The sequence below is a fragment of the Crassostrea angulata genome, chromosome 1 (genome assembly GCF_025612915.1).
Source record: "Crassostrea angulata isolate pt1a10 chromosome 1, ASM2561291v2, whole genome shotgun sequence".
NCBI classification, from domain to species: Eukaryota; Metazoa; Mollusca; class Bivalvia; order Ostreida; family Ostreidae; genus Magallana; species Magallana angulata.
In genome coordinates this window covers 64,207-136,295 of record NC_069111.1, presented here as the reverse complement: position 1 = coordinate 136,295, position 72,089 = coordinate 64,207, and the positions used below count along the sequence as shown (strand labels likewise).

Genomic DNA, 72,089 nt, shown 5'->3' with positions numbered 1-72,089 from the left:
ATGCGCATGAATTTCCATGAACTACTTTGCTGCGCGATGAAGAAATGGGGATTGAATATACATGTATAATGCTTGTTGCAAAATTCAAGGCAGCAACTGTTGAACTTTTTAACTTCTACTAGACAGATATATTTTTTGTTTATAGCTGCTTACAAAATTTGGTTGCTCTCTGATGCTTTGCCGACATTAAAAGCATGAGAGAGAGAGAGAGAGAGAGAGAGAGAGAGAGAGAGAGAGAGAGAGAGAGAGAGAGAGAGAGAGAGAGAGAGAGATTTTCAGTCTTTACTACACAATATGCATATGTTGCTCTCTGATGCTTTGCCGACATTAAAAGCATAAGAGAGAGAGAGAGAGAGAGAGAGAGAGAGAGAGAGAGAGAGAGAGAAAGAGAGAGAGAGATTTTCAGTCTTTACTACACAATATGCATAAAGACACACCAAAAGAGCCCGGCTTTCAGCACTTCAATACTTTGATTATTAAGAACTATTTCAACTGTGGTTATAAATTTATTAAAGATTTGATGACAGAAGAAGGCAATTTTGTAAGCCTTGAAACTCTTGAAAACTCAAATGTTAAGACCAATTTTCTAGAATATAGGAGTTTGAAAGGAGCATTTTTTGAAAGATTAAAAGCCTCAAATAATAATAAGGTAGAATATGAACCGTTTATTCCAAATACTCTCAAAAATTTTTACAAACTAAGCAAAGGATGTAAGGATATGTATTATGTACTCATCGATAACAAAAAGAGAATCAATTCGTTCAGTAAAGAAGTGGACAGAAAGTGGATTTGCTAATACAGAAATATAATGGAATAATATTTTTGAACTCCCATTTAAACCTAGAAAGAATCCAAATTTCAATGGTTGCATTCCAGATTTTACATAGAATTTTGCCAACAAATGAGTACCTTTTCAAACTCAATATAATTGATTCGCCAGCCTGCTCTTTCTGTAATCAAGATAAAGAAACTATAGAACATTTATTTGTGGACTGTTTTCATGTCAAAGTAATATGGCTCTACTTTGAAGAATGGTTAAGAAGCAAGTTTAATTTTTTAATGACATTTGATAAAAAAAACTATACTTTTTGGTAAATTCAAAAACAGAAATATGTATAGACTTCAAAACATATTGATTCTTACAGTAAAATAATTTATTTTTGCCAGTAAATATAAGAATGTCCCAAACCTCTCGACGCTCATGTTAAAACGAACTGTCACTGATAGAATATATATTGAGAATCTACTGTTGCTGAAGAATTATAGATTTGCTGAGTATGAAAAGTATTGGCAAACTATTTGTGATTTGTTATAAAATGTGTTTATAATAGCTGCAAGGAAATTGTAAGCAAATAATGGCAAAAAAAATATGTCTACTTTTATGTATCCTCTTGCATATGTATGGTTTTTTGATAGATAGTGTTCCCCTCTCTTTCTCCACTCTCTTTCACCCCCCCCCCCCCACCTCATAACTAAAAATACTCAAACTTTCATGGGTGATAAAAGAAAGTTTTCGAGATTGTTTGTGCATATATATGTCTTTTGTCGGTGTATACACTTGTCTGTGCATGTGCTTTTTTTATCTTCGGTATGTGACTGTTTCTATATTATAGGTATATTTTAAATCTCAAATGAAGTGAATATGTGATGTGTATGCACTGTAAACTAAATATATAAGAAGATGCGAATAATTTGTACATGAAAGTTTAAATATAAAAAAAAAATTGTGTTATGTCAAAAATAAACGTTATAATGTTGAAAGTAATATTTCTTTAAATTGGGCTTAAACCCAAATAATATTGAAACCTCAAATTAATTATAGTCATGGTATTCAATGTTCCAAATAATGACGGGATATATTGTTTTGTCGAACAGATAGTAATAACTAAAAACAGAGAGTACTCTTAAGAATTGACTAAAAACATCGACATCGCCGAATGTCACGGCGCAACGTGAAGTACAAACAAAATGGTTTTAACTTAGGAAAAAGCCGATACAAGCTGTAAAATTGCTCAATGGTGCAAAAAATAAGTCAACAATTATTTGCAAGATTGTGTTTAACTGTAATAAATTTTGTGGGGGTGGTGGTAATTGTATTTTGAATATCAAACTGTCCGAAAGAGAGTAGAATATCTGTAAGTATTTGGTTAAAAAATAAGTAACGTCAACCGACGTTCAGGGTTATCCTTACTGTAAACTAAGAGATACACGGTTAGAAAATGAAAACTTTGAAGAAATAACTTATGATTCTCGAACAAATGTGTGCAAATAAGATGTTTAGTGGTTCAGTGCCATGTTAAATTGTAAGGAGAAAGGCACAAGAGACTAAGCTTGATATAAAGATGGGGTTTATCTATAAACTGTGCGTGTTTAATCTTCACGTCATGTTTTGAACGTTACCTAACGCCGAGGTGACAAAACATGCTGGTTTTAAAAAGGGATAGTAAAATACCGTTTCATCAAATGGAATAAAACTTAGCATATCAATGACATAAGTGTTGGTTCACAGATTAATCTGTTAAGTATATATGAATTATATATATGAGTACATATGACTCTCATGAAAAATGTATGATAGACAATCACCTTGTCTGCGTATTTTTTGATTAACCCTCGTATTTACTATATATAAAATGAAGTCTAAAACACACAAAACGTGTCATTGTTTTAGCAGAAATACGATGTACACAATTACAACCCCCCCCCCCCCCCGAACGTGAGTATGATAAGATCTAGAAGATAAGGTAAGAAGGCACTAATGTAAGATTAAAGTTCAAAATAGGATATAGGGAAAATGTTGAAAAATTTTCTTCTCAAGTACTACAATGCTACGCTTAGTTCTTTTACTATGCAATTATACGAGGGGCGTTCAATAGATAATGTCACTAATCAGATTCCATAAAATACCGGATTCAATTGACCTTTAAATTTCTTTTTACGCATGATTTGGTTCATATTCTATTTATGACCGTTTATCTGACCACGTTTCATCATCGAAAACTCCTTTGAGAAGCTGATATGAAACACCTTCTTGAGAAACTGTACAAAAGTATGACAAGTAAGTAATCATCAAATAAGACTGAAATTAGAAGCTACATAAAAGCAGATTACGTAAAAACTCGACAGAAATTTTCAAAAAACTGTGATGTGTATGGAAACAAGTGTATCTCATTGAGACAAGTTGATAGATTGGTAGGAAATTCAAAAATGGCAAAACCGATCTTGAGGATAAACAAAAATCACCGATGTCATTACGAACGATGGTCGAATAACCATTAAACAAATAGCAAACTTAGAAGGCATTTCTTCGGGGACTGTATTTACAATTTTAAAGAAACATCTTGGCCTCCGAAAGGTTAGCGCAAGATGGATACCTCATCTATTAACAGAATAACAAAAACGATCGCAGGATGAAATGTGTATAAAACTACTTAAAATATACAAAAATTGCAATGGACGACGTTTATCAGAAATTGTTACAGGTGATGAAACATGGATACATTTTTGTGAACCTCAGAGGAAAATTGACAACAATATGTGGTTTAGTAAAAAGGCAAAACGCCCTGTAATAGCCCTGTAATAACAAAACGATCCTAAAGTACAAATAAAGAATTATACACAGTTTTCTTAAATAGTGAAGGCCCTGTAGTTCAAGTTTCTAAGTCGATCAATCACCGGACATGTATACAAAAATTATGTGCTGAAGAAAGTTAAGATAAATTACAAAATAAAGAGACCGACGTCTGGAATTTGTAGCAGTTGATTTCTTCATTACTACGCCCAGCACATAAATCCCAGATTGTGAGATCACTTTTGGAAGAAAAGAAAAAGTTCATGTTTTGCGCCTTCCTTCCTATGCACCCAAATTTTCTCCTTGTGACTTTTTTCTTAAATGAAAAAGCACTTGTCAGAAAGAAACTCTGCTTTAAGTAATACTTTTGGTTCTGCCATTTATCAGTACCAAAACACTTTTTACGAATGCATTCAAAGCTTGGATAAAACGGTTGAAATTATGTGTTTCTGTTAAAAAGAGTATTTTAAAGATAACCTTTAAAAAGGCAACAAAAATATCTTATTGTGTTATTTTTGTAGCAACGACGCCATTATTTATTGAACGCCCCTCGTTTTTATATCTTCTTATCCTTGTATCAAGGTTACAGAGACTGCCTTTCGCTTTATTGAATTATTCATAGTTTGTTTGCATTTAATTATCTTAAATACGTTTAGGACTAGGATAATGAGATTAGTCAGTTGATGCATCATAGATCTAAGGATATACTAGATTTGACCCGTGCATGCACGGGTTGACATTACATATGATATCGTAGTCAAATTTGGAGAAAATTAATGAAGCGGCATTGAAAACGACAGTCAAATTATTCATAACCAACCATTTTGAGACTATAAATACCTTTCATTTAAAAACGAAGACTTTAACACTTTTTCACAAACATTTTTTACTCGCTTCGAATTTACACTCCATGTTTACAATCGGAACTCTCGGGACTAAATGCACTAAGTTAGAGTTATTTCCCGTATTTCCTTTGATGAACAGAATTTGACAAATTTTCAATGAAACTTAACACGTATTTGTAATATCGTTTCTGAGTTTATCCATGCAAATGTGATATTGTGGAAAAAAAACCAAAGAGCCTCCCGTGATTTAGCGTGAATGTAATGCGCATGCGCAAGATTTTAATATCCAAAGAATCCAGATGATTTCCAGATTTTTAAAGGAAATTTCTTTGATTATTAATTAGCGAAAGTTGATTGAGAAAAAAGAAAAACAAATTGGTAATCTTCAAGTAACCAATGATGTTTAAAATAACTAAACCAAAAGACAGTACTCTTCCGATTTCTCGGTATTTAAGCCCAAAAATTTAAGTCTATTATTTTGATAAAGTAGTGTAGATAATGTCCAAAGATGTAAGCACCTTTTTCCTAATTTATTATTTCAAAAAGCATGTTTCTAAGGTAAATTGGAACTCCTTTTGGCGCCTAAGTATTGGCCTAGATTACAGTTTTAAATATCTAAAATCTCTAAGGTTGCTTGCATAGTTATCTCACAAATCAAGCATTGTAAACATTACAAACGGAAAAAATTGGCCAAACTCCTGGCCATGTCCTGTAACGTGAAAGTGGGGTTACTGACTGTGTTCCCCCGCGGGCCCGTGCCCGAGATAGAATCAGATAGCCTTTAAAAGTGAAGACTTCAATCACCGTGCCTGCACCTATATAGGAATCACACATTCAGTATCGTTGGTTAACAACAAAGATTAGACAGAGCTGGGATGAACACACTCTAAGTATGAAACCGTACATTACCTCTCAAAGTTCCACCCCAACAATCGTTCCGCTAGCATTATCAACACTTCCCCTATGTATTATTCTGCTTAAGACCAGCCTATTATTAATCACATAGTTTCTTAAAGTGGCGGTTCAAGGATTTTTTGAAAGTGTGAGGGAGGGGAGGGGGTGAAGCGGCCGAGGGTCTGGTGACCTCCTCCATGTCCCCGGTAGGTCTAGGTGGTGGCCCGGGGGGCGAAGTGCAAGGAGCTTCCGAGGTTTTAAGGTGTTTTAAGACACATTTATGAAATATTCTAATTAGACTTGGCATATAAGAAACCGATAAACAACAATAAAACTGATTTGTCATTCTTTTTCCATAGATCTTACACATATTTTTAAAATTTTGATCAAAAAGGGTGAGCCCGGGCCCCTGTTTTGTAGAAAAAAACCCTTCAATCACTGCGCCTGCACCTATGTAGGAATTCTTTACGTACGTTACGCAGAGAGGGATGACCGCACATTCAGTATCTTAGGTTAGATCAGACGAAGATTAAATAGAACAGGGATGTCCTCACACTCATTCTAGCCGCACCTATTCAAGTTTAACACCAAACAGTGGTGTTTTCACGCATTGCAGACACTTGACTACTTGCATGCAACTTGTCACACTCATTATTGTACCTCAATACTCGATTTCTACAAACTAAATATCTAATTAAAAAAAAGCGAAACTAAGAGCATTCACTAATGTGATATTCTAATAACTTAAAATTGCTTCCTTCAGCACTTACGCTAGGGAATACTTCGCATAAACCGTCGTTCCATATCTTATCTACAGGTTTTATTACAAAACTAAAATTGCGATATCTGGCATATTCCAAAAATCATTTTGCCACATATCAGCGTTTTAATACGAAAGCCCATTTAGCTCATTTTCGTAGGTAAAAATAAATAAACCCGAAACTTTCGCGATATAACGGGTAACTTCGCGATTTAATGCGAAACCATTATATAAGTATTGTTATTTCGTACAAGAACCCACATGAAGAAAAATGATTGAAAACAAACACATTCTAGTTTTAAATCATGAAATACTTGTTATTCATAATTATTATATTATCTGTCTAACGTTGATTATGAAGACAATTTAAGTTATCTTATTTACATATATATATTAATAAATCTGATAAAACCTCTTAACAATTTTAGATGTTATAAGTTCCAAGTAGATAATAAGTTAGAGCATCATTTTTCATTTGTACGCCGACAATGTTTTCGAGAGATATTTATTGATTTATCTTTTTTCTTAAAAAATAAATAAAATTCAATCGTTGCAAACCTTTAAAATCTTACTGATTTTCATTTACGTCATCTAGATTTGAATTATAGCTTAAAAATTTGAATTTACAGCTTGACCTATCTTGATTATCCGATATTAGACTAGACATTAATTTATGTCGCGGCGATATAACATATATTATAATGTTTAAAACAATAATATCCTTTCAATTCTAAAATGATGCTTAATAAAACTTCTAATTAAAATTAAAATTGTTATAATCAAAATATGTTGATGCCTCATTTTCTATTAATAATACAGCGCCCATGAGAATGTGAAAATCGCGATGCATTATGTGCTTTGAAAATCAGTACTAAGATTTTAATGATTCCCTACGTTTGAATTTATATAAATTTGTATTAGGTTTAATCTGATTCATTTACATCTTTATAAATTAAGATTATTTTGTTTTAGATATCTTTTCCACACAAATAGTACTCGTAATGTTTTCTGAATTGTACTACTGTCTAAAGTTCTTTCCGAGTGACACAATATCTACGCTTACATTAGGTCAGTAATCTACTTGTATAGGCTATGACGCATTCTTTTCTATCTAGGTTCTGTTACAAAACCGCTCCTATCGCTTGGTCACTTGCATTTGTATTTAGAATAAATGGAACTTTGAAATCTAGATTTGCCTATTAAGGGGAGTTTATCAAGTGCCTTTTCAACGTTTCAAATGCTTCTTGACAACTCTTTGTTCACGCAAATGATTTTCCTTTCTCGACCAGGGAGTGAAGATATGACTTTTTGTGAAAGTAGAGAAGTTTTTAACCTGCAATATTAATGGTGGGCAAACCAAGAAAGACCTTATCGCCGCGTCGTTTGATGGCAATGGCCACTATTTCACTGCTGCTATTTTGCTTGGATCTGTGGCGACATCGTGTCAAGAAATTACCTGTCCAATATAGTAACGTTTTCTGCAAACAAGTAACACATTTTGGCCTTTAATTTCAATTTGGCTTTTGTTAACCTTTCGAGAACGTCCAGGGTTTTGCAACATATTTGCAAATGTCTTGCCAATGACAATAATGTCGTTCAAAAAGACTAAACATTTGTCTCACTGTAAATCTGCTCACAAGTTTTTCACGAGGCGTATAAATGTTGCTGGAGCCCAACTCAGGAAAAAAACCCCATTGATCTCATACAGATATTGCTTTGATGCAAATACCGTTTTGGGTTTTCCTACACTTTTTATTTCTTCTTGTCAGTATCCTGAAAAAAGGTCAATATTGAAAACCAAGTTGACCAAGACAACTGATACTTAATTCATCGATCCTCGGGAAAGAATATGCAACTTGAACAGTGCAGATATTGAGGCGGCTATAGTCCACATAAAACTTAAACTAGCCATCTTTCTTTTAAACCCTGATTATGGGTAAGGACCATGGGGTATTGGATGATTTGATAACAACTTTTGCTAGCATGTCATCTATAATTTTGTCTGAGTCCTCTTTGATCAGGTACCCTCATTTGATGTTGTTTGATAGGACGACTGTCACCAGTATTGATATTGTATTTGTCTACATTGTTCTGTCTAAGTCAAATCATTGTCTGCAAACAAAGCGATGTACTTTAAAATGCTTGTGCCTCTTTATGATACGCGGGGTTGATTTGTTTATCGTCATCTGCAATATTTCTGCCAGATCCTCTCGCAGCAAGGTTGCACTCAGGAGATTTTCACCTGACAACCTGGTCTGTAGAGAATTGCCTTACTGTGGTTCCTAAATAAACGACATTTGATTCTTGTTCCTTATCTATAAGTCTTAAGGAAACAGTGTCTCCCGGAGAAACAACTGACCTTGAAGTCAAAGAATTTGCTCTCTAATATCGTCGTCAATTGGTTCTGCTGTACCAGATGGAAAATGATAATCTTCTGGTACACAAATTTTACTGTGTATTAAGACTCCACTTCTTGGCGGAATGTTGTCTAGCAACTGTTATCTTTAAAAAAAAAAACCAAGGAAACCTTCTATCGCCATTTGCTTTCAATTACCCTTTATTCCAAGAGTTCCATTGTTAAAATCAATCCAACACTGGTTTGTCTTCATAAAGTCAAGGCCCAGAGTGCCATCTATTTTAAGCATCTTACAACATACATTACTGTCAGATTCTAATAGCTCAACAAAGCCCTTTTCACTGTTCAAAAGGAAATATCTTGCATAAACTATGGGCAGCGGAAAGGGCAAAAAACACATTTTTACAAAATCAACGATATAAAACTAAATTCAGCAATCTAAAATAATATCATCAATGGCCATATGTGCAAAACCAACAGTCTTCTCTGCAAAATAAATGTACATAAAATCAACCAAAGATATCAAAATACAAATCAAAGCAAAAAGTAAAACCAACAGACATAAATGTAAAACGAACATACATCAACATGAAACAAGCGAACGCACAAATAAACGCCAGGTGGCGTTTTTGGGAAGCAATGTGCGTCATCGATTATTGGAATCCGGGATGGTTCGCGCCTATTCTGTTTCGCCCTGAGATGTTGATATATTTATTATGATTTATTAATAATTCATAATAAAATCAATTATGATTTATTAAATTATAAATAATAATTTTATGACCTGTTTATACTCGTACATCTGTTCGAAATATTAATATTCAGATTAAAACATATGCATAATCAACTATCGTACAGTCTTCTTAAAAAAAAAAACAAAAAAAAAAAACGTCATTTCATTGTTATCCATCAGGCACGTAACATCGTTTATGAAAGTGGGGGGGGGGGGGGGGGGGGGGACTCATAAACATGATGATATACAAAAATCTGAAGGAAACATTTTCAAAATGCCACAAGACATATGTACATTGTAAATTAAAATTTTATAAATTGCATGTATCAGAATACTTCAAGCTTATCGACATGAATACTGCCATGTCTTATATTTTCTTCAAACTACTTGTACAGGCAATGCATAAGAATGTAGAGAAATAAATCAAACTTCGTTATAGAAAACATTGTATGCATTAATTAATTCATATTTTGATGATAACAATTTATACAAAATGTTTACTTGAAGACTTGCCGTTAGGCTAAGGCACATCTGTATAGATAATTATAGCAAACCAATTTTCACGCCTCTATTCACCTAATGTCAGTTATTTGTTGCATTTCGTATCACTTTAATTTAACTGGGTGGAAGTAATGCAAACTATACAACTTGACATTTTTGTCACTTTTGTATTTACTGTCATCCGGTAAATTAAAAATTTACAAACAAAATAAAAAGAAAGATTGGAATAGAAATAAAATTTTTAACGATTAGGTTTGATTTAGTTTGACTTTTGCTATAAGAATTTAAAGTTTTTGATTAAATTTATATTATATTAATTTAATAAGACTGGTAAAAATCGTAGTTAAATGGTGGGTGCTGGGGAGGGGGGAGTAATGTAAAGTTCAAGCAGATAGTTTATGTGATTAAATAATGATCCCTAAAATAGTGCTATGCTAACTATATAATATTATACATTTGTAATAACATTTACATTCCCGAATTTTTCATAACAAATATTAATACAGGTAATTCTCAAGTGAATGACAGGCTATAATTGTTATCACAACACAATTTACACCTCTTGCTCTGAACGATATAAAACGTTATGGCTTCATAAAATTAATAAATAAAACTCCTAATCAAGCAAGCACGCTGTCTTGACCGTGCATGCATAAAAGCAAGCACTGTTTCAATAGGTTTTTTAAAAACATATTTCAATTCTTGTATAGGTAATAATTAATTTCAGAGGAATAATAATACGAGAAAAGTATCTTAATGAAGTAATATGTTTCGCTCCGAGGCAGGTGCGAAACATCGAGGTGCGAAACATCTCAGGGCGAAACAGAATAGGTGCGAACCATCCCGGTAATTGATGACGCATATTGCTTCCCAAAAAAGGCCACCTGGCGTTTACTTGTGCGTCCGCTTGTTTCATGTTAATGTATCAAGCATAAGGGTATTTGAAATTTATTTATATAAACTACATGCAATTGTTGATTGAACTTGTTAAATGCATCACAGAAGAAACAATTTCAATGATTCAATTCCACTAACCAGGTATTTTATTTCTGTTTTTTTTTCAGGGCAGTAAAACAATCTGTTGCAACTACAAGAATTGAAATGTGTGAAAACTATTCAGACAATTGGGAAACTGTGACCATTGGGATGATGTGATGTCTTGATATTTAATGACAAAGGATTATACTGTGGATTTATTTCGTTCATTTTGTGAAGTATAAGTCTGTGATAATACAGTTGCAATATTTTAAATGATGTTGTTTTGTTGTGTATGAAAATGTTTAAGGCTCGTGTCTTTAACATTTGAAACATTTAAAACTATTGTATTAAAATCCTTAAGTTTTAAATGTTAAAAGTTAAAAGTAGAAAGAAAGTTTCATAAAGAAATGAAAATGATTTAAAAAAACGTTCCCTAAATGATAACAAACAATGTTTAGAATATGTTTCTTTCAAACGTTTTGTAAACATTCTTAGGAATGTTTTTAGAAATTGTTACTATAACGTAACAAAAACCACACAGATTTACGTTGTAATAACGTTTTTAAAAATGTTTTGGTAACATTTCTACAACGTTTAAAAAACGTTGTGAAAACGTTGTTGTGTTAACTGGGAAGTAAATCATGTTTTAAACACAAAAGGTACTGATGAAATGAATTATTATTAATTTAACATACGATATTTATACTATATTATGGGATTAGGCTCATAACAAGTTAGACTTTTAGCAAAACAGTGGAAATTTGGACTACATTTTTCTAATTCTGTTTTTCACTGAAATATTTTTGGTGGCAATGTATGTAACAATTACATATATCAGGTTAGCTTTACGGCCCTGTATTTTAAACCCGGCTGGGTATTACCCACAATTCTATAAAACACGTGATCGTGTGTAACGTAGTAGAATCGAGCTATTTTCACAGGTGTGCGGTCGTGTTGCAAGAGGGGCGCACGATTTATCTAGTAGCATGTCTATGCATATAGCTGCTTGACTTACTTCATAACACCGGCACGGAAAACAGACCGTGGTGAGTACTGTACAGTGCATTCAATTTGTAGTCTTGCTATTTTTGCATATAAAGTAAAACTTTGTCGTTTAACTTATTTCTAAATATAGCTTGGCTAGCATTCACAAAACTTACCTGTGTTGTTCACTCAGGTGTGACAGTGGAGAGAAAGTTTAAATACCCCATTCTTATTTCTATCGATAACTTTAAACGCCTTCTGTATTTTTATTTTTCGTCTTCTTTTAAACGTATTTTTCTACTGTGCAGATATTTTTTGGTAAAGTGAATTAAATGTGTTGGGCGGAAGTGATTTCCCGGGAGTGGAAGCCATATTGGTTTAAACTTTGTTTTCATGTTACCCTGTATATGTATTTTAATCATTATAGACAGCTATAAGATATTATATACTATAGTAATATAATAATGTTGCCTATGGTTGTTGCCTACATGGATTTATATACTGTGTGTTTTGATACAGTTGATTTATTAGTGTTGACTTTGTAGCGTTTTGACATTGGTCGATGAGCATGATGATGATGATGTAGCACACGTTTGGATCCCATAGGACTGTTTCACTACCACGCCACTCCACAACCAGTTCTAGGACTACAGCCCCAGAAATTGTGATGAAGGTGGACTTGTGATTGTCTTTATTGAGCAGTCAGCGCAGACGTCCGTATCTGGATGTCGAAGGATGAGATAAGTGGAACCCTATAGCGATAGGACTAGCGGACAAGAAGTCTTCTTGTGAACGTTTGGCAACAAAGATAATATAAGCATTACAGTATAATTGTGTTTGCAAACTGAACATTATTAGTAAGATCAATTAGCTGTCTATTATTTATAAAAGTAATTGTCAAGAAGGGAATTTATTTTTTGGGGTTTAGATTTCAGCGTTTAGTTTTTTGAACGAGAGTGAGTGTGTGGGTGAGGGTGAAAGTGAATGAGAATTTGTAAATATTTTCTAATGATTTATTTTTTTTGTAAATAAACTCATTAATTGAAACTGTCTTGAGTGTTACTTGGAGATCGCCTGGCTCAACCACGTTCCATTTGGTGGCAGCGGTCGTTGACAACCTGTCGTTCTCCAAATCAGTCAAGATTGTTTTCATTGTGAAGGTTTGCCAAACTTAAATATAACAGTGAAACGTTAGATATAATTGCAATTCATAGAATCAGTGAGTTGTTAGTCCCAGGTTATGTGCTGATGATAGTATACCGATAAATTGTTAGGAAGTGAGTATACCAGATAAAAGTAAAAAGTTACTGGTTCACTTAAGTGTTTATTACTATGTCTACCATCACGTAACGTCAATATAACGTGGTTGAGCCAGGCGATCTCCAAATAACACTCACGAAACACTGAAAGAAATTCAATGCAATGCAATTTTTGTGATTATATTAACTGTTTTCAGTATCCGCTATGGTTTCTTTGTGATAAGCTAACTAAACTAATAAAAACAATTGCTGCTTCAAATAGAACCCATGCGTTAAAATTGGTTGAATTTATCGATTAAGTACTTTAAGAATATATGAAATTGCATTGCACCTGAATCACATGTACGTTTTAAGGTTGTGTTGTAGGATCTATGGACAAGTAGTGTTTACACCATCAAAAAGAAACAGAAAAAAGAAGAATGATTATTGAGAAAACTCTTTACAAGCCTTTGCTATGATTTAGTTTAGTAAGTCCCCATTACAGATTTCAACGTCACAGAACATTTGGGTAAGAATGGGCGGGTACCAAATCGGCCATTTAAAACGCTTCTTTTAGATATAAAACTACAACCCACGATTTAGACTCTTAAACTGTTACATCTAATAGTGTTTTCATTCAATGTATTACTATCACGGTTATTGTGTTGCTTAAGCGAGATTTGCAATATTAAATAAAATGACAGGAAGATAAAATGAAAAACGAGCTTTCGAACAAATTTCGTCCCATTGATTTCACAATTTAATGGGTTTATGAATATTTACTTCATTGTATTCCAACTATAAGTTTCGCCAACGCTCTAAAAGAGTCAGTTCATGACAGTTGATGTTATTTAATGTATATACCCCCTGAGGGCCATTTATTGGTGAATAAACATTGGCGATGACATAACTATCCAGCACAGTATAATAAAATGAATATAACTAATTTCGTGTTACCAAAATTCCATTAAATTTTAATATTCGTCCTTTGGATTTAAAGAGTGCAGTAGTTGTGCAAAACTGGTTCCGTGTTTTCTATATCAGAATGAATCCTGCGTTGGGTTACCAACACCAACATCTTTAAATAATGTGTTTGGAGATAAGCAAGACCCGATTCTGAGTTCAACATTGAAAATATGAAGTTCTTAAAATTACTTATCTTTCTGTCTGTTCGAGTTATAAACAGTGCTACAACACAAAGGTATAGGCAAGTCACCAAGTCGTATATCTCCAGCATCAATTGTACAGAAACGCGTGTGTCCAGTTTACTTCACTGTACAGCACTGAGCCGAGAATCAAAGGACGTTACGTTTTTCTTTGACAATCAGAAGAAGCAGTGTCGGAGGAATTGTCGATTTCAGTACAACATGGACGCCGTGATTCCAGGGTGGCAGTGTTACGGTTTGAGAATTTGTATTTTTTTCAACATTGCTTAATTGATAAATTAAAGGAGACTTACTTGTAAGGCGAACTTTGATTGAAATTCTCCGAGGCATTCAGGAACGTGGGGGCCGGTGAGGTATGCTTGCTAGTTCCCAGATCAGTATTTAAAGAATCATGTGATGAATCGAAAACTGAATAATAATTTGAATAAATTGCAAATAAATAATAAAAATTATAGAAGGGTGGGACAGGGTCGGGCACCTGCCCCCACGTTCCTGAATGCCTCGGAGAATTTCAATCAAAGTTCGCCTTACAAGTAAGTCTCCTTTAATTCATCAATTCTCCTTCGGCATCCAGTCACGTGGTGTCATGTGAGACTTTAAATGATTAAAGGTTAATGTAAAAACGTACTTCCAAGACAATTACTATATTTATTTGTACAATGTGACTATTTCTTCATTTTTGACAAAATTCCTGAAGAAAAACAAACATCATTTTCAATGTTTTTGTCATAATATTTCGCAAAAGTCTGAGCAGATGTCCAACCAACACTGTCCAATATCGTAGTAATCGGAACACCTGATGATTTCGCCGCACTCGAAGATGCCACCCGAGTGCTGTGCGCCTTATAGATATCAGTATCTATCTTGGCGTTCTGTAAACACAGCTTAAGCCACCTAGCTAAAGTATCAGTAGATACCGCTTTATACGGCTTTAGAGTTGAAATTAACAATTGCGAAACATTCTTTCTAAACACCTTTGTTCTATCTAAGTAATCTAAAATACAAGAAACAACACAAATACAAGGATTATCTACATAATGCTTAAATTGAAGAGGTTTCAAATGAAAACCTGGTCTGCTCTGTTTCATTAATTCCTTAACATCAAAAATTATTACAGAAGAATTCTTATTGACAGTCATAAACTCAATGTTTAACGCTTTCAATGTCTGCAGTCTTTGTCCTGAAACTAAGGCCAATAGTATGACCAATTTCATTGATAAACTTAATAATGACATGTGTCGGTTTTTGCCTAAACTAACTAAATAATCTAAAACTTGTCTAACATCCCATGTACTGGAATAACGTGGGAAACTGGGATTGATGTTAAACACTCCTCTCATAAATCTTTTGACTAACGAATGTTCCCCTAAATTCGTCATCATCTAAACAGACAAAGGAAGATAAAGCACTCCTTGCTGTATTTAAAGGGACATTGTCACGATTTTGGTAAAAAATTATTTTTCCGATCGTATTGTATACAATGCTTTAATAAGGCAAGTTTAGCAGGCTACTTAAATTTGAGTGTCATTCGTTGGCTTTTAAGCGAGTTACAGAGCTTATAATTCTTTACTATGTAAACAAAGCTTTTGTTTACATTTAGAATGCTGAAGAGAAAAATTTCAGTTTTAGGCCTAAAATGAATGTCTTAAACGTTAGAAACTGTTTATTTATGCTTTAAATGAATATGAAAATAGACAAATCAGCTTGAAAAAGATTTTTTACTGGTATTTTGAACCTGTGTAAACAAAACCAGGGCACGAGCCTTGTTTACATGGCAAAGAATTGTGAGCCTTGTATCTTGCATATAACTCTACGATGGACTCTCAAATTCCATTTGATCATGAGAAATGCATTCCTAAAGCATTTTAGATAATAAAAAAATAAAAATAAAATTTGACCAAAATCGTGACCATGCCCCTTTAACGCACTATAACTAAGTCCTGATTTATGAAGTGAAGTTAAATATTCAATTACCAAGTTCACAGAAACTTGATCAGATCGATCAACTTTCCCATCTATGAACTGAAACCATTTGTTTATATAAATGCCATACTGTTTATGAGTAGACCTTCGCCAGGACTTCATAATGATTGAAACTGATTCCTCTGATAAACTGCGTCCCTCGTATAATTGCCGGACACATGACAAGCGAGGAGGTGGAGTTTGTTGTGAAGCGAGTGAATCGCAGACAGCCGATTCGGTAACTTCAATGTCTTTGTGCTGTTCGGAATCTTTATGGGCGGAGCTACACACATCCTCATTAGCACCGGAAACCATAACTGTGTTTCCCAACACGGAACAATTAAAATTCCTTCGGCCCTGTCTTGCTTTATTTTCTGTAACACTCTGTCTATAATGCTGAAAGGAGGAAACGCAAAAATGGTAGAAAACTGTTGCCAATTCATTGTGAATGCATCAAAAGCTAAAGATCCTGGGTCAGGATTCCACGAAACATAGTTTTTTAACTGAGTGTTTATACGAGATGCAAATAAATCAACACTTGGAAAAAATAATCTTTTACACAATGCATCAAATATATTTGAATTCAACATCCATTCTGTGTCGTCTCTAATTTTCCGACTTTCAAAATCTGCCTCAATGTTATCTTTACCCGGCAAATAAGCCGCTGAAATCCATATGTCGTTAGCTTTAGCTAATAGCCAAATTTTTCTTGTAATATCATTACATTTAGAAGATCTTGTTGACCCGAAATGATTGATACAAGCAACAGCAGTTGAATTGTCAGTATGAATCTTTTGTATGTTTTTCACAAAGAATTGATTAAAAACTCTTCAGTCCTAAAAAGACTGCGTACAATTCTAAATAATTAATATTCGGGGCATAAGCAACCCCTGATTCTGTCCAATTACCCCCAGTTTTAGAATCACGTAATACTGCGCCCCATCCGGATAACGATGCATCCGTGAATAATTCAATTTGAGGATTAATACGTCTTATCGGAGCACAAGTGTTCAACACAGTGTCGTAAAACCACATCATATCATAATAAGCTCGCTCTGATAATTTCATAGGAGAATCAAAATTTCCAAAACTCTTTGACAATGCTTCAATCTTCTCAATTTCAATCGTCTTAGAAAACAACATTCCGTAAGGAATTGCCACTGAATAAGCAGTTAATAATCCCAAGAGTTCTGAAATATTGCGAATTGTGTACGAATTTTGTTGAATAAACTTAATCTTTTGTCGCAAGGTAGCTATCTTCTTATCAGTCAGACTTATTGTCATTTCAACAGAATTAATTTCAAATCCTAAAAATGCAAATGACTGCGTAGGTTTAAAAATAGACTTCTCTTCATGTATGATAAATCCCAATTTTTTCAAAAGATCACAAGTGTAGAACACATTGTCTGTCTGCACATTCTTTAAACGTTGCACCCTGTAAATACACATCGTCAATGTAAACTACAGAGATAAATCCTTTTGATCTTAACGAAGCAAATACTGGCTTTAACAATTTTGTAAAAACTCTTGGTGCCGAACTTAGTCCCATTGCGAATTATGCCCTTCTTCTCGAAGGAAAGAATGAGATCTTCAATTATTTCTGAATCACGCTTACAAGCAACTGTGGGTCTAGCCCTTGTCTGATATGGAATTTCACTAAATTCAATTTTATATCCTCAAACAATATCAAGAATATAAGTATCTGATGTCAATTCTTGCCAGTATTTTATATACTTTGATATACGACCAGCAATGTGTGCACTGACCTGCGAGTCTAGAACTTCTTTGCTTTGTAAGGGGTCTGCACACTGCTGCCCTTGTTCCATACGGATGACTGGGTGTTGTCTCGGGTTTGTTTCCCCCACCCCGTCTTTCCCTTCTTGGATCCATTTGTCCAAGATGGCCTTGATCCTAAAAAAGGCTTTGTTGACGATTGATATTTGTCAACTTTCTTTCCAACTTTGTTGGCTTCCTGAATCAATTTTAGTTGATCGGCAATGTTATCTCCAAAAAGCATTTCCGTCACCGGAACCTGGTTAGAACACAAGGATCTATAATCCGTGTGCAGATCAGGCTTGATGTTATTCCGTCGATATTCATTCATGTCATCATTAGCCATAGAAAGGAGAACCACGGTATCCATTATACTTTCGATTAGAGGTGAAATTTCCTCATTTTCGCCTTTTGGATCCTTTTCAACCAGTTTTTCCAGAACATACGCAACCGGTCCAAAAGCCCGGAGAAGAGAGGATTGTGTTTTCTGAAATTCAATATCCTTTGATCTCGTAGTCGTTGAAATCTTTCTCCATATTTCGGGATTAACCCTCGGAGTAGAGAGGTAATCACAGTTTTCGGGCCGAGGATTCTTCTCCAATAGATCAGTTCTTCTTTTTTCATCATCCTTTTTTGTTTGCCGATCGCAAACAATAGATTTCATAATTTTAGATAGTTCTGAATTAATACACGGCCCGTCTTTTCGGAAGAAGTGAATTTGTCTGAAAGTTTAGACAAAATTGAAATATTACCGTCTGCCTTAACTTCCTCTCTTTCTTGCGAAGAGTTTCTACAGAGAGATTATTACTCGGGGCATTTGCCACCTCAGTAGTGTCCAAATGTTCGTCAACTTCCAATTCTTTCGCAAGTCTTTGCAATAACGAATCAGTCATATCTCACAACGTAAAATTCCGCGTAAATTAAATTTCACGATAACAATTATAACCAAAGCACGTGCGCTCGCACTGGGAATAGCAGCAAAACTGATCTGGGAACTAGCAAGCATATCTCACATGACACCACGTTACTGGATGCCGAAGGAGAATTGGTCGTAGAAAGATTCATGACTTGCGTTTTGTTACGAAAGCTTCTTGTGAACAGCTCAAAGGAAATAATTTCATTGCGTTTAATCGGGATGATATTTGCATTTAATCGGAAAGGTGACTACGTTTAATCGCAAAAAGTTGTGTTAAAACTCAATAACTACTGCGTTAAAAAGCAATAAAAATATTGGAATTATCATTTTTTAACTGAACTCAATGGGCTTTCGTGCGTTGCAGCACCTGAAATATAAATAAAGAATTGTTTCTTTTTGATTGTATAAAGATTAATATTAAATGTAATACTTTTTGTAGAGATGGAATGGAAAACTAACGCAGCCTTAAACAAACGCCCTCTAGTGTCATCAGTGCTTTTCAACAAACCTTTAAAGTGGGGTCCAGACTTTGCAACCGATGGAAAGATCAGTATACAGAAAGTACAAATATTTCACTCCCAGTTGGAACCTACCCCCTGGATTTTGGTTGATTTGGTGAACATGTCAAAGATATCGTTTGTTCGTGTGTTCGTGAGAATAGATTAGTTCGGTAATATATTTTATGTCTGCATAAGCTATTATCTATTTCAATTCGCACAAGAGCGAGCAATCTATAAATCATAAAGGCTGTTTTTAAAGCAAGTTTGATCAAATTGTTTTTTATCATTAGGTGAGAGATTTCATGACGTCATATACGAAATATCAAACAACACTAGCACATACGAGCAGTTTGGATTCTTTAGAGGACCCGCCGTCAATGGACAAGTGGTAGAAATTTGTTGCGGTTCTCCGGATGTTGGTCAATACGTCAGACTCAGAATGCCCCAGGGATCTGATAATTCCCTCAATATTGCCGAACTCGAAATATTCTCTGTGTAACTAACTGTGAAATGTTTAAAGCTGACATGAATTCATATAAGCATTTGTTCGCCATAATAGTTTCGATCGCTCTTCTACTGCCACTGGGGTATATATACCGTTTGCGAAAGTTACGCTCGGTTGCTCTCCGATCGAGGCATTCAGGTTGCACGTACTTCTGAACGCATGAACTACACATTGTAGTAAAATATTTGTTATAAAGAATAAAGGAAACAACAATCAATAGAATAAAAAATATATTTATAGAATTTCCAAGGTATACGTATTTTTTTGCACAGACAGTGCTGCCTTACTTCGCATTCACATCGAACACGTATGTCGTTCGTACAGAGTGCATAACGTCTGGATTTTTTTGAAAACCCCGGCGGCACTAGATCTAACACGGTAGCTAAATGATAGTAAATTCAACATCGTTTCCATCGGTTTCTACTACAATGCTCCGTTTCTAAAATCCATGCGATCATTGACATTGCTCGATCTGCCATAGTGTGTGGTTTGCGCATGTGCGATGTTATAACATACACAGGAAAACGGTCTATAATTATCAAGGATTTAAGAAGTATCTGCGCGTTGATTTCAGTCTGTAACACTGTGCCGGATAGTAATGCCAGTGCCAAGGTGGCAATTTTGCACCCGCTTAAGATGCAGTTTCAGAAAACTCCATGTATACCAAATGATAGACCAGTGTCTAGAGAGTATATAACCACTTTTGTTTTCAGTGTGTTTCACCTGACAGGTGAGATATTTACCTTTAAAAATTAATATCCCATTGGAAAATGATAATTCCCATAGGAAATTTAATTCTCCTACAGGAAATATTGACAATCCTATAGGATTTTTTAAATATCCGATAGGAAATATATTTCCTATAGGAGAATGGTATTTCCTATTGGAGAATGGTATTTCCTATAGGAATTGGATTCAGACATGTAGTTTTCCTATAGGATATTAAGTTTCCCTATCGGATTTTATCAAATTCTATCGGAATTGAAATTCCTATGGGAATTCTTGTATTCCGGTAGGAAATTTCAAATTACCTATAGGAATATTGTTTTTCCTATGGGAAAAAATATTTTCCTATGGGAAAAATTATTTTCCTATAGGAATTTATTTTTGAAAGGTAAATATCTCACCTGACAGGTGAGATACAATGATAACAAAGGTGGTTGTTAACTCTTTATGCAATGGATTATCATATGGCATATTTGAATTTTTTGATATTTGCAGCTTAAGCGGGTGCAAAAATGCCACCTTGGCACTGGCATTATTATCCGGCACAGTGTTCTGTCTTGTTTCGTCGTTCATTGGATATTCCTTCCCAGTGCAGTGGTTTTCATATAAGTTTTGTTCAAAACGCGTTTCTACGTGTCTTTTCGTCCAAGGTAACCTGTTCGGGTGAATGAAATACCTGAATGTGGTGAAGCATAAATAGTGCTCTAGGGGGGTGCGTACCGATGAGCAGAAGAATAGAAATCGTCAACTAATATGGCGGTAGTCGGAGATAAAAGGAAAATTGTGTATCTATATATTCATGTCAGCTTTAAGTTTATTTCATTTGGAATCTCTTTAATTCAAACCAATTTTTACCTTATTTTAGGCTGAAATTGAAAGATTATTAATTTAAAATGAATAATTAATTTGAATGACGGCTCTACATATATCCTATTTCAGTTTGAAAAGCTGTCAAATAACGTCATATGGTCAAACAAACAACATTAATTTGTATTCAAATATATATTTGCTTGATCCCGAGTAAAGTGGATTCCATATATACAAATCGATACAATGAAAAGAGATGCATATTCATGACTAGATATTTTTAAGATAAGCCTGTTGGTGTGTTAAATTGTTTTACACGCATAACGAGTTGTAATTACCGCTTTACACTTTAAAATGATACAATTGTTACGGTGTGCTTTGCGTCCGCCAGGGGAATTTAGCTCCGTTGGGGAATGTGTGGCCTTACGCCCAGCGACGATCTCTGATCCAGTGGTAAAACTTTATAGACCTTAATGAAGACAAGGTTGAGGATCAATTAACTATATGTTTATTCTCTCGTGTCCCGAGCGTAAGTGATATCAATAGTATACAATAGGAAATCATTGGTTAATTAACAATACAAAGGTAATCATAAATGTTGAAATAGAAACTACTGAAGTTAAAAGTGATTTAATATATAATTTTAAGCGGTCCGCCATAAAACAGCGGCGGTCATTTTTAAAACTTACTTCCGGTAACCATTTCCTTTAATTTAATTACTTTAATTATCAATTCTTGTGAACTTCCTAATTTTAACTTAAGAAATTACAATTCATTATACCAAATCTTACGCTTAAATACAAATAATTTACAATACTATGAAAAAGACACTAAAATATGAAAAATTACAGATACTGACCTTAATGAAGACAAGGTTGAGGATCAATTAACTATATGTTTATTCTCTCGTATCCCGAGCGTAGGTGACGGGAGGATGAACTTAAACCTCGAACCTGTCCTCAGAGAGGTCACGCAACGCTTAATTCTAAACACTTCATTACTCTAGAAATTCTTAACTTTGTTAACACGACAAAGAATTATGAGCTCTGTATCTTGATTTAAATCAGTCTACGGACACTTAAAAAGTAGATGTTTAAATTTAATTCTCCGACCATGCCTGCGTCGGGTACCCCGACCACCGACTTGTTTATCTAACGTTGTTAACAAATTATTAAAAATGTTCTTTTATTACTTTGTTTAATTATTTGTTGGGTTTTCTTCAATGTTTATGCCAATTTTCACCCTAATTCGTCACTAAGAAAGGGAAATATTCGAGCTGTCTCAATAATTTCCGAACAACCCTCGTACATGTATATTCACTCTTTGCGTAATCATTCAATATTATTTCATTGCAAGCATATATTTGATTCAAACTCTCACTAACTTGGATCCACCAAAGCATGTCTACCATCTTACTCTCATTTTTGCTATTTCGGGCTTGTTTATCGAAAATTAATGTATGTTTTTGATTTATTTCTCAATAAATTTTTATTAGATAAAATTCAATTATAGCTTACGGTCATCATATCAAAAGTGTAAGCAGTTACTCTGGTGTAAGCGTCTCGTAGTTTATTGGCGAAATATCTTAACTTATTATTATAGACTTGTCAGTTTCAGTATCATTCCAAGAAAATCGATTAAAGAACAACCCCGAGGTTAACTAGTGGGGCATTTCAGCCTCACTGTTTTTATATTTTCAATAGCTGTTTCATGAAATACATTAATTTTAAACCATCTTTGGATTCTTTTTTTCACAGCTAATTTAGTTTGAAATATAAAAATGATGAAAGTGTTTTTCTATATATGCTGCAGAACGAACGTTTTTGTAACAATCTACATGTCCTCTAACAAGAAAATAACCAGAGATGTAATCTAGATGGTGATTGTTATAAGTTTCTGTACATATACAGCTTCTCAAAAAGTTTAATATACAATATTTCGTAGATCTCATTTCATTAATCCACACTGAAACAAAAACCAGGCCGTTTTTCTGTGAAGTCTAAAGATTAACAACTTTGAAACAAACCCCATTTTCCAGAGGCCGTTTTGAATGAAAATGAGAGCATGATTGTTGCTGTGTTTACCCTGATATTGGTATATTGCTTACAGTAGTAATTTGTTGGTTATCGCATCCCGGGTATGCGATATTTGAATTTGTGAATGTTAAGTATGTCTAAAGCACCTTATTTATATACTTGTAATAAAGATTCATATCTACTACAAACATCTTTACAAGCTAGTAAGAAATCCTACATTCGTACAGCTAACAAAAATCAAATCCAATGTTACTATTATCAATGCATCAAATATCGACCTGTTTTGTTAAAATACAACCCTTGTAAACTGCTGGTATATATTGTACATAGCAACATCATGGATCATCTACATAGGCGTCGGAACCGGGGGCTGGGGGGGGGGCTTAGCCCTCCCCCCTTTTTTTGCTAAGTTAGACCTAACCATTATGCACATAGCATCATAGAGGGTTCAGCCCCCCTTTTTTATTGCAGCAAAGATAAAGGTTCCTAAATTTACCTTGAAAAGATGGTAATATTGAGAATTTGGAGACATAGGTATACTTACCCCCCCCCCCCCCCCCCCTTGTTAGCCCCCCCCCCCATTTTCAATTTGCTTCCGACGCCACCGATCTAGACGAGAAGTCCCTCCTTTTTGCTTTTTGCCATTCCTTAGTCATGTGTTTTATTGTGTATATACATATCTTATATTCTTGATAATGTATCTTTTTTGTTTTAAATTTTTCACTGTGACAGGTGTAACATTTATTTTGATAGCAGACACTACTGTAACATTAACATTGGAGTTTGTAATAAAATGCTCTTTTCAGCTCAACACGTTGTTAGTATTATCTTTTAAATTGGTAAAACAAAGAGCAAAGCAGACTCTGCTAGAAATTTTTTTGATAGGTCATATGAAGGATGCACGAACGAAATTATAACATCCTATCTTTACTTGCCTCTAAACGTATGAGGTGGGTGGCAGCTAGACGTCATTAGAGGTGGGAATCTGTAGGTTTAGTATGAAGATTAAAATCGAGTTTACCATCAACTTAAGTTGAACAGCTGTTGAAGTAGTGTCAAGAAACGCATTGTTGAATGTGGAAATAGAATGAGGAAATAGAATGATGAAAAGAATTGACAAAGGTAATACAATCATCGAGGTTGTTTCTGTTGTCAACCCATTTCATTTCGATGTCGTCTATGAAGCGCAACCAACTTAGAGGTTTGAAAGGTGACTTTGTTAGTAGGTTGCGCTATAGATTACCCATGAATATATTGGCATACGATGGTGCCATTTTGGTGCACATAGCAGTGCCACTGACTTGTAGGTAATATTCTCCATTGAACATAAAATTATTGAATTTTAGAACATGCTCTCGGAGCTTGGTGAGAGATTCAGTTGAAGGGATCTGAACCTCCCTAACGTCCCATAGTTCTTTACAGGCTGCAATACCTTTGTCATGCGTGATATTGGTGTAAAGGGATGCAACATCCATTGTCACGAGAATAGTATTATCTGGAAGATTTGAAAATGGTGTTTTGTTTAGATAATCTGTTGAGTCTTTAAGATGTGACAGTAAGTTTAAACATGTGGACGGAGCTAGATGAAGGTCGATGCTCAAAAGAACTTATGTCACTTTGCCTTTCTTGGGACCATCACAAGCAACCATCAAACTATTAAAGCAAATCCATCAGAAGATCAGCACCATTTTCCACGAAGAAAACCATGATCAGGACCCAGGCAGCGTCACCCGGATGATAAAAAATCTTTACTGGGAACAAATACAAATAAGACGATTAAAGATCAGACCCGTCTTGCTTTACAGGATCAAGCATGCGTTAGTGGCTATTCCTACAGATCTGTACCTTATCTCTAAATAGCAAGACCAAAAGGCAACCATACGTTCCATCAACAACTCGAATCGATGCACATCGCTATACTCCTTTTCTAATTTACAATCCTGTGCTTTAACCACCTACCAGATGAGGCTGCTTTAGCACTTCATGTATCACTTGAATCCTTCAAGTCTCAGCTGGACACACAAGCCATGTACCAGCTGACCAACAACACCTTTTAGCATGCCAGTAATTTAGCCTGGTTAAAACCACTTTTAATCCAATTTGGAAAAAACACTGTTTTTCCTTTATACGTTATATTTCTATTGAACCATATATTCTGAAACTGGATATTTTCTCGATCAGTGATTTTACATTCATTAAAAGCGCATATTACTTCCTTATAAAAATTTGGGAGGTATTTGATATTTAGGTCTAGTGCGTTTGTAATATTAGTGTTTAATAGATAAGAGATATCTAAATTATATCTTTCGATACAAGCGTTCAAGAGTTGATTTAAATCATTGTTAGAATGAATAAGTTTTGAAACCCATGATGCTTTTAAAGCTTTGACCTTAGTTTCAAAATCGGTGATACCAATCCCTCCATCTGATATATGTCTTATTAGAGTTTTACGCTTTATTCTTTCTCTTTCCCCCCATAAAAACGAGAAAATAATTTTGTTTACTTGTTTAAATATAGTTTGATCAGGGTTTTCAAAAATTGTTGCGACATAAAGAAGCTTAGAAACAATTAAAGAATTAATTATCTTGCATTTTCCGAAAAGAGTTAGCTTTCTTGTTCGCCAAGAGTCCAATATTTTTTCGAACACTCTAAGCTTACATAGCCAGTTTTTTCATTACACTCTATTTTATTATGCCCTATGTAAATACCTAGACATTTTACTGTATTTATGTTTATTTTGATACTTTTTATGGTTGTATCCTCCTTAAGAATGTTTCTAAGTTCTCCCTATACTATACATTCGGTTTTTGATAAATTTAATTTTGTTCCTGAAACATTTCCAAAGTTTTCTATGATTTGGATTGCTTTTTCTAAAGAGGTTATGTCTCTTAAAGGAAAGGTGCTTCATCGGCATGTTGATTACATTTTATTTCTTTTTCCATATTTTCTAACCTAAAGCCTCGAATTGAATTTGAGCAATTAATTTTTTCATTTAGAATTTCCATTACAAATAAAAATAGTATTGCTGATACGGGACATTCTTGTCGTATTCCTCTGTGCATTTTACATTTTTTTTTAGAAATCCAACCATTATTTTTTATACAGAAATTTGGATTGGTATACAAAATTTTTATCCATTTAATAAAGTTATTCCCAAAATTGAATTTTTCTAGTGATTTTATTAAAAAGTTCCATTCAACTGAATCGAACGCTTTTTGGAAGTCATCAAATAAGAGAATTCCTTCTTTATTTGTATTTTCGCAATACTCGAAAATATCCAGAATAAGCCTAGCATTATTGCCAGTATATCTTCCTTTTATATAACCCGATTGATTTTTACTTATTAACCTATCAATTAATTTTTGTAATCTTCTTGCAAATATAAATGCAATTATTTTATAGTCACAATTAGTGAGACTTATTAGTCTGTAATTTTCTAACTTATCTAATTCCCCTTTTTTATGTATGAGTGAAAGAACTGAACATTTTTGTGTAGAAGTTAATTCTTCTTCGATATAAATTTGGGATATAGCTTCATATAAAAAATTCCGGATATTTTTCCAAAACATCTTATAAAACTCAACAGGTAAACCGTCTATTCCAGGTGACTTATTATTTTTCATTCCATTTACAGCTTCTGCGCATTCTTGTAATGTTGGGAAATTTTCACAGTATTTTTTATCATTTTCTGACAACACAGCGGATGTATTAATTTGGGCAAGATATGGTTCAATTTCATTTAGCGGTATATCTTTTGAGGAATAAAGATTTTCATAGAACTTACATAGTTCATTTAAAATGTCGTTAGTCTTTACAAAGGTCGATCCTGCATTGCTAACTTTATTTATAACATTTTTTGATTGATGCTTATTTTCAAGTCTTAAAAAGTAGGATGAATTTTTTTCTCCCTCGTCAATCCATTTGGCCCTTGACCTTATTTGTGCTCCTTTTGATTTAATTTCATATAATGCGTCTAATTCATTCTCTAATTCTTTTTTCCGTATCATATTAATATTTAAATGATGTTGATGTTCTATTTGCTCTAATCCACTCTCGATAAGTTGTATTTTCCGTTTCATATTTTTGCTTTTTTCTTTACAATAACTAATACTTAAGTTTTTTAAAACTTTTAAGTTTGATCAATTCCCATTTAGTTTTTGGATTCATCTCTAGCTTAATATCATCTGGTAAATTCAATAAAAAATCGTTGATAATTTTACAATACTGTATATCAAAAAGGACAGACGTATTTAGCATCCAATATCCCTTCCCCCTGCTATTGGAGGAAATTTCGCATTTAAAAATTAAAGCAATGTGGTCGCTCATTCTTACATTTGAGACGGACGGCGGCCTACGTAAGTATATATTTTCCGGTTTATAGCAAAAAAGGTGCGTTAAAAAAACATAGTCTATTCTGGTTTTTGCGGTGTCGCTACCATCACACCAAGTGAAACCATTTTTTTCTGGTTTAATTTTTGCCCAAAGATCGACAAAATCGAAATGGTTTTGTAAATTTTTAAAACTATTTAAACTTTTATCTTTATCTTTTAACAGAGAACAGTTGAAATCTCCTACAAGAATTACATTTTCATTATTAATAGAATACTTTGAAATCCATTTTGAAACCTTTTTAAAAAAATCAACCCGATCGTTCTCAGAATTAGGTGCATAAATATTGACAAGTGTAATAATTTTACTATCATGTTCTATATTCAACAGTATAATTCTGCCATCTGCAGATTTATGTTGGTTGAGTAATGTAAAGTGAAATTTGCTACTTATCAGAATTGAGACACCTTTACTGTGTGAAGAAGTAGAAAAACTATGAAAAGATGTACCTTTCCAGCCTGAATTAAAAATATATTCTTTTTCAGATATAAAATGTGTCTCTTGTAAAAATACGACATCATAATTAATATCATTAACCCAATTGTATAAAATTACTCTTTTTTTATAATCATTAAGTCCACGACAGTTCAAAGAAATAAATTTAACAGAAGGCATTGTTGTGTCCGGTTAATAGAGTTAGTAGAGACAGATTAACACGTGTACTTATCGATGCTTTGCTGCCTGGTTTTTACCGCTCTGGACATGGAGACGGAACGCGGCTTCGTTCGTCGTTTGTCCGCAAGACGCTGTAACAGCTTGCCGAACTTGTTCTGACCGGGCCAGGCATCTGGAGCAGTATGTGCGGTTTTTTCGGAGTCCAAGCCGGTGCCCCAGTAGAGATCGTATACGGAGTGGGCGAAGATGGTATGGGGCCTGGAGGAAGCTAAAAGATCATTCATTTCCTTTAACTGATCAATCTTTGCACATATTATTTTCTCCATGACATCATCAGCTTCATCCCTCCACTGTGGGGTGTTAGTAACGGTGTTGCCGATTAGCTTGCACTCCAAAGACTTGGCATCTCGAATTGTGTCTGCTGCCACAAGGTTGCCTGTACGAATAGCTTTGGTTAGCTGGTAGGCCTGCTCTGCAGATTTGAAGTTTTCTCCAAATACTTTAAGATTGTATAAAATTACTCTTTTTAGAAATTCGATAGCACATGTTTTGCGCCTTGGACGGTAGCAACATTTTTTGGATCTGCAACAAATTTTGCGCAAACGCTTGAGCCGGGTTCGTGTCCGGGTTTTTTGCAGGCTGCGCAATTTTGGTCATTTTGACAATTACGGGTGTAGTGGTCATTTTTCCAGCATTTTGTACATAAGACAGTAGGCTTGTCAGAATTTTGCCCGCGATGCAGGATCTTGCATTTAAGCCCAGCAGAGAAGCTAAAGCGTGGTAGAGGTTTTGATGTAAGCGGCTCGATATATATAAAACGATTGCCATTCAAAACGCTTGTCATTTTATTGTTTGCAGGGTTTCTGATTTTTTCATATTTGAGCTCACTTTTTGGATGTGCTCCTAACTTTGACAGCATTTCAAGGATGGCGGGGTCATCAACTGAGAGGGGAAGAGGTCATGCATAACAATACACATACAATAATACAATGCGTTTACACTACACTATCGTAACTTTGAGCGATTCGTCACTGGGATGTTCTAGGCCAGCGGAGTAGGGGTTCGAGTCATATACAGAGATGTGGTGGTTTTTAAAGTCAAAGCCCTCACATAGAATAGAATCTCTACTTTGTTTATCAGTGAAATAAATTCGCCAAAGATTTCGATCGAGCTGGATACATTTGATAGCATCAGCACTAACACAATGACTGACCGCCTCAAGAAGATCGAAATTAGAAATACGTTCGTTCTCTTCTTTGTACAATTCACTATCCTTTATGTAGATAGGCTTAATTAATTGTGCCATTTTGCAGTGTCAGAAAAGGAAGTCAAAATGAGTGGTATTTACAGTTATTTACAGGTGCGATTCAATACATGTATATACACAATAGGTACTGGTAAACAGAACTGAGTATGTACTCACTCTTCAGTGTGATTTAGAAAATCCTCCAATAAATCACATGAAATATACGAAGTCGAACAAAATCAAAAACTTCCAAGGGGTAAATTATCCTAGACAATCACCCAGATGAACTTTAGAAGCACAAATTTGCATCAAAGCAAGAAAATAAAGTCAAAATGACAGAGAGGAGTGAAAACGCGTCCACTCTGCTCAATGTCCCGTGACCGGATGTTTTTTTATTTTAAAAAAGTGCAAGATCTTGTGTGCTCGCCTTTTTTGGTAAAGGTAGTTTTTTTTTTTTTTTTTTTTTTTACAAATTTCTACACGTCTTGACCTCATGACTTACAAAGCCCTAAACACGCGACTCAAATCTATTCACATTCACGCTTTGAGCACAACTATGCGACATGGGGATCAAAAATCAATCAAAGTACTGAAGAACTGATGGGAGTTGATTTTGTCGAAGTTTATTTATTTTAAAATCAATGATATGTTATTCTGCATTACAAGTACATGTAGTTTCTAATTTGAATTACGCACATTTTAATAATATGAACTTTTAGACTTTTTCGACAAGAATATCGAGAAACCCCCATATGAATCATGTTAGATAATATTTAAAGATAAAATTAATTCAATCAAACTATGTATCAGTGATAGAATTTTTTTAAAAAAATGTATTGATCCAAGCAATATTGAACTCTAGTCTCGTTCAACCAAACGCTCGGCTGACACCGTAAATCTCCTCCAAGGATTTACGGAGACAGCCGAGCGTCGAGTTGAACGAGACTATATTGAGCTCTGGCGTAGGAATACATACGACTACAAAAAATATTTAAATTGTTCGTACCATTTAAAATCTGACTATTTTAAACAATGCTTTAGCATACATTACATCGAATTTATCAATTATTTTCAAGAACTAAGTCTTGTCAGCAGCAATGATTTGTGCTTAGGTCCAAACACTGTTTCACTTTCGGTTTGTCTGAGTAACTGCATAGGAGAGTTGATTAAAATCAACTCCCAAAAAATGGATAAAAAAAATTGCTCAAATAAAAAAAAATTAATCAGATTTCTTCAGGTCTCAAGCCCCCAAAGAGTGAGAGGGGTTTTAGATTGCTTTTTTGGTACACGTGTCTCTTAAAAAAACTTAGTTAACTTTCAAACACACTATAATATATTCATGTATACTATTCGCAAAGCTTGATTGACGCACCTCCTTCTTGTTCAAATAATAAAATGACTTATATAGCCGTAACAGCGAAATCAGGATTTTGCAATGAAGTGTACAATTATTTTAATCAATTATTTAATAAATATTTTGTTTATCAGAGTCTCCCTGACAGAAATGTTTTTAAATGTTTTCCATACAGACCATGCTTGGAGTTTTTAGCTAAAATATTATAATATTTTTGTTTGAAAGAGTAAATTTAGGTGGTTAAACATACTGGGTAATCACAGATTATAAAGATTACCGAGACGAGTCATTAACCATACGACTTATGAGACCACCTTATAATATTATATGAAAATCATAATGATCTTTAATAAAATATTGGACACTGAAGTGTGGGTTGACAAAATATTGTATTATATCATCATACATGTATGATTCAAAATTGTACAATAATCATATTTTATGTAAATTTCATACTGTATTATATGATACATTATTTACCAATACACTACTATACAATATTGTATTCTATAATACTTTACAATATTGTGTCCAATTATACACCATATGGTACAATATAATACTGTATAATATTTTGATACAATATGATGTTTTATCATTTGATGTGACATTGTATTAAGATTTGATATTGTATTATATTATATGACATTGTATCATATTATTGTATCTTATTATACATTTTTGTATCTTTCCCATAATACAATATCATTTTTATTATTCGTATCATTTTATATAAAACAATATGATATTGTTTTACACAATACGCAATTGCATCACGATTTTATATTATATAATATTGTATCATATGATACAATATAAATGATGTTTAACAAATTATTATATTGTATCATATGATACAATGTAATATACAATATAACATGATACAATATAGTATTATATAACATGATTCAATACCATGTGAGACAATATCATATGATACCCTATTTCATATAATACAAAATCATTTTCTACAATATTGTATACACTTGCTTGTGTTTTATTTTTTGAATTTTGATTTTAATTGAATTTGAACAATGCTTCAACATGTGTGCATATAGGTCAAGCAATCTGAAATCAAGTTTTTACAAAGTTGGATTAACTTCTTTGTTCAAATGTCAAGGTCATCATCAGGGTCCTCCTCATCGAAGTCATCTGCCTCATCTGGTTGATAAAATATCTTTCCCTCACCGACAGATTTTGCAAGGACACACTCTTGTCTTTCTTTATTGTAAGTGTAGGGGAGAATGACTTGGCTTCGTGCCTCTTTTTCTTTGTCAGACAATGATAAATTGAAGGTGAGATTTGCAGTTGGGTCCAACTGGTTTTGATCAGCAGGTAGATTTTGTGACGTCTGCTTTACCTCTGCTACTTCTGTAACTTGATACTCTTCAGTAATATTAAAACTCTCTCTGATTTTTACAACTTTTCCAGATACTTTTTTATGGAGAGTATTGCAGCAGAACATTGCATGAGGTGTTGAGATGGGAACCATCTTGTGAACTGTTGTACATGTATGGTGAGTCAAAGAGAGGCTGTTGTCGTCATGGAGATCACCATGGAGTAAAGTCACCACCTGTTGAACCTGTGACCTTAGAGCTTCAGAATATGCGAGTTCATGGAGAGTTTTACATGTGAAGGAAGGAGAGGTATGTGTCAATAAAGGACTAAGAGAGTCAATGACCACTGCTACAGATTTTGTTCCTAGTGACAGTCTCTCTCTGATGTAGGCCTTGATGTCAGTATGTAGACCTATTCCCTGTGACCGATCCCACTGTAGGAGATCTGTAGACGCTCTGTGTACTTTGACATTCTGAATTCCAAGTGATTTTAATGCTTCCTGGGTGTCTTGGCCTCGAACATCAAACAACAAAAGGTGAACTTCCTCTGTAATCTTTGACAGGGATACAATGTAAGACAGGAGAACATTGCGGCCATTCGCATTAATGGAATCCTCAATTAGTACAATTTTTGAATTTTCTGAGGCTGAAACTATATCTCCAATCATCATCAAATGGCAAACTCCACCAAAAATTGATTGAGGTAGTCAATGGATTAGGAGTCTTTTTTGATTTCAATGGATAGGTCTGCAATGGCTTGTTCATTAACCATCCACTTGACTGTTGATACTACTCAGCTGTGGATACAAGGTGAGGTCATACCAAACACTGCAACCTGAAATATATTTTCAAACCTTCTGTGAATGAAATAAAAAGTAGAAATTCTTTATTTATTTCATTTTATTCATAACAAGAGATGTTTGTGAAACACTTATGCCCCCCTCCCTTTGAAACATCCACAAAGAAAATGAAATTAAACTGCAAATATTTGGAATTTTTGTAAGTCCAAGGGACATAACTCTGTCGAAAATTGCTCTATCATACCCAAAACCAAACTTGGCCTAGACATTATTTAGATAAACTTGTATACCAAATTTCATATCAATATGTGAGCCCTCTGTGAAGAAAATGAGTGTAAACTGCAAATAACTGGATTTTTTCTATGTCCAAGAGCCATAACTCTGTCCAAAATTGCTCGATCATACCCAATATTGAACTTGACCTAGATATTATCATGATAAACCTGTATATCAAATTTCGTTTCAATAAGTTCATCCTTTGCGAAGAAAATGAGCGGAAACTGCAAATAACTGGAATTTTTCTATGTCCAAGGGCCATAAGTCTGTCGAAAATTGCTTGATCGTACCCAATATCGAACTTGACCTAGATATTATCATGATAAACCTGTACACCATATTTCATTTCAATATGTTCATCCTCTGCGAAGAAAATGAATGGAAACTGTTGGTGGACCGACCGACCGACAGATAGCAGCAAAGCAATATGCCCTCCCTTCTTCGAAGGGGGGCATAAAAATCATTAAAAGACATAAAGACAATAGATAGCTTAATAGTTTATACATTGTAATTTAACAACAATTAGCACATTAATCACTAAAGCATCATGTTGCTCATGGTGTAAAATGTAATTGAAAAACATCACCTAAAATGAATAGCGTGTCATTACTAGTGCATTTGTACTACAGATAAATCTTCTATTTAAATAAAAAATTTAATATTATCATAATGATTAAATCTAAATTGACAAACAACTTACTGGTATTGTTTTCCACAGAATACTTTATGTTAGAAAAAAACATGGACCTCTGTTAAGCAGTTAATCATGATGCAACTTGCAAGCATTATCAAAAGAAGAGGTTATGATCTGTAATAAGAAAAAACACCCAATTTTATTTGAATCAATGTACAAATAACTTTTTTAATGTTTTGGTTGAACAAGGAGGATTTGGTGAATACATATGAAAAGAAATATATAATTTAGGGATAAGGATCTCAACCATGTCCAAGATAATTACCCTATTATAAAAATTGGATGATGGGAATGACTCCAAAGGCAATTATTTGTTCAACCCACAACTCAATGCATCTATGTTCAACCCACCACTTAATACATTTTTGTTCAACCCGCCACTTAAAACATCTTTGTTCAACCTGCCACTTAATACATCTTTGTTCAACCCACCACTTAATACATCTATGTTCAACCCACCACTTAATACATCTTTGTTCAACCCGCCACTTAATACATCATTGTTCAACCTGCCACTTAATACATCTTTGTTCAACCCACAACTCAATGCATCTATGTTCAACCCGCCACTTAAGGTGGAAGGCTACATCGTCACAACATGTCTGACTTCCGTTCGAAACGCCATTGTGTTCCGGATTGATAACATTATGTTGTGGTACAAAATAGCTATACACCGTTTAATTGAACTCTTTTAACTAAGGAGATGAGATAGGAATGGAATCATCAAAACGCTTAGAAAATATGTCAATTTTCTTCCTGTTTAAAGCTTTTCACTAACATTGATTATCAGCTGTTTTGTACGGAAAACGTGGAATCTAAATAATATACCGTTTCCCTGCTCTACTGCTATTGGCAATACATTTTTGTCATGTCATCTGCAACAGACGATCATACATATGTGGCGGATTATCGATATAGGTAAGCAGATGTCAAATTTTCATTTAAACTATATATGTATGATGAATATAAAATGAAAGTACCGTACGTAGTACTATCTCTTGAATTGATCCTAACTTCCCAAATTAAAAAAAACATTTGCAGTAAAAGACTTTCATTGAAACTTTGACATTAAACTAATGTATTTTGATTAAAATAAATACAGCTAGGTAGCAATAGCAGTGGAAGCCCGGATTTGCAAGCCAAATGAGGGAAAGACAGAATTCTGAAAAGGAGCATGTTTTTCATTTCCACACACGCATGTGTATCACTAGGACATCTAATGTATGTATTAATATGCGTATGGTTGTTGTTTATAATTGCTATTGTATATAAAAAAGTAAAAGGCAATTAATAATATAATTAACTACTAATATTTAGTTTTAAAGAGTTAAATATATATGCATTCATCAAAAATATAATTTTTCAGCTTCAAACATTATCATAAGCACTACTTATCTTTTATCTACATATTTAGCATAGACTTGTTCCTTTTTTTAATTTTTCTTCGTGATTTTTATTAATTAATAGATTGATCCCAAGATATTTGAGACCATGTAAAATAAAGAAAGACAACTCTTAAACAGGATCTTTCATACCAAGATTTTTGCAAAAAATTAAGTATTTCCTTTAATTTTTCAATTTCATTCAATTTCTTTTCTTCATCCCATTCAACAACGAATATTGTTTATATTTTCAGGTTTTTGTGGGAATTTGTCCAGCAGTTTGCCTTAAAAGAATTTTTTTTATATTTTAGTTTCATATTTATGTGGATTCCAATAAAAATCATACCAACTTCATTCGTGATTTTTTTGTTTTTCATTTCTAAACTTAATAACATTTCACTTTCATAAGAATTTTAAGACAGAAATGTTTAAAAATTTGATAAATAAGGGGTTATCTGGAACCAGACTGATATTTTAAAAATTCTCTAGAAAATAGTGTATTGTATTTTGAGGTCTATTATTGTTGAATACTGTGCCTAGTATTGGTAACATATGCATGCAACAAAAATCTCCTACACTTACTTGGTGTAGAGATCCACCTTAATACATCAATGTTCAACCCGCCACTTAAAACATCTTTGTTCAACCCACCCGCCACTTAAAACATCTTTGTTCAACCCACAACTCAATGCATCTATGTTCAACCCACCACTTAATACATCTTTGTTCAACCCGCCACTTAAAACATCTTTGTTCAACCCACAACTCAATGCATCTATGTTCAACCCACCACTTAATACATCTTTGTTCAACTTGCCACTTAAAACATCTTTGTTCAACCCGCCACTTAATACATCTTAGTTCAACCTGCCACTTAATACATCTTTGTTCAACCCGCTACTTTAAATATCTTTGTTCAACCCACAACTCAATGCATCTATGTTCAACCCACCACTTAATACATCTTTGTTCAACTTGCCACTTAAAACATCTTTGTTCAACCCGCCACTTAATACATCTTAGTTCAACCTGCCACTTAATACATCTTTGTTCAACCTGCCACTTAAAATATCTTTGTTCAACCCACAACTCAATGCATCTATGTTCAACCCGCCACTTAATACATCTTTGATCAACCCGCCACTTAATACATCTTTGTTCAATCTGCCACTCAATGCATCTGTATTCAACTTTCCACTAAATGCATCTTTGTTCAACCTGTCACTCAATGCATCTTGATGTGAGCAGGTAAAACATATATAGTTTTAGGGGATGTGTCTATTTTGAGACCATTTTCATTTTATTTGCAAGAGATCGTTTGAAGGTCACCCCCTCCCCTCCAAAGAACATGGCCTAAGTATATCAATTACTCATTGATTACAGAGACCTTGACCTCATTGGACAAACACTGCAATGACATGACATGCAGTCTCAGTTTGGTTTAAGTGGGCAGATGATAAACTGATAAAAATAAACAATTACAAGAATATTTGATTCAGCTTATGCTAGAAATTTTACAATGCTGAAATCACCAAAGAATTGAGCTTATAAGAAATTTATTATATTATCCTAAAAATTTTGATTTTTAAATAAAATGATCACAATCTGCATTATTCAAAATACAGTCAAATTCCCTACTTACTACAAGTGCAACTTGGATGCCCATAATTAGGACTACATGTGGTATTATGCATAATCTATACTACTATATTAAAATAATAAACTTCAATTCTTTAGCTTTAATACCGAGAAATCGGAAGAGTACTGTCTTTTGTTTTATATATTTTTAACATCATTGGTATTTGAAGATTACCAAATTGTTTTTATTTTTTCTCACTCAGGCTACGCTAATTAATAATCAACAAAAATTCCTTTTAAAAATCCGGAAATCATCTGAATTTTTTGGATTTTACAATCTTGCGCATGCGCATTACATTCACGCTAAATCACGGGATGCTCTTTATTTTATGTTTCCACAATATCATATTTGCATGGATAAACTAAACAAGAGGCCCATGGGCCACATCGCTCACCTGAGGAACAATAGGTATGATAAAGTCAGCTTAATGGAGTCAAAATACAAACAATCTGGACAATGTACAATAATACATGTAGATCCTGTATAAATAAAATCCATTTTTCCCCCTTGGAACTCGGATAGCCCTGATTGCTGCCAATATTTACAAGAGCAGACTTTAATCACCGCTCCTGCACACGTTACGCAGGCAGGGGTGACCGCACAACTACACAACTCAACAGGTACCAACATTTACACAAGCAGGCAGGGATGACCGCACACTTACGCCAACAGCTCAACCTAACGCAAACATGGACTTCCACACACTTGCGCTAGAAAGGCCTGAACACCAGCAGGGATGACCATACACTAGTGCTCGCCACACTAGTGCTCCGCCGCAACCACCACCAATACAAGCACGTATGACTGCACACTTGTATTAATGCAATACAGGGCAGGAATGACCGCACACTTTGTATCAAAGTTTAGAAAACACGTAGATTAGATAGAGCAGGGATGTTCTCACACTCAATCTATCCATACCTGTTTAAGTTTAACCCCAAACAGTCACTCACCTTAATGCAATAGACACTGTCCCTATATATGTGCCAGCCTTAAATAATTCATAGTATCTAAAAATTGGAAATCAAAAATAAACAAACTAATCCGGCCTAACCCAAAACTTCTTATGCAGAACAACTTATATACATTGAATATTTATTATTGTATAAAAATAATCATCATAATAATTGGTTAACAGTGGATGCATTAATTAAAATAATCAAGAATCAATAAATCAAGGGCAATAACTCAATACAGTAATACAAAAAGATTCTAATGAAAAAATAGCTGCCTGCTTTAATTTTATAGTCATATCACATGTTGAGTATTGCAGTTCTCAAAAAGATCCTTTACAATTGTTTATATATGGGATATTTAGGTACATCAAACTCTGAACCTTCTTGTGAGGCCGAAGAATTGTCCTGGAGCCAAAGTTTTAACAATTATAAAGAATCATATTGCTGATTAGTTTCTGAGAAGAAGATTTTTAAAAATTTACTTTATATATTCCTATGTAAAACTTTAACACCCCCACCCCCCCCCCCCCCCCATATGGCCTCAACCTACCCCCAGGAATCATGATTTTCACAACTTTGAATCTACACTACCTGAGGATACTTCCACAAAAGTTTCAGCTTTCCTGGCTGATAAGTTTCTGAGAAGAAGATTTTTAAAGATTTACTCTATATATTCCTATGTAAAACTTCGACCCCCCATTGTGCCCCACCCTACCCCCAGGGATCATGATTTTCACAACTTTGAATCTACACTGATTGAGGATGCTTCCACACAAGTTTCAGCTTTCCTGGCTGATTAGTTTCTGAGAAGAAGATTTTTAAAGATTTACTCTATATACATGTATTTCTATGTAAAATTTTAACACCCCCCCCCCAATGTGGCCTCACCCTACCCCCAGGGATCATGATTTTCACAACTTTGAATCTACACTACCTGAGGATGCTTCCACACAAGTTTCAGCTTTCCTGGCTGATTAGTTTCTGAGAAGAAGATTTTTAAAGATTTACTCTATATTTTCCAATGTAAAATATCGACCCCCCCATTGTGGCCCCACCCTACCCCCGGGGGTCATGATTTTCACAACTTTCAATCTACACTACCTGAGGATGCTTCCAAACAAGTTTCAGCTTTCTTGGCTGTTTAGTTTCTGAGAAGAAGATTTTTAAAGATTTACTCTATATATTCCTATGTAAAACTTCGACCCCCCATTGTGGCCCCACCCTACCCCCAGGGGTCATGAATTTCACAACTTTGAATCTACACTACCTGAGGATGATTCCACACAAGTTTCAGCTTTCCTGGCTTTCTGGTTCTTGAGAAGAAGATTTTTAAAGATTTACTCTATATATTCCTATGTAAAACTTCGACCCCCCATTGTGGCCCCACCCTACCCCCAGGGGTCATGAATTTCACAACTTTGAATCTACACTACCTGAGGATGCTTCCACACAAGTTTCAGCTTTCCTGGCTTTCTGGTTCTTGAGAAGAAGATTTTTAAAGATTTACTCTATATATTTCTATGTAAAATTTTGACCCCCCCCCCCATTGTGGCCCCACCCTACCCCCGGGGATAATGAATTTCACAACTTTCAATTTACACTACCTGAGGATGCTTCCACACAAGTTTCAGCTTTCCTGGCTGTTTAGTTTCTGAGAAGAAGATTTTTAAAGATTTACTCTATATATTCCTATGTAAAACTTCGACCCCCCATTGTGGCCCCACCCTACCCCCAGGGGTCATGAATTTCACAACTTTGAATCTACACTACCTGAGGATGCTTCCACACAAGTTTCAGCTTTCCTGGCTTTCTGGTTCTTGAGAAGAAGATTTTTAAAGATTTACTCTATATATTTCTATGTAAAATTTTGACCCCCCCCCCCATTGTGGCCCCACCCTACCCCCGGGGATAATGAATTTCACAACTTTCAATCTACACTACCTGAGGATGCTTCCACACAAGTTTCAGCTTTCCTGGCTGTTTAGTTTCTGAGAAGAAGATTTTTAAAGATTTACTCTATATATTCCTATGTAAAACTTCGACCCCCCATTGTGGCCCCACCCTACCCCCGGGGGTCATGAATTTCACAACTTTGAATCTACACTACCTGAGGATGCTTCCATACAAGTTTCAGTTTCCTGGCTTTCTGGTTCTTGAGAAGAAGATTTTTGAAAATTTCTCGAAATTTTTCATTAATTTCTTATTATCTCCCCTTGAAAACGGGTGTGACCCTTAATTTTCACAACTTTGAATCCCCTTTGCCTAAGGATGATTTGTGCTAAGTTTGGTTGAAATTGGCCTAGTAGTTCTTGAGAAGATGTTGAAAATGTGAAAAGTTTACGGACAGACGGACAGACAGACGGACGACAGACAAAATGTGATCAGAATAGCTCACTTGAGCTTTCAGCTCAGGTGAGCTAAAAATGATAATACAAATTTGTGTAAATTTTCATTAAAAATTTGCTACATGTATATATTCTGTTCATGAAAGTAAATATGGGAGATAACTCTAACTCAGTGCGTTTAATATGAAAAATTCCAAGAGTTCTGAATGTCAACATGGTGTGCAAATTTGATGCATCTGTTTCGTAAATGCCCAACATAAAATGCAATGTCAACCCGAGCATGCACGGGTCAAAGTCTAGTTAAAGTTATATAAAGAGCTATAGAGCGCGTTTCAAAATACCATTGATTTTCCCATTCAGTGAGAGTCAAAGTTTACATCAGCAGCTTGCTAAATTCAGATGGCTGGTCGCTTTGCCAGCATCAAAGACAAGCCACCGCCACAATAATGCATGCGCTTGAACAGTGCAGCTGCATTCAAAAATAGTGTACTGCTGGTTGAGAAACAAATATTTTTCTTAAATTTACCAACATTTGAAATTATTTTAATGTTCAGAATGACTTTATTAAAATATGTCAAGAAAAAGAGAGAACTAGGCTGGTTAAGCTAACTACAGATTGCAGTGGGCGGAGTCAAGACATTCACTGCTCATGACTTGAATGAGAGAGAGAGAGAGAGAGAGAGAGAGAGAGAGAGAGAGGGATGATTCAAACATGTAATACGATGTTCAGGAAATCAATACATAAACAACATTTCTCAGTAAACACATGTATATATGCATGTATGTACCTATGTGAATAAATACTTAACAGTCTTCATGCAGAATAATTGTTAAAATGGCAGCATTTCTTTGAAAACGGCAAAGGGACCTGGGGCCCGTTTCACTAAAGGGCGTACGCCCGGCATAAGCTTACGCCTGTCGTAAGTCCGGACTTAAGTCAAATATTTGGACTAAGGTCCGTTTCACTAAAAGGTGTAACTTTGCGCCCGCCTTAAGTTAAGACAAAAATCTACGCCTAGCCAAGGGTAGTCGTAACTTATGGCGTAAACAGGAATTGACTGTTAATTCTGTTGCTGAGAATATCTGTGCTGACCGTAATGTTAAACTGTTCAATTTGTCATGTAAATTTTATTAATTTCATATGAAATTAAGAAAATAGAGAGTTTTGATATGTGGTACCAATTCTCGAATAGAAATTTTCTTACCATGTTTTATGCACATTCTTTATATTTGCACTTGTCGTTTACATGTTTAAATGACATATGATACATGTATTTAGACAATCGATATATAGTTTTCGTTCGTTTATTTTTATTCAATAATTTGATTTACATTTCATATTTTTTAGTAAATTGGGCAATGAATAATGCAGAAAATTGAATACATGATGCACATGTAGTACAAAGGTATATTTGTATAAGAAATGTCTAGCATTTCAAGCATTTCACCCCCCCCCCCCCAAACTTCCACGCAAAATAGGTGTGAGTGGGATATTAAGTGAATTATTGACTTTTATATTTTCCTCTTTTTTTATTTCATTTTTGGTGAGTAAAAGGTGTTAGCTCAGGTAGTTAAACTAAGGTTAATCACAAAAGTATTCTCAGCATTGTTAAAATGTAAATGCCAAAATATGATGAAAGCTCCAACTATGGTTTAGAGTCGTCAAAAGTCCCTAATTTTTTTTAAACATTAGATAATGTAGTTATCATACAACCGATGCAAAACACTGACTCCAGATTAAATAGATTTTATTTCGTAAGTTACTTACACCTACTCTTTATTAACTTCAAATTTATATGAAGCCTCGTTCAATATACTAAATACACATGTAATTGTACTTGGGTAGTTTATGTTGAGTCCATCATATGTCTGACACATACATCTGTACCTTAGTCCGAAAACTTGGGTGAAACATTTACAAATAAACGTGCATGCACTTATGGTTTGTATGTACCCTTTCACTTAAATAATTCGAAAAAAAAACTAACTTCGGAAACAAACTGTGTAAAAAAAAAATTAGACTTGGAATTCATCCCTAGGTATTTTTGCTCCACATTTTACAGTGACACAAATCTTAACATGAAATTAATAAATATATATATTTATCCGAGCCTCTTCGTTTTTTCTTTTGCATGAAATATTAAAATTTCATTATTTTTATTATCTGTTGTATGGTTGTTCGATGCTTGCTTAATATTGTCCAATCCATGGTTAAATAGCTCATTACTGCATTAATTCGCTATATTTTCTATTTTCAAACAAATTCACTGGTTTTCTTTCAATGATATAGCAAGAGGAAACCAGAAAATTTATTAAAAAAATATTTATACTCTGGCCATAATTGACGCATGATCAAAAGAAAGAGAAATTCCAAGGGTGTTCAAAGCATGGTTAAACCACCGTAGATATCCATAACAAAATAGTTCTGTTGAGTTAATAATTTTGAATGAACATATCCTATTTGCTTCATCAAATATATCTTTCAAATAAAACATTTCAGCAAGTTTTGCTGTGTGATTTTGTCACTTAACTGGATGAATTTGCTGAAATACTTTACGGTGTTTTCTCTCTCTCTCTCTCTCTCTCTCTCTCTCTGACACAAACACAATTGACAAGTTTCTATCTTTTTATCTAGCTATAGAATATCTATCTATATATCTATTCATCTATCTTCCTTTCTACTGTATATCATCTGTCTGGGCATGTGCATAAACTCGTTGTCATAGACGTAAGTCTGGCCTTAACTTAGTCCGATACTAGTGTTTACGGCCAGGCGTACACCTCTTAGTGAAACGCAGTTTACGCCGGACTAAATTTTGGTGTAGACCCTAAGGCCTAACTTAAGTTTCAACGTATCTTACGCCTTTTAGTGAAACAGGCCCCTGGCTTCCAATGTAATCGTGCTGCATAGATGTTTTGGCAGCTTGTCTTTGATGCTGGCAAAGCAACAGTCATCTAGATTTAGCGAGCTGCTGACAAAAACAAGACTGTCAACAAGTGGGAAAATTGATGGCATTTTGAAAGAGCTCTAAAAATAAGGTTAAAGATAGTTGAAACCATATTGAAAATAAGAATGTCACAGGTTATCACCACTGTGACTTCATAATGTAGTGATGACATCATAAATTTTGTCCTTTTTCTAGAAAATATCACACGTATGCTTGCTCAAGTAAAAATTTTTGTTACAGACAGACACACAAGGGTAAAATATTATACCCCCTTCTCTTTTGGAGCATGGGTATGAAAATGACAATATTTTCATTCGTTTGAGAAATTGTAGGAAGTAGCTAATTTTTGTGACATCACAGATCAACTGCTATTGGACAATGTCTGTATAATGTTTTATGAAGATTTGATTTTGATACAATACTATTTAAAAATTGGTTATAATTAGGGGACATCTATATGACCATATCAAAAATAGTCCTTTATGTTAAAAACAAATATCATGTACTCCTTATGCTTCTCATCTTTTTTTAACTGTCCATGATATTAATATTTTCCAAAAAATGGAAAAAAATGAGCTCATCAGAGAAATATCATACACATTCTTTATTGCAGAAACTTCTAATTTGCATACGATCAAAATTCTTGGATATACTGATTGATATGATAATTAAGGTTTATATATGTGTTATCAAGGTTTTAGGCACCAGCATATAGATTGTGTGATCAAAGTTCTTTATAGGTATACATTTTGAGGGTGATCACTGGGTGAGGTCCAGATATCCATGATGCTGTGATCAATGAATCTTTGGTATACAAGTATGATTGATGCTTTTAGAAATGCTTTGGTTGATTTATTCTTACCGGTATATATGAGTTGCGATCAGTGTTCTTGATATACATTTTATGTTTTTCAAGGTTTTAAACTAGAACTGTCCTAATGGGACTAATACCCCCGCTAGGCTAATTTCAATTAAGACAAATAATCAAATTGAATAATAAAGGTTTGGAACACATACAAAAAAAAAATTATAGAATTGTAAAAAAAAAATTAGTTAACAAAGAAAAACTAAAATCAAAATTGTCAGAATTTCACGATAAATACATATCTATAACAGTAATACATTTACAAATTTATGTATCTGATGATATTTTTTTTAAAAATTTTAATTGATTTAAAGAAATACCAACAAAACGACAATAACCCCTCCCTTTGCAGTAAATGGAAATACCAGTAGCCTAGCAATGCTCTTCTGTTGATAAAACTTTCAATATCTTTCTAATAACAGTCTTGACAGATGCAATTAGTTGTTTCAAATTTTCCTCACTTTCTCTTATGGCACAATGGAACTCCATATCAGAAAATTGATCCCATCGGACTATGATTTTCTTTGATGAGCTTGTTAAATTTAATAAACTCCCAAAACATTACCATAATTACCATACTATGTAAAAATATGTAAAAAAAAAAATAATTTAATATTACAAACAATTTTAAAATTGCCAAAACACTACAATCATATCTGTAATTTTGAATTTCTTTTAAATTAATGCTCAATAGGGTCATTTCGTCAATTTACTTGACTAATAAATTTAAACAACTTCTTAAAATAGTTTAAATTCTTTATTAATAATGATATTTATTTCCTTATAATAATAGAAACTTTTGGTTAACATGAAACAGTTTTTAAAAAGTCCCAAAACCATCACCCATTTTACAGATTATCAATTTCCCCTAAACACATGCTCCATCTGAACCATGGCTCAGATAATGGCTCCCTTGGGACAAATGAATTCAGCCACACTTGTCTTTGATGTTCTCATTAGCTCCCAAGAATTTATCATTGACAAACAAAAACTTTGCAATGTCAGTTGATGGAATACTTATAAAAAATAATTTTTTTTATTAATTAAGACATAAAGACAAAAAACCTCAATCTGGATGTTTTTATATAAATATATTTTAGAGTGTTTTAATACTATTAATTAATTAATAAAATCTGTAAGGATTACCTCCCTTACTTTTCAACATTAGTGTACAATATATAGAATAAGGAAAATGAAAATTGTCATAAAATCATTAAATCTTGTCTGATCTTAAAAAAAATTGCAGGTGCACATCTTCAGATGGTGTTAAACATATGTACAAATTTTCAAACTGTTCCATGCAGTAATAAAAAATTCTATAGGGGGGACAAAGTTGCGTCTACAGACAGACAGACGGACAGACGGACGGACGGACAGACGGACGGACAGGGTGAAACCAATATACCCCCCTAAACTTCGTTTGCAGGGGTGTAATAATACATCTTGTAACTGATATCATAGTATGTATAATGTTGTGAGGGATCAAAGTTTCTGATAATATCCATGATTGTTGGTACAAAGGGTTCCATTTAATCTGATAGCTTTCAAACTGATATTTTTGTTATTCTGATAAAATAACAAAACAACAAACCATTTCTTATATATTCTGTACATGTATATGGCAAAATGATCCACTGTCTCATGACTTTGGTTGTTTAATGAGACCATGACATGTACATGTATAGAGGGAATAATAGTCCATTGTCTCATGTCTTTGGTTGATAAAATTAGACCTTGACATGTATAGGTTGTTATGGTCCAAGGTCTCATATATATAGTAAATATAATGAGACAATGCAATGTTAATAGGGAATCATGGTTTGTGGTCTCATGTATATGGTTGTTATGAGATCATGATGTGTATATAGGTTGTTATTGTCCTAATAACAACAAAGCAGATTGGGATCAATTTGATTTTGATGTAGATTCAATCCTGAACACATCATTGGCTGGAGGAATAGACAAAAAGGTGGAGGCCATGGCCACAATAATGTACAATGTGGGAAAGGAGAGATTCGGTTTGGAAGAGGTCAGGCAGAAACAACAGAAATCAACTGGGCACAGAAATAGACGACAACAGGAAAGAGCGTCGATAAGGAGAGATTTGAGGCAGTTGTCAAAGAGATACAGAGTCGCACCCGAAGAGGAAAGAGCAGCTTTGGCGGAGCTAAGACAAGGCATGAGAGAACGACTGAAGATACTGAACAGGGCAGAAAGGAGCAGGAAGAGGAGGAAAGAGAGGGCCAGAGCAAGAGCAAGGTTTACAGCAAACCCATTTCAATTTACATCAAAGCTGTTAGGGAAGAAAAGCTCAGGAAAGCTGCTGGCTGAGAAAGCAGAAGTGGAAAACCATCTAAAAGAAGTCCACAGTGATGAGAAGAGGGATGAAGAATTGCCTGAGCAACCCAAACTTATTCAAGTATGTGAACCAGAACACATCTTCGATGAAAGCGAACCTACGGCCAAAGAGGTGAGAGATGTCATCCAGAAAGCAAGAGCAGCATCAGCGCCAGGACCAAATGGTATTCCGTATAAAGTTTACAAGAACTGCCCAAGGCTGACAAGACGTCTATGGAAACATATCCGGGTCATTTGGAGAAGAGGTCGCCTGGCAGACAGCTGGAATCAGGCAGAGGGCTGCTACATCCCCAAGGAGGAGAATTCCAAGAACCTGTCGCAATTCCGAACTATATCACTCTTGAACGTAGAAGGGAGGATCTTGCTCTCAGTAATGGCTAACCGCATGACAAGATACATGTTGGACAACAACTATGTGGACATAGCAGTGCAGAAAGGGGGAGTCCCAGGTGTATCAGGCTGCATTGAGCACACAAGCGTTCTCACTCAAATTATTAGGGAGGCCAGAGAAGGAAAAGGGGAGTTAGCTGTTATTTGGTTAGATCTTGCCAATGCCTATGGATCGATGCCACATAAACTTGTGCAGCTAACCTTGGAGAAGTATCATGTTCCAGCAAAGACAAGACATCTATTAGAGGAATATTTCAACAGGCTGGAGTTGAGATTCTCCATTGGAGATTACACAACCGCATGGCAACGACTAGAAGTTGGTATAGTCACTGGCTGTACAATCTCAGCCATACTATTCGCAGCAGCTATGAACCTACTGGTGAAATCAACAGAGAAGATGAGTAGAGGCCCATGGATGAGAGCAGGCATACGTCAACCACCAGTGCGTGCATTCATGGATGATATGACAATCAGTACTAAGACTGCAATTGAAGCAAGATGGACGCTCAAAGAAATAGAAGAGCTTATCAGTTGGGCTAGGATGAAAATCAAACCATCAAAGTCTAGAAGTCTGGTGCTGAAGAAAGGAAGGGTGACAAACTACGACTTCCAGCTTGGACAGGAGATAATCCCATCAGTCTCGGAGAAGCCAGTGAAATGCCTGGGGAAGTATTTTGATGACACACTGAGGGACACCAAGAACACAACCAACACTGTAGAACAACTACAACAGTGGATGGAGGCAATAGACAAAAGTGGACTGCCAGGAAAATACAAAACCTGGATATACCAGCATGGAGTACTCCCTCGGATTTTGTGGCCTTTGCAGGTGTACGATGTACCAATGTCCCGGGTAGAAGCTATGGAGCGCCTGACTACAAAATTCCTTCGCCGATGGCTAGCAATACCACAGTGCTTTAGTAGCGTGGGACTCTACAGTGAAGGGACTAAACTACAATTACCGCTATCATCTCTTGTCGAAGAATACAAGGTTACCAAAGTGCGACAACATCTAACACTTAGAGACAGTAAAGATGAGAAGGTGCGCGGAGCCAGGGTGAATCTAGAAGCAGGCAGGAAGTGGTCTGTTCAAGACACAGTCCGGGAAGCAGAGTTACGCCTGAAGCAAGCAGACATTGTGGGAAATGTAGCAGTCGGAAGACTGGGCCTGGGAACTATTACATCAACCAGATGGAGAACAGCAGGCAAAGGAGTGCAAAGGAAGCTAGTGCAAAAGGAAGTCCGGGTGATGGAGGAAGACTCAAGAATGGTTAAAGCAGTAGGCATGAAGAAACAAGGAAGCTGGGTGAATTGGGAAGCAGTAAGGCAGAGGAAAGTGACCTGGAATGACATATGGTCGATGGAGCCAAACAGATTGCAGTTTCTCCTAAGATCAGTATATGATGTGCTACCAAGTCCAACAAATTTGGCAGTATGGGGCTTAACTGATGACCCAAATTGCAAACTTTGTGGAAAACCAGCAAATTTGGAGCATATATTGTCATCATGCTCCGTAGCATTGTCTGAAGGCCGATATACATGGCGGCATGACCAGATACTTTCGGTGCTTGCAGACTCTCTCGAAAAAGCCAGGAAGAGACCACCACCAAAGGACAAGCGGCTCAAGTTCATCAACTTTGTTAGAGCAGGAGAGAGGGAGAAGACAGGTAGCACTGGGGAGGGTAGAGGACTTCTTGGCACGGCAGGAGACTGGCAAATGCGAGCTGACCTGAAAACCAGAATGCAATTCCCAACGGAAGTAGCATCCACCAACAAGCGACCTGACATAGTGATCTGGTCTCCGTCAAGTAGGCAAGTCATTATAGTGGAGCTGACAGTTCCTTGGGAGGAGAGAATGGAAGACGCATATGAGCGGAAAATGGGGAAATATCAGGAGCTTGTGGCAGACTGTCAGGAGAGAGGGTGGAGAGTATGGTGTTTCCCAGTGGAGGTTGGCACACGGGGCTTTGTTGGACAATCCCTGTGGCGAGCCCTGAGAGTCATCGGAGTTATTGGGTTAGAGAGAAGACAGCTCATAGGGCGACTAAACAGAGAGGCAGAAATAGCATCGCTATGGTTGTGGAGAAGAAGAGAGGGACAGTGGGGAAGACAGTGAGAGGCAATTGTGAATGTAAGATCATTTCACAGGCGGATAGCTGGATGGTCCCGGGCTGGGAGCTGATCACCCCAGTCGGCGCACCTCTGGAGGTTGTAGTGGACAGCGCCGAAACAACCGAGGAAGGAGGATCCACCTGATGACGGGATCATCACGCATCTATACCACCAAGATGTTTACAGGTACCTGTCCACGGTTTCATGTATCAAATACTTAAAATCAAACCATTGACATGTTTATAACATGTAATAGACCAAGGTACATGGTATCGGAATTGTTCACCCTATTTACCCATTTGCCGGAGTCCGTATGCCCAGAGTCCATTCCCCTTTAATTATTGTTTGCCCTAAACTTTGTTCACTCCACCTAGACCTTGCCCAAAATTCACATTATTTTAAGATAAAAATCTTTATTTCTTTTATTCTTAACTTCTTAAATGATTAATTATATTTTACTTTTATATTAACTTGTTTACTTTCAATAACTTTTTCATACCATTTATGATTTTAATTTTAAAAAAAAAAATGTAACTGGTTTAATTGTTAGATTTTGATTCCATAAAATTATAGATGGTTTTTTTTTAATGATTCACTTGATGTCTTTAAACAATCAAAGAAATTAAGACATTGACCAATTTAGAACATGCAGAAGGTGAGCAGCAGATGAGCACCAATCCTATCTTTGTGGAATTTATATACCCAAGGACAAGTTCAACACAATCCTTTGATCTCTAAATGAGATTAATACTTAGATGGAACATGAAACATGAAACTGTATCAAACTACTGTCAACCATTATTAGATATATGATTCACAATAAGTCTTTGTATCGTTCTAAGGTCATTATTAGGCCACACATAAAATTAATTTTTAGAATCTTATCCTCTCTCGCCCCTCTGAAAGTGGCCTGGCTCGATGTACTTTATTTATTTATTTATTTTTTTAAATTGTGAAGTAAAAAATTTTTGGGAAAATAAATCAGGCTCAGCATACAAAAAATTCAAAAATTTTAATGGCTGCTTAACATGTGGATTACCGTTTGATTCCAGTCATGTTTGTTAACATAAAGATACACATGTTTTCTTGCATTAACAGTTGCGTTGAAATAAAATGGAATTAAAAAATTAGAAATTGGTTTGTGCACTCATATCAGCATTAACATTTAAAAAAGTAGAGCAGTTGTTATTTCTAGAACATGAATGAAAAAAAGATGTCTTTAAAAAAACAAAGTGAAATCCACCCACTAGCCCCATAAATTTTGCAAATCAGGATGATTGAGAATCTAAATATGTGTATTAACTCTATGTAGCATTATGTAAAGGTGCTGTAATAGTGTTCTTTTGTATAATTATATACAGGTGAATCTCGATAACTCGAACCATGAGAAAGATCCGGTCATTTTGGCTCTAAAATTAAAGAAGTTTATATTCATGACGCTAGCCCCAGGCGTTCACTCGACCATGCAGGTAAGGTCCACATGGAGCTATAATTATACACTTGATCGGTTGTGTGTGTACACAGCAACCACTTACAGTAATCAAGAGTGAAAACAATGAAATATATGTATCGAGACCCAGGTTTTACTTCAAGAGATCAAGGACTTCGATAGATCAGATATCGGGAGATCAACAGTAAACTTGTTTAGTTATATCGAGAAAAAAATTGAAAGCATGATTTCACTTTGAGAGATCAAGAACTTTGAGAGATCGAAGTTAGAGCCATCCAGTGTCACCTGTATCTCTTCACATACAAGGTCATCCTTAAAAAAATGTTTGGAATTGCCACCTGGAAGTTTCTAGACCCAGGAGGGAGGAAGGGAATTTTTTTTTTTCAAACTTGAAGTTTAACTAACTAAAAATTGGAAAAAAATAAAAATCTTCATATATAAAAAAAGTTATCTGCGGGGTAGTTCAATCAGGCGGGAGGCAATTCAACTTCTTTCATTTTGGCTCAAAGTCTAAAATAATCAGAATATGAAAATATAAAAAATACAATATTTCTGTATCAAAACAAGGCGGATACTCCGTTAGACCTAAGCCGAACAGAGTCAAGAGCTTACGGACCTACAATGAACAGTGTCAAGGGCAAACACATTTTAGGGTGAATGAACATACCTTTGTGGTTCATGCATGAAGTTGTTGTACTTAGATCATGAAATGTATGGCATGTATGGACCATTAGGCATTATACTTGAGATATAATCTTGAGATATAATTCATTTCTGGACCAATTTCAATCACTTGTCATGATTAAAATTGTCATATTTGTGTGTCACACTTGCTTTAATTCTGTAGTTAGATCATCCTGCTAATGTATTTCTTAAAATCTGCAGTTCTTATCCTATGCTGGTGTATTTGTTTTGATTTTGCGATCAGTTTCACTCATCATCCTCGGGAAGCTTAATACAAAGCTTTCAAATTACTCCAAGGGACTCTTAATTTCTAAGGCTACAAAAATGGTGCTTTAAATCGTATCAAATTAACATACCAGCTGGATAAATTATTAGGTTAATCTTTTTTTAAAACAAAGTAGCTGCAGGTCTGTCTGGAAGGACGACTTGGGAGCTTCAGTGTCACCCATTGTAAAAATTGTATACTTATTGCGCACAAAAACGTGCGCTAGGTTTAGTCTGATTAACCTTATTTATATGTGTATTCTGTGAAAACAATTAGTACCATTAAATTCTTCAAGCAATATATTACATGTACAGATATTGTCTCTTTAAATGCCTCTGGTATTTTTTTTAACACCATCACATGTGACAAGCCCTGTAAAGTGAAGTGGTGCACTTTGTTTACATGCACATGATGCAAAGCTGGGACTCTCTATCTCCCTGTAAATTTAACACACTTGATTTTCCAAAGTCGGTAGCGTGCTCAGGAGAAAGTCTGAGGCAAGAAAAGATACGATACCAGTAGTAAATCGCATGAAGAATATAATGGTACTAATTGTTTTCAGTTAATTTGCGTATAAATAAGGTTAATTAGTCCAAAACAAGCGCATGTTTTTGTGAGCAGTAAATACACAATTTTTTCAATGGGTGGCACTGTAGCCCCCTGTTCATCCATCCGAATGTTTTCAGACTGGGAGCTACAGATCTGCAGCTAAATGAAAAGAAATTCAAATATCGGAGGACATGGAGGATAGTAATGATTATCAGAAGGATTATTTAGTCTCAAATAAAAGCGATTATATATATGATTGTCCAGGGAGATGATGGAACATTTGTCATGGTTAGCAATATTATACCACAGGCCTCTGAATTTCTATCAATAAGCCGGTAAATGTAGGGGGAAAAAAGATATAAACCCTACCTATATATAGATAGGGTGTATATCTTTTTCTTCCCCTACATTTAGCGGCTTATTGATAGAAATTCAGAGGCCTGTGATTATACACATTCAGTGAAACTTACTTGTCTGTCTTTTTTCCACAGCTGCACGAGTCGCCAAAAAAAAAAACCCGAAACGAAAGTAGCCTCGATGTGAGGGGAACGGGACGTTTCGCCCCTATTGACGTTTCGCACTGAGACGTTTCGCTCCTAAAGACCTTTCGCGCTGAGACGTTTCGCATCTATATTTATTATATATATTGCGATGTTTTCAGGCAAATTTTATATATATATATATATATATATATATATATATATATATATATATATATATATATATATATATATATATATACTTGACTTTATTGAAAACATATCTACAAATGATCATGTTTAATGTGGTACATTCACTGATAAGTTTAATAATGTAAAAAGCGATTATCCTATCGTTCAAATATAATTATGTTTGTTTAGCAATCATTATTAAGTGTATGAATCGGTTTTCTAATTAAGATATTATAACTAATTTGGAGGCTCTCCATGTCAAGCTAAAGAGGAGAAATTAATTATGAGACGGGTGTTAATTATGAGAACTAGCGGCTACATATGCGAAGATCCCTTCTCCATTTTCATCATCATCAATTCAGTGTTGAAGTTGAAAGATTCATCTGAGAATGTCTGGTAAGTAATATAAATTTGTTATAAGTTATTGTTAAAGCAATTTGAGCTGTATTTTTTTATAATTTAATTTTGCTGCAAAAACCTGCTAGTTTGATAAGTCTGTGTTTATTCACTATTTATTTTTCAGGTTGGCATCGCAGGATGAACGTGAAGGCCCAAGGACTCTCTCTTCCTTTATATCACCTGATCCCCCTGCTGCTGAGGGAAGCAGAGTTGGTGAAGACAAGGATCGCCGCATGTGACCTGGAGAGGAACGTGAGGCAGATAGTGACCACCACCCAGAAGAAGATTGAAGATGCGGCAGCCAGGTACATGGAGGACATCATCACCGCGTCCCATTTCCTGAAGGTCTGCGGATCTATCTACGCTGGTGTGTTCGACGTTTGAGGTGTGATGTGATGTACTGTGATGTACTGTGATTCTGTGAAACATTGTGTTTGTGTAAAGATAACTTACTTATTCATGTTTGTATACGATATTGTTTATGTATGTGTTATGTATTCATGTTTGAAGTTTGCAGTTGAAAACAATGAAAATAAAAAGGAATATTTATTTTGCCTAGTTTTTATTGTTTTATCCAGGTGTTATCTCTAAATCATTGTGAAGGAAATATTATTTCATTTATACAATATATTATAATTTGAGTAAATATTATGAGTAAATATTAATATGAAATATATCGTAATTCATCATATAAAAATTTATAACTATTTATATAATCCGATGTTAATATATATATATATATATAATTATAATCATATATTAGAATAATTTGATTAGCCAAAGGTGTTAAGGTCAAGATCTAGTAAATGATTCCAGACAGTCTTTTTGGTGCTAGAACTATTATGACGTCATAATTGATTTAATGATTTTTTTCCCCGTATTTTTCGGCTTTTAAAGAATTGTGTGTAAAATAAAACAATATTTTGACATTCTATATTTAATCACGGGATAAGTAATTCCGGTACCTATATTCTATTTGACATCATTTTAAAGAGGAGGTCAAGAGCTTGTATAATGCCGATTTTGGAGAGACGGTAGGCATTCTAGATATATTTCATTGGTCAAAAATGGACAAAACTCTGAGATTTGTTACTTTTATCCTTCATATTGCATAGAAAACGATTGTTTAAAACATGATTTTTCATTGTTTTTTCCAAAAATTTAAGCCCCGGTACACCTTATCAAATAAAGTAATAAATATGAAGCATCATTAAAAGAATTTATATCCTGAATTTCATAAACCTGTAGGCACCTTACATTTACTAGATCTTGACCTTCACTTATTTGGAGGCTCTCAATGGTAGGTTAATATCAATTTACTGTTACCACATAATTAAAAGCCGCAAAACATCTAAATCAAGCAATCATAATTATGTGTCTCATCAAATTTCTAATTACCCTACGGTGTTATAACTCATTATTTGGAGGCTCTCCATGCTGATATCAATTTACTGTTACCACATAATTAATAGGCGCGAAACATCTCGGGGCGAAACGTCTCAGCGCGAAAGGTCTTTAGGGGCGAACCGTCCCGCACTCGATGTGAGGATGAGCGCACCGATTTACCCGAAAGGACCCAAAACAACGGATACCCTGAATTACTGAAATGATTGGATTTATCAAAATGACGCAAGAATCTATCGAACTGACCATTTTATGTATTGAAATTTGATTTTTTTTGGTCATGATTAGTTATATTTAATTTTATCCATTTTCAAAGGTCTTTATTCGAACAGCGATTACACTGTAGCTTAATCCGCTTAATGAACGACAACTCTTTCAACTTTCCTATATTCAAGGGCGTAGAAACAGGGGCGACGAATTTTGATAATACAACGACAACAATAAAAATAATTATAATTATAATAATAATATTATTATTATTAAATAAAGATAGATTAATAAAAAATATAAAAAAAAAAAAAAAAAGATCATAAATTAAGGTGGTATGGGACACTCCCATGTTGTGACGTATTGTTTATCGAAGTAAACAATAAAACCAAATGTAATTATCTCAGTAGTTTCTTTCCCCATAATCATGATAATGTCAGCTAATAGGGTACGTACGCAGTGGGTTAGAGGGTAATTACTACGAATCTGTAGGCCATAAATTTGAATCCCGCTGGGGTTTTACGATTTTTACCTCTCCAAATAATTTTAAATCAATTTTTTGGTTAAATATTGTAAAATTTGAAAATTCTAAACTTGTGAAATTATTTCAATTATAATGTACTGTTATGTAAATAGTTTTGATTATTTGAATTTCCCGCTTCTGTTAAAGGGACCGTCGTCCGCGTTAAAAGGGTATATAAGCTTCGCATCACCAGCACACAAGATCAGAGTGGTTCTGACTTCAGAAGCAAACAGACGTGTTGCATAAGGTTAGTATCCTGGTAAATTCCCATAAGAGAACGTGGAAGTTAGTGTCGTACTCTCGCGGGGTGTGCCGAGCATACTACACTTTCTTAGCTACACAGAGATTGAGTAACTGAGTACTCATTTGTTGAGCACTCACATCGTTTTGTTGAGTACTCATTGAATGTGGTTTACTCATAAGTTGAGTACGCATTCCTTGGTGGTGGCTGATATAACCGGGTCATTATCAAAATATGCAGCCTTTTGCGTCAGTGTCAATTTAAAGGGGGAAAAATAATGTTCTGGGGAACATATACAGTACCACTGGATTTTACAAACTTTAACCTTTATTGTTGAACAAATAAATTGACAATTTTACCGCTTAAAGTATATACAAAAAATATTATTTGTTAGGAGATTTCAGTGAATTTATGTTGTCATTAAACTTTTCCAACGTCTTTAACCTACAATATCTTCAATAATATTGATGTTTTATTCCAAAAATCACCATTTATTTTCAAAACAACATTCATATTTTAATTTCTGCTATGCTCCTTAACAAGTTCTCTTTTAAAAACAATGAATTTGATGAGATATATGCTTGAACAAAAATTTTTTGTCATTGGTGTTACAAGGCAAATTATATAAAAATATCTTAAAATACATCAAGTAAATAATATTGTAGTACAGTTGGAATCCCCTAGATCATAGTGACATCATTACCTGCTACTAAAAAGATAAATGTATCAGTGATGACATCATTGTGATAGAAAATATGGCAGAAAATGTTAATATGCTCAGAAAAATACAATGTAAACTGTGTCAGTGGGATAACGTGCTATTTAAGGTTTTCTATTATGAAAGAACAAAAAAGTTTTTCACATAAATGATGAATGTTTATCACATTATAACATAGGTTATGTAGCTTTGTGTAGTATCTGTTCTCTTGGGTCATATTGCTACATTTACTATGAATACATCAGTGGTATAACGGTCAGTGGTGTAACCAAAAATTGTTGTTACACCACTGACAAAACTGTTACACCACATGACATTATTTATATATTTTACTTTTTGTTCCATTTCATTTATATTTTGAGCATTTTGAACAATTGTTATTTATCAATTTTACAAGTTAGACACTGTCACAATAAAGAAAGCTTGACTATTTAATTGCAATTGTGTTTTCTGAATCTGGAAAATGAGACCTGTTACACCATTGACATTATGAAACATCATTGACATTTTGTATGCTCTAATTATGTTTTACCCATTTAAATACTTGATTAAAAGATAAAAGTAAAAACAAATTTATTCTAAAGATATGAAATTATCCACATTTTATTTTTTATTAAAAAATCATTTTTTTTAATGACTTTTAGTGTATTATAAGATATGTTATTCCTCTGACATTTCACATTCCCTATTATGTTATCTAAAATCTTTCAAATGCTTAAAGGTAACAAATGCTAGCTGAGCTTCAACAAACATATATAGACAACGAGGAAGTGTGTATGCGTTGTATGCATAGATTTGGGAGAAAATTGGAGAAATTTCAATTTTATTGTCCAAAATGTATGATTGATATGAGCTGGTATAGTATTGACGATGTTGTTTGTGAAATTGATGAGCCAAAGAAAGTTCGAACTCGGTACAAGGTGGATAAAAGTGTGTGGATGCCAATAGTAAAAAATATAACATCAAAGAATGAGTGAATTCATGTAAAAAAAACATCTGGGTATATCCCTCTAACTATTTTTAGAATCGGTAGGACAACAAAGAAGTGCCTTTAAGCAAAATAGTCCCTATACTTGCAGAGTGTATATACATTTATTGGGACATTTTAAATCAGAATGCTTGACACATGTCAGAAAAGAGGATTTACAATTTTTAAAACAAGTGTCAAAATTGAATTATCATTTGAAGAAAAGAATTGAAATTGTTTGATGTACACCCTTTCCAAAACTGAGAAATTCCCTACTTTGACTTTCATTTTCAGAGTTTTTCAATACAGACGCATTTTGCCGGAAAACGAATCTGACTTCAAACCACGAAATTTTAACAGGAAAGAGACAATTTGATGAGCTTTAATTCAAGAGGTCCCTCGTTGCTGAACGAAAATTAGGGCCGGAGCTATGAACCATAACGTTAACATTACCGCCTATGGAAAATGCATTAGTGGACTATACCCATATTGAGCTCCATGCTGGTAAGGCATATTTCTTGTTTATTTGCAATTATTATGATAAACGTGCATTTTTCTTTTGTACATCTTCTCATTTATGTGAATAAACTAAATTTCCAACACGTTTAATCATTTTAATAGCATATTTTCCAAGAAACCCCCCCCCGGGATTTTCAAAAAACCAATTTAAATTAAAGAAATTGTGATTTTAACTTGAATGTAATTTATTTTGAGTTTTTACATAAATAAAATGAAAATGTAGGTGTGTTTCTAATTATATATGAGTTTAGAAGATATTTTTATAAATTTTGAGACCAAGTATCACTTCGGGTTTTTAGTGCGATCATTTCAAGCGTGCAAAAGTGAAAGTAGAAAAGCAGAAAGTTTCCGGTGAGGAAAAATACTTCATTCTAGCAGTGTCCAGCTATCTAAGATTAGTTTGCATTGTAAGGGAATTGTATTAGTTTTTTTTTTTTTTTTTTTTTTTTTTTTTATTTGAAGTTGAACAATCAAATGCATTTGTATACAATAAAGTGATAACAGCTTTGAGAAAATTTACTTCAAAACAAAATTTTTCCGAGAGAGAGAGAGAGAGAGAGAGAGAGAGAGAGAGAATTGGTTGTTGAACATGAGTAAGTAATTGATTTATAGTTTTATATCATCTCTATATAGTCAGAGTCTGCTATAATTGTTTAGTGAAGTCTATTAAGAAGAACAAGAGGCCCATGGGCCACATCGCTCACCTGAACAGCAGTTCCTTGTAACATTACATTTCGTAGCATATGCTTTTTCTATTTTAAACATTGAACCCCTTTTTGGGGACCCAGTAATGGTCCGAGGTTTATGGTTGGCTTGAACAACATAAATAGTAACATAGGAATGAAAATGTGTAGCACTGCGGTGGGACCGCACGTACACAACCTGAAAAACTTAACGTAGAAGAGTTCCACTTCAAGAGGAATAACTCTCAGACTGTACAGAACATTAAGAAAGATAACTCTTGGTTCCACTACATTAGAGTTTACACAGTTTGAGGATCCTAGCATAGGAATCTCACAAACTGTAGCATTATAGTTCTCGAGAAGAACTTTTTAAAAACATTTTCAATACCGTATTTTCCCGACGATAAGTCGGTATTTTTTTTCTATGAAGCAGAGCACTCGACTTATCGTCCTGATCGACTTGTCTAAGGCTTGAGGTCAGTAAATTGTGGGGAAAAAAATTTTAAAATCTTGGTTTTAATCATCTTGAGCTGGCTGTGTTATTGAAAATTACGTTGTTGAATTCAATGTTCATCTTTAATTATTATCATTTTCACTCATCTGTTAACACTAGAATACATATTAATAACAGTTATTGAACAATGGTGCAAGTGTCTTTAATCAATTAAAAGTTTTACCGTTCCGTTTTTATAAACACATTGTCACATGATTCCATATATCACTATAGTGGGAAGATAATATTGCGCAGTAAAATTGAAACCAGACTTGGATGGAAAAACATATTGCAGTAGGTCCGGGGAATGTTTTGAAGTTTTATTATTTTAGTAGTAAAGAGTTGTTAGTGGAAAGTATAAATAAGAAATATTTCATGGTCAAAATCAATCTTAAAAAACGTAATCGGCAATTATCAACTCTATTGTTTATACGGTAGTCTTTACTGATCCCGGTTGTGTTAATAATCTTGCTAAGGCTGAAATCTATACGGCAATTTCACTCACTGTGTACATAAAGAGTACCGTTATAAGAGTGATTATAGTTCATTAATTAATTATTGTCCAATTCTTTGATTATTGTTAAATAAAAAATTTAGGAAACGTATGTATGTCGTATATCGTCATTATCAAGTTGTACAAAGGATCGATCTATTCTAACAGTGTCTCTTTAAAATAATAGCATGTAACTGTATTACTGGATACAAAGTAAACAAGTTTCATCAAATCATAGTAATTGCTAAGCTTTCTGCACTTGAGATCCCCCTTTGAAGTCCGACACGAGACAGGTGCATGCCTCTGACACCGGAAATTGTTAAACAAACATTGACCACGCGCCGAGTCAACAGGTGGCTGGTTACGTAATGGCGAATACACTGGCGATGGTCAGAGTGGGTGATTATTTTAATGCATGGGAATAAAATATTTCTGTCAAAGTAAGTTTAATTTTGCATAACACGCGATATCGGGAATTGTTTACAATGCAAGCGACTTTGTAGATGTTGTCAGTATTTGAAAATATGATTCATAAGTATAAAGAGTAATTGTTTAAATGTTAATCATTAATAATAATTGGTAGCAATATCGGGGACATCGTGGCATCATACACTGATAATGTTACTGCAGTTTTATACACCATTTTGAAGCGATAAGTTCGACGTGTCGTCTGAATCGACGTATCGTAGGATTTTGTTAAAATTTTGGCTAAAAATGAGCAATTCGACGAGTCGTCCGCATCGACAAGTCGTCGGGAAAATACGGTATATCTTTCTGTGTTAAACTTTGAACCCCTTTTGGGGCCACAGTATTAGTCCAGTGCTAAAGTTTTAATTATTTGGAATCTACATTATTTAAGGATGCTTGCATAGTTATCTCACAAGCTGAAGCATTATAGTTCCCTAGAAAAAGATTTTTCAACATTTTCCCTCTATATTTCTATGCTAAACTTTGAACACCTCTTGGGGCCCCAGTATTAGATTGAGGTCACGGCTTTTATAATTTCGAATCTACCCTATTTGAGGGTGCTTACGTAGTTATCTGACAAATTGATGCATTGTAGTTCTCGAAAAGAAGATTTTTAAACATTTTCCATTTACAGTAAAACACGCTTATAACGAAGTCCTAGGGACGGGTAAGTTAACTTCGTTATAAGCGTAATTCGTTATATCCGTCAAGTTTACAACATGAAAAAGAGACTTGGGGAATAGAATTCACTTCGCTGTAAGCGTCAATTCATTATAAGCGTGTTCGCTATAACCGTGTTTTACTGTATACCGGTACTTCTACATTAAACTTTAAACCCATCTTGGGTCCCTAGTATTAGTCCAGGGGTCACTATTTTAAAACTGTCGAACCTTCATTATCCAAGGTTGTATGCATGATAGTAATCTCACAAATTGAAGCATTGTAGTTCTCGAGAAGAAGATTTTTTAACCTGTTACCTTTATATTTCTATAATAAACTTTGACCCCATCTTGGGGCCCCATTATTGGTCCTGGGGTCACGATTTTACGAATTAGGAATCTACATAAGCGAAGGATGCATGCATAGATATTCCACTAACTAAAACATTGTAGTTCTTGGGAAGAAAATTTTTAAACTTTTCCTTTGTTTTTTAAAATGTTTAAATTTTGAACCCCTCTTGGTGCCCATCAATTGTCCGGGAATTACAATTTTTTGAATCTACATTATTTAAGGATGTAAATGTATGCATAGTAATATCCCAAACAGTTGCACGATGGTTCTTGAGAAGATTTTAAAACATTTTCCTATATATGTTAAAATCTAAACCCCTCCTGGGGCCCCACTTTTGTTCGGGGGTCATGATTTTTACAATCTTCACTATATATACAACCTTTTGTGTATGTATTGGCATTTTTGGTGAAGTGGTTCTTGAGAAGAAAATTTCTTAACATTTTTCATATGTAGTTCTATGTTAAATTTTGATCCCCGCCTGGGGCCCCAGTTTTGGTCCGAGGGTCACGATTTTTACAATTTAGAATCTTCATTATACATACTGTGGAATCATTAAAATTTGTGGGGGCCAATTTTCGTGGATTACTTAAATTTTACAGGTTCGCGGGGACGTAATTTCATGTATTCTATTACACCTACAAAGGGAGATATGACTTTAGAGCCACAATTTATTAATTCGTGGAGGATGTAAATTCGTGGATGAGAGGTACCCACGAATTCCACGAAAATTGAGCCACCACGTAATCTAATGATTCTACAGTACAAGCTTTTGTGTAAATATTGGCATTTCTGGTGCAGTGGTTCTTGAGAAGAAGATTTTTTAAACATTTTCCTATGTAATTCTATGTTAAACTTTGAACCCCGCCTGGGGCCCCAGTTTTGGTCCGAGGGTCACGATTTTTACAATTTAGAATCTTCACTATATATACAAGCTTTTGTGTAAATATTGGCATTTCTGGTGCAGTGGTTCTTGAGAAGAAGATTTTTTAAACATTTTCCTATGTAATTCTATGTTAAACTTTGAACCCCGCCTGGGGCCCCAGTTTTGGTCCGAGGGTCATGATTTTTACAATTTAGAATCTTCACTATATATACAAGCTTTTGTGTAAATATTGGCATTTCTGGTGCAGTGGTTCTTGGGAAGAAGATTTTTTAAACATTTTCCTATGTATTTCTATGTTAAACTTTGAACCCCGCCTGGGGCCCCAGTTTTGGTCTGAGGGTCACGATTTTTACAATTTAGAATCTTCACTTTGTATACAAGCTTTTGTGTAAATATTGGCATTCCTGGTGCAGTGGTTCTTGAGGAGAAGATTTTTTAAACATTTTCCTTTGTATTTTTATGTTAATCTTTGAACCCCACCTGGGGCCCCAGTTTTGGTCCGAGGGTCACGAATTTTACAATTTAGAATCTTCACTATGTATACAAGCTTTTGTGTTAATATTGGAATTTCTGGTGCAGTGGTTCTTGAGAAGAAGATTTTTTAAACATTTTCCTATGTATTTCTATATATGTTAAACTTTGAACCCGGCCTGGGGCCCCAGATTTGGTCCAAGGGTCACGATTTTTACAATTTAGAATCTTCATTATACATACAAGCTTTTGTGTAAATATTGGCATTTCTGGTGCAGTGGTTCTTGAGAAGAAGATTTTTTAAACATTTTCCTATGTATTTCTATGTTAAACTTTGAACCCCGCCTGGGGCCCCAGTTTTGGTCCGAGGGTCACGATTTTTACAATTTAGAATCTTCACTTTGTATACAAGCTTTTGTGTAAATATTGGCATTCCTGGTGCAGTGGTTCTTGAGAAGAAGATTTTTAAAGACATGCACCCTATACTCACTGTTTCGCAATTATCTCCCTTTTGAAAAGGGCTGTGCCCTTTATTTTAACAATTTATAATCCCCTTTCCACAAGGATGCTTTGTACCAAATTTGGTTAAATTTGGCCCAGTGGTTTTTGAGAAGAAGTTGAAAATGTGAAAAGTTTACAGACGGACGGACGGACAGACGGACGGACGGACGACGGACAACGGGTGATCAGAAAAGCTCACTTGAACCTTCGGTTCAGGTGAGCTAAAAAGCCAAGTTTCCCATCTCTTATAAAAATCATCTAATCTGCAATTTCGGATAGCTATATATCTTAGAGTTGATATATGTGTTTTAATATCTATAAGTAATTCATGAATTGTTAGTGCTTCATTAAGACATCTTTTCCTATAGATATAGGATTTCATAACCAAGAAGATAGAATAAATGTCTGTAGAAATAGGGTCAGAGTGTAGCCCGAATATAAAAATTAAAGGATCTCTTTGGATTGTAATTCTCTTTGATTGACAGAATTCAAAAAATTGTTGAAAGAGTTCTTGAACATTAGGACACTCCCATAGTACATGAAAAATTGTTTCATCATGTTGTTTACAAAAGTTACACAACTTACTACATTCCTTTCCTATTTTAAATAGATATTTATTAGTTGTTAGAATGTGGTGATTAATTCTAAATTGCAGCCATTGTAATTTGGTACTTTTAATGTTGACAAAAGGTAACTGGTATATGGTTTTCCACTGTAAGTCTGACAACATAAAAAATAATCCCCATTTTGATTTATTGAAAGATGTGACATTTTCCATGTTTAGAATATTATACATAATCTTAGATCCTTTTCGAGGTGAGCAAAATAATTTAATGTGGAAAGGTATAAAAGGCCTTGGGTTATCATCTTCTTTTGAGATTCCATGATAATGTAAACTAGTTAAAATAGATTTTTGTAAACCAAGATAAGTAAGGAAGTTTGACTTGACATCAAACTTACTTTGAAGGTCTTGTAAACTTAAAAAGGACCCATTTTCATCCAGCAAATCATTGATATAAACAATATTCTTATTGAACCAATCAATAAAGAAAATTGATTTCCCCCCCATTGTAATATTCTTATTGTACCATATGGGTTGTGTAATAAATTCATGCCAAGTAAGTAATTTCATTCTATCTTGTATATTTTTAAAAGCAATAAATGTATCCTTCCAAAAGGAGTTTCTAACTAAATTAGTTAATATACAGGATATGAAGTCTGGCCCAGTCTTCAGCACTATGTCCGTATTAATTGATTTATTTTTATTAATAATATATTCCATTTTGAATTTGGGCTATTTATCAATCTTCTGATCCAGGATGACTTTAGACTTTGGATGTAATTATTTATTTCAATCATTTTGAGACCACCATCTGAGTATTCTTGTGTAATTTGTTTTCTTTTTATTTTGTCCACCTTAGATTTCCAAAGAAAATTAAACAATATTTCATTTAAGTCTTTAATAAATTTATTTGATGGTGTTGGAAGTGAAATAAACAAATGATTCATTTGTGATATAATAAGAGATTTGATCAAAGTAATCCTACCAATAGGAGTTGTATGTCTTTTGTTCCACTGATTGATGATTTCTTTAATTTTAACTAACTTTTTATCATAATTGAGTTTTGGAATATTTGCTAGATCTACGTCAAATTGGATGCCTAGTAATTTAAATTGTGTTGTCCAATGAAAATTCATTTCATGACATAATTTTTCAGTAGAATATTTTTTGCTGCCTATCCAGACTAATTGTGTTTTCGATAAATTAATCTTGAGTCCAGAGATTGTATTAAAATTATTCAATTCATCAATAGTTGTTTTGAGGGATTTTTCTGAGCCATTTAAAATTAGTACAGTGTCGTCAGCATATTGAGATATAAGATATTCAGTATCAGCTATTACTATTCCTTGTATATTCTTATTACTTTTTATCTTATAGGCCAAAATTTCTGCACACAGTAGGAATAAATAAGGAGAGATCGGGTCGCCTTGGCGACATCCTCTGCTAGGTTTGAAAAATTTTGAAAGATATCCAGCTTGTGTGACCGATGATTCTATATTACATTGAAAAGTAGATATCCAAGATTGAATGGATACTCCAAAGTTTAAAAAATCTAAACATTTGTGAATAAATTTCCAGGAGACAGTATCAAAGGCTTTTTCAAAATCAATCATTAACAATACACCAGGGATGTCATTTTCCTCTGTATATTGCATAAGATCATATATCAGTCTAGTATTTTCACCAATATATCTCCCTGGTATGAAACCTGTTTGATCGGGACTAATAATAGTTTCAAGCATATTTTTAATTCTCTGAGCAATACATCCAGAACCTATTTTATAAGCAACGTTTAATAGTGTTATTGGTCTCCAATTTTTTAAAAAAAATTTACTTTTACCATCTTTTGGGATACAGGTAATAATTCCTTGTTTCTGTGTGACTGAGAGTTCCCGAACTTTGTACCCATAATTTAGAGATCGAACCACGAAATGTCCTATCTTGTTCCAAAAAACTTTATAGAATTCTGTTGTAAATCCATCACTACCTGGACTCTTATTATTTGCCATATTTTTCACAACTGTTGTAGCTTCTTTAAAGGAAATTTCACCTTCTAAGGAGTCTCTTTGTTTATCATTAAGTGTTTTTATTTCAATGTTTGTTAAAATTTCATTTAGATTATAGTCAAAGTTTTCATCATTTTTATTATATAAATTCTTATAAAAACTTTCAATTTCATTCAAAATTTCCCTTTGGTTTGTTATTTCTTTCAAATTCTCTTCCTCTATTATTAGTTTTGGTATTATTTTATTTGTATAATGTCGATTTTCTAAATTCAGAAAATAATTTGTAGGTTTTTCTCCTTCATCTGCCCATTTAGCTCTAGATCTCACCATACTGCCTATAAGCCTATGATTTCTTAAATTTTCCAATTCCTTTTTTTTTTCATTAATCAGACCTATATTTTGTTCATAGTTTTCTTCTAATCTATTCATTTCTGTTACTATTTTTTTTTCTTTTTCATTATTTCTTTTTTTTATAAAGCTTGAATAAGATATGGTTTTGCCCCTAATTTCCATTAAAAGAGTTTCAAGGAAAAGCTGATCATTAATTGTAAATTGTATTTCAGAGTCAGATATAGTGGAAATGCCATTTCTACTATATACGGGCAATGCATAATTTTCTTTGATTTGCATGATTATGGTATTAATGGTTTTAATGTAATCTGAATCATGCAACAAGGAATTATTAAATTTCCATAGACCTTTTCCATGAGTAAAGTTTCCAATTTTGAGAGTTAATAAAACTGGAGAATGGTCAGACTTGTAACTTGATAAAATATCACTTTCTTGTACCATATTTAGTAGAGAATTTGAAACCAAAAAAAAATCTAAACGTGCCTGTTTGAATGGGCGAGGTTTGCGCCATGTATATCTTAGTTTTTCAGGGTGAAGTTCTCTGAATATATCTGATAGGTTGTGGTGAGAGTTTATTTCCAACAGTTTGTCCCTAGCTTTGGCATTATTGATATGCTTATAGTTGTGATAGTCTTTGTCTGGGTTTAATACAAGATTAAAATCCCCAACTAAAATGATATTATCATTCTTAAAATTATTTATAGCTTCTGATACCATGGGAATTGTATTAGTGTCCGGTAGGTTCCAATTCTATATTTATGATGATAGATTTGCATTAAATTGGAGTAAATTAATTCGTCATGCATGTGACATGACTATATATATGTACCGAAGATGTAGGTATGCACTCTTTAACATGTAGAAGCCTACCATGTTGGTTAGTACTTAATCCACAAAATCTATCTTTGTTTATCATAATCAAAATTGAATGAAATTATCAGTAATCATTTAAAGTAGATATTTACTAGTATTAATTTATTCATACTATTGAAAAAATAGATCAATATGTTGGGGTGGGGGTTGATATTGAATGTTATTGGAGGAGGGGGGGGGGTCTTTAGGTTGTATAGATGTGTTGTGCATGAAGATGTAGTTATTGTTGCCTATCTGTTCTCTCTTTCTGTATCTTTCCCCCTCTCTCTAATTCTCTCTGTCTCTCTGTCTGTCTCTCTCTCTCTCTGTCTCTGTCTGTCTGTCTGTCTGTCTCTCTCTCTCTCTCTCTCTCTCTCTCTCTCTCTCTCTCTCAACATATGACTGCTTTTGATATGGAATTGCAAATGTTGGGAATAGTGTTGGATAATGTAGAATTTAATTCAAAACATTTCATTTTAGATAACATGTAAATTGAAATGGAAGTCTTCTTCAAAGAATAAAACACAACAATGAGCCACACTTGATGTAAGTAAAATTTATTTTTGTAACTTCACTCGTCCAAGTTTAAAAGAAGGAACCTATAAAAACTATATACCCTGCATGGCCAGTATTTTACATGCAGATAATTTAGAATATTATAGATACTGGGAAACTTTACATTCATTATACATATTTCACAGACTTTGTGGGTATTTCTTGTTCTTCGGGATTTTGAACTTTAGTTAAATGTAGACTCTCTTCCACAGGATATGTCTTTTGATAATTTTTGTTAAATTTGTTACCATGGTAACAATATACAAGAGTAAAAGAAAAAATCCTTACTAGCAAGTTTCTTTTCCCTATGACATATATTTAATGAGTTACGTCATGGTGCATTTGTTCCGAAATTAGGCTTAAATTTCGGAACAAATGAAATGAAATTAAAGTTCAGCAAATATTACACTTATATGAGTAAAAACAACTCATCACTATGACGTCATAGGTGAGGTAATCTCAAGCTAGCATCAAAATGGAGCGAAAACTGAATTGAGGGCCTCACATTATAGAGTCATATAACTTTATTATTTATAAACCAATACCTACATGTAATACCTTCATGGATAGGGAAATTCCTATACTTTTCTATTTTACCTTTTTCGTGGTGTTTGAAAACAATTCTTTTTTGTAACTAAAGAAAAACTCATGATTTTTACGACAACAATTTTATAAAGTCAGACATAATTGAGCTTTTTCATAAGAATATGAACAAAATAAATTTGGTAAAATATTGAATGTTTATGTTTTACATGTATTTTAATCCTTGAGATTAAAGTTTCCTCAATTTATGCAATTTGAAGAGCATCGAGTGCCAATGAGCTATATGTTGTTTAAGTAAATTATGACTGGACTGTTTCTTCAAATTTCATGCATGTGTATCAATGCTGCAAAATCCATAGTTATGTATTGAATTTTTCCAAATTTGGAATCATGGTTCTTTATAGTGTCTAGAGTGAATATATAAGCTAAGAATTGTAAATGTTTTATATTGGGTATATCCCTCTAACTATTTTTAGAATCGGTGGGACAACAAAGAAATGCCATTAAGCAAAATAGTCCCTATACTTGCAGAGTGTATATACATTTATTGGGACATTTTAAATCAGAATGCTTGACACATGTCAGAAAAGAGGATTTACAATTTTTAAAACAAGTGTCAAAATTGAATTATCATTTGAAGAAAAGAATTGAAATTGTTTGATGTACACCCTTTCCAAAACTGAGAAATTCCCTACTTTGACTTTCATTTTCAGAGTTTTTCAATACAGACGCATTTTGCCGGAAAACGAATCTGACTTCAAACCATGAAATTTTAACAGGAAAGAGACAATTTGATGAGCTTTCATTCAAGAGGTCCCTCGTTGCTGAACGAAAATTAGGGCCGGAGCTATGAACCATAACGTTAACATTACCGCCTATGGAAAATGCATTAGTGGACTATACCCATCTACATGCCATTTTTCTGTCAGTGGTGTAACACTGATTATAAGTGGTGTAACAGTGTGTCTATCTTCAGATTATGAAAGAATGAGGCACGAAAACTTTTATTTAAGATCAAATTTATCATGTTTTAAATGCAATCAAAAATAGAAATTACTTTATTTTACAAAATTTAACACGTTTATCTCTTATTTATTATCACTCGGTCAGTGGTATAACTTTTATGTCAGTGGTAAAACATAATAATCAGTGATGTAACATGTACACTTTTCTGCAAATAAAATTAACTGACAATAATAAATGTATATTTGAAAACACCAGTGTATTTATAGTAATGTCTTTTTTATGCTCCATTAAAGAAAAATCAAGTTGTGTTCTTTTTAATGTTCAAATTAAAAATTTGTTGAGTAACATCAAGACTTTGTCTCAAATGTTATGTTGGTCACTATGTAAATGTGTCAAATATTTTCTGTTATCTAACTCTGATAACTTTAAATGAAGTTTGTTGATATAAACTTTATGTCCATCCTTTTAGAAGAATTATTTTATTTTATTTAAGAATTGTTTCCTATACTATATATGCCTGATACACCACTGACAAAATTTTCACAGTTCATTAAATTTCAGTCTAATTATCAAACAAATGGTAGATTCCAATGTTTGCAAATTTTTAGATGTTATACTTCATTGTTTGTTAAATGTGTTTTTTGCAATCAAAGTAATTTTTTCATCAATAATTTTCTTATGTTTTACATTTTTTAAAGTCTGCATATTTTGATAATGACCCAACCATTTGTTGAATACTGATTGAAACTCATTAGTTGAGTATAAATTGTTCTAGTTATTTCAATAGTTCATAAGTTGAGTTAGAATTTTAAATTTGTAGCTTTCATATTGTAAGTGATTTTTTTGTGATTTTTGTTACTCAAACGAATCAATAAATAATTGATCAAAACCGCAGATCTTGTACATATTCAGGCGTAATTATAATTTTTGCGTAATAGTTAGATTTTTCTTAGTAGTTTGTAATTAAGTTCTTTATTAATATCTCAAACTCAGTTTAGTAACTAAGGGATCCCGCTAAACTCGGTGTTAATGCCCCAGTCACACATTCACGGATTAAATGCCGGATTAGCTACGGAAGCGATCCGGAATCATTCGTGGCGATATGTATTGACCCGTGGCTTTTCCGTCTGTGATCGTATCCAAACGTAACAATACTTGTATAGCTGCGACAATTTTTGAACATGTTCAAAATTCCACTACGGATGAAACCACCGTAGTACTTCCTTAGAAAAACTTACTAAACCGTTTTAGAACGTAGAAGTCCGTTTTAACTCCGTATAAATCCGTAGTAATTCGTATGTATCAATTTGTATCCATTCCGTAGTGCATCCGTACTAACTCCGTATCATTAGATTTTTACGGTGTCAACCGTGGAAAATATTCCGTAGTAGAACCTAGGAGTTGATCTGTGAATGTGTGACTGGGACATTAACGATGATTTGATTTTCCGGTGTCAACCGAGGAAAATATTCCGTAGTAGAACCTAGGAGTTGATCCGTGAATGTGTGACTGGGGCATAAGGTAAACACGTTATACAGTACTTTAATCCACATTAATATCGATAGATGTCCCATACCACCTTAAGGGGGATGTGCGGCCATTTTGTACAAAACCGTCAGAATTTACTCTCTAAATCAACAAGTTGAAACGAGAGGAAACGTGGTCGTCGTTTTGCTCTGTCCCTCACACATCATATCCACAAGACATCAGGAAACGAAACACCTAAATTATATTATCAATTGCATGATAATTATTACAAACAAAATTAAAAATTAAATTATGCCCCCTCCCCGTGGCGGTTGCCGGTTTTAGATTTGCTTCTGTGTGCCTACATGAACATCATCGTGTGCACAGATTTAGAGAAGGGGTGGGAGTGAGGGGTCCAGACCCCCCCCCCCCCCCCCTCCCCATGAAAATTCATTTATATCAATTGTAAAATTACCAAAAATACACCTTGGACCCCAATGCTCTTACAGACATGTAAGAAAAAATGTCCAATATGGCGTCAGGTGACAGTCCATAGTTGTATCGGGAGAGAAAATCTGGGAGGTTTGTAGATCTGTGTGTGTTATATATGCTACCATTATAAAAATGACATTGTGAGTAACTGCTACTATTGTTCTTAGAAAAACTTTTGTAATTTAAAAGGAGATTGTTCAAAATTTTGCAAAACTTGTGATCCTTTATTGCACGGTGAAAAGTGCTCATGTCGAGACAGTCCAACCCCAGGTCTAGCTCTAAACGAAAACAAACGAGCCCTGTTGAAAATTCCAACTCCCAACGGAGAAGATTTCTGTCATCGTCTCTTCCTGATTTAAGTGAATCAGATACATTTTCTAGTGTCTTAGGTGACTCCGTTAGGGAACCTCAGTTATACTTAGCCGCCATGGCCAGTCCGACTTCTTCAAGTCCTAATACTCCCAACTTGTCAACCCAAGACCAGCCACCCTTTTTCCAAGCCCAGGGCAAGACCTTTAGTCTACCGGACATAATATTTGGGGCATTCAAAAACCAAAACCTAGTGAACCAACTCGTCCCTGTATTGGCTGAAGCTATAATGCCAACATTAAAAAGTGCAGTAGAGAGTGCATTCCAGTCACTAAACGATACAATTAAAAGTCAGTCCGAAACAATTGATAAACAAAATCATGAAATAGACACACTACACGGCAAACTTAAAAATGCTGAAAAATCAAATCAAGATCTTCAACAACAAATATGGGGTCTCGAAGAATCAATGGATGAATTGGAACAATATAGTAGAAGAACCTCATTACGATTTCACAACTGTCCCCAACCAAATTCCAACAACAGCACGGACAGTATTATTAAAGATATTTGCAGAGAAAAACTGGGGATCCAAATAACTGAAAACGATATTTTTCGATCCCATCCCATTGGAAACAGAAACAACCATGGGGGCATCCAAATTATTTGTCGTTTCCAAAATTGGAAAACAAAGAACGCAGTATACAAAGCTAAGAGTAAACTAAAAAATTCCGATATCTTTGTGACCGAGGACCTCACCAGATACCGACAAGGAATCATACACGAACTGTCAGCTGCTAAACGCTTGCGTAAAGTTCACTCTTTCTGGACCAACGACGGGAGAATTTTCACTAAACTGTCCGAAAATGGTCAAAAATATTTGATCAAATCTATCAGTGAACTGCACAAAATCGCGCCGCTACCGAGTGACGAACAACGAGGCTAAAGCGGAAATTCCGTACTCTCTTCTGAACCACAAACCCATGTGAACAATGTATAGTATAAATTAGATACAATGTTCAATCAGTTATGTGTGATATTCTAAATATCGTGTCTTCAAAGTAGATACATGAATTTGCAGATGTATGAAAATAATTTGTATTTATATGTACAACCAATCTAATAGTTGTGGTTAAATTACATAGCTACATTTTTGTTTGTTATATAGTAGTATTATAACTGTGTAAACCTATAAATTTATACTTTCCCATTTTTTCTCCAATGCCAATCAATTTGGTTTTGACCAATATTGTACTTGATGCCATGATGTTTATTCTTGTCTGCTACATTTTTTTGTTTTTGTTCATTTGTTCCTTTCTTGTTTTTCACTTTGCATTCTCTATTTGTTTGCATACAATTTTTCAAGTGTTTGCTTACTGTGTTTTTACCTTCAACTTTTGTCTTGATGTTACGCAACGAAGGTCATGGT

The 72,089-nt window shown here is 34.3% G+C and overlaps 3 protein-coding genes and 1 pseudogene across 4 annotated transcripts; 2 read left to right on the top strand and 2 right to left on the bottom strand.

The window, feature by feature from the left end:
• Positions 1-11,489: 11,489 nt before the first annotated feature.
• LOC128155552 (uncharacterized) lies at positions 11,490-20,281 on the top strand (annotated as a pseudogene).
• An 8,009-nt stretch (positions 20,282-28,290) lies between these two features.
• LOC128175948 (uncharacterized) lies at positions 28,291-29,561 on the bottom strand. The gene is made up of 3 exons (XM_052841876.1): positions 29,498-29,561; positions 29,144-29,197; positions 28,291-28,754 (listed from the first exon to the last, which is right to left on the bottom strand). The coding sequence occupies exons 1-3, from the start codon at positions 29,559-29,561 to the stop codon at positions 28,291-28,293; spliced, it is 582 nt and encodes a 193-aa protein (XP_052697836.1).
• A 1,664-nt stretch (positions 29,562-31,225) lies between these two features.
• Positions 31,226-52,440, bottom strand: LOC128158849 (elongator complex protein 5-like). 2 transcript variants are annotated; one of them, XM_052821825.1, is made up of 3 exons: positions 52,376-52,440; positions 33,969-34,076; positions 31,226-33,027 (listed from the first exon to the last, which is right to left on the bottom strand). In XM_052821825.1, exon 3 carries the CDS (start codon positions 32,861-32,863, stop codon positions 31,964-31,966), a length of 900 nt encoding a protein of 299 aa, XP_052677785.1. In that variant the 5' UTR covers positions 32,864-33,027; positions 33,969-34,076; positions 52,376-52,440; the 3' UTR covers positions 31,226-31,963. The 2 variants fall into 2 exon arrangements, with proteins under 2 accessions (XP_052677785.1, XP_052677792.1); XM_052821832.1 differs by lacking the exon at positions 33,969-34,076 and having other exon boundaries at positions 52,376-52,433.
• Positions 52,441-70,598: 18,158 nt separating this feature from the next.
• On the top strand, positions 70,599-71,606 carry LOC128175933 (uncharacterized). The gene has a single exon (XM_052841852.1). The coding sequence runs from the start codon at positions 70,599-70,601 to the stop codon at positions 71,604-71,606; it is 1,008 nt and encodes a 335-aa protein (XP_052697812.1).
• Positions 71,607-72,089: the final 483 nt, after the last annotated feature.

What these genes read in the sequence shown, in the direction of transcription:
- LOC128175948 (XM_052841876.1), bottom strand. Translation starts at nt 29,561, where the DNA reads ATGGCACAATTAATTAAGCCTATCTACATAAAGGATAGTGAATTGTAC. An exon ending in GTACAAAGAAGAGAACGAAC is followed by an intron (nt 29,198 to 29,497) that starts GTATTTCTAATT and finishes TTCCCCTCTCAG; the next exon opens with TTGATGACCCCGCCATCCTT. An exon ending in GTTAGGAGCACATCCAAAAA is followed by an intron (nt 28,755 to 29,143) that starts GTGAGCTCAAAT and finishes ACAATCTTAAAG; the next exon opens with TATTTGGAGAAAACTTCAAA.
- LOC128158849 (XM_052821825.1), bottom strand. Translation starts at nt 32,863, where the DNA reads ATGATGATTGGAGATATAGTTTCAGCCTCAGAAAATTCAAAAATTGTA.
- LOC128175933 (XM_052841852.1), top strand. Translation starts at nt 70,599, where the DNA reads ATGTCGAGACAGTCCAACCCCAGGTCTAGCTCTAAACGAAAACAAACG.